The 69,774-nt window shown below is 50.4% G+C and overlaps 3 protein-coding genes across 4 annotated transcripts; 2 read left to right on the top strand and 1 right to left on the bottom strand.

The window, feature by feature from the left end:
• The first annotated feature begins 2,667 nt into the window (after positions 1-2,667).
• Positions 2,668-4,356, top strand: POU3F1 (POU class 3 homeobox 1). The gene is given in 2 exon segments (XM_071453031.1): positions 2,668-2,976; positions 2,978-4,356. Coding segments are annotated over 2 exon segments (1,116 nt in total). The 5' UTR covers positions 2,668-2,715; the 3' UTR covers positions 3,833-4,356.
• Positions 4,357-36,386: 32,030 nt separating this feature from the next.
• UTP11 (UTP11 small subunit processome component) lies at positions 36,387-41,973 on the bottom strand. The gene is made up of 8 exons (XM_071453080.1): positions 41,762-41,973; positions 41,559-41,620; positions 40,958-41,060; positions 40,599-40,712; positions 39,006-39,099; positions 38,640-38,770; positions 37,218-37,328; positions 36,387-36,661 (listed from the first exon to the last, which is right to left on the bottom strand). The coding sequence occupies exons 1-8, from the start codon at positions 41,822-41,824 to the stop codon at positions 36,578-36,580; spliced, it is 762 nt and encodes a 253-aa protein (XP_071309181.1). The 5' UTR covers positions 41,825-41,973; the 3' UTR covers positions 36,387-36,577.
• Positions 41,974-42,026: 53 nt separating this feature from the next.
• FHL3 (four and a half LIM domains 3) lies at positions 42,027-69,055 on the top strand. 2 transcript variants are annotated; one of them, XM_071453079.1, is made up of 6 exons: positions 42,027-42,416; positions 64,386-64,567; positions 64,646-64,820; positions 65,444-65,613; positions 65,775-65,961; positions 67,125-69,055. In XM_071453079.1, the coding sequence occupies exons 2-6, from the start codon at positions 64,412-64,414 to the stop codon at positions 67,274-67,276; spliced, it is 840 nt and encodes a 279-aa protein (XP_071309180.1). In that variant the 5' UTR covers positions 42,027-42,416; positions 64,386-64,411; the 3' UTR covers positions 67,277-69,055. The 2 variants fall into 2 exon arrangements, with proteins under 2 accessions (XP_071309180.1, XP_071309179.1); XM_071453078.1 differs by having other exon boundaries at positions 64,383-64,567.
• Positions 69,056-69,774: the final 719 nt, after the last annotated feature.

Raw genomic sequence — 69,774 nt, 5'->3', positions numbered from 1 at the left:
TTAAACTGTATTTCTATTAAGCAGAACAAGCCCAAAGCACAATCAGTGCACAATGCCTTGGTTTGCAAAGGTCATTTGATCAAACATAAACCAGCACTACTGTGCAAACAGTCTGTGATGGGCACCTCAGTTATCACACATGATGTGTCCTCTCCTTTGGTAATTTCTGAAACATACAGAACAGATGAAGGTTTGAAATGCAATCCAGTCTTCAGCCTTTGGAAATGATTCATTCTATTAATGATTTACTGATTTACACACAGCTTATTTTGCATAAAGTTAGAGCCGGGCACATTTATTCATTGTGATTCCCTTAAAAATGGATATAAATATCAAAAGCAATTGGCTACCAAAAAATTTTAATATTACAGCACTGCATCATGGAGAGTTGACATGAATATGAATCTAGGTCAGAAAAAATATAGAGAAAATGCTTAACCAAGTATGATATTTTACAGCATGTCACTGAATCATTTGAAAGACTTCTATTCATTACAAACGTATCCAGTGTGGGCAAAGGATTCCTCAGGAAAATAAGAAAGATAAATTATTGTCCTAATGAAATATGCTCCATGATCTACAGGAACCCATCTCTCCTACAAAGTCCAGCCTTACGCTAGGGCTGTACACCTGAAAAAAGAGAATATATGTGTACCTGGGTTCAGTGAAAGGAACTAATTACATGCAATTCCACAGCAAAAAAACCCGCACATGTTCAGTCCCAAACTTGTCCCCAGAGCCAGTGGATACTGAGACTGCCAGCAGCAAGGTGTGCCACCCTCCCAGCTGCTCTTTCCATGATCCAAGCAAGGCCCAGCAGCTCCCAGGCCCCTGCAGGATGCTGAGCTCTTGCCATGGAGCAGCCCCAGCCCCGTGGCTGCAGGTTGGGCCCTGGGCTGCTGAAAGGCAGGAGCAGCTCCTGGCTGCTGCCACCTGCAAGCCTGGAGGAGGAGACAGAGCTCTCCAGCCCTGTGTGGTCCCAGGCTGGAGACCCCAGGGTGAACCAGGACGAGGGTCAGTGTGGGTCAAATCAGTGAGCACAGGGTGGCTGGGGCAGCACTTTCACCCACAAGGCCACCAGGACAAGGTGCCAGTGAAGGCAGAGGTGGGCACTGTGCTGCTCATGTGCCACTGTGGGGTGTTGCAGCTTGGTCCTCCCAAACCCAGAAGGCAAAACTGGATTTTCTGCCTGCTGGCTCCAACTGTCCCAGCATGCAGGGCTGGAGGAGCCCAGCCCAAAGCAGGGCTTTGGTACCTTGAAATGACAAAGTGCCCCCAACACACAGGAGGGGATGTGGCACACCTCACAAAGAGCCTTTCAGGAGGCTGCAGTTAATGTCCTTAGCAGCAGCAAAGCCACCCTGCCCAGCTGAGGAGGTGCAGGGCATCTTGACATGTTACACTCGTACACGTATTGATCCGGCAGTCCATTGTTCACCAGAGCCCTTGGCAAAGGTCACTGTCTCTGCTCCCATCCTGCAACAGAGCACAGGGACAAAGATTAATTTTTAGAAGTGATGAATGATCCTGGTGCCCACCTGATTCACTTTGGGCCTCAAGCCCCAGATGAAGTCTGGAGCTGGCTTAATTAAGACGTCCCTTGCCCCTCTCCCAGCACTGCCAGACATGTCTGTTTCTTGTTGTCATTGTCTTTTCCCACAAATTCCTCCACCTTTATCCCGTGCCAACCCTCAAACCAGCTCAGAGACTTGCCTCTGAGGCAGCATCCAAGACCCACATTTCCCATGACGCCCAAACAATCTCAGATCCTCATTTCTTGGCCCTTGCTGCTCTATCCCATGCAGCGTTCAGGAAGGAGCTCCCACCCTTCGGGGTCCAAATTTACCAAAAAACCTCAATCACGACTTTTAACGTCACAACTTGGCCTGGATTAGGATGCAGTCCAGTGGCTGAGCCCCAGTAGCCACCCCTGCACAGCAGCTGCAGGAGGCAGCGCTCTCCACCTGCCTGGCAGCAGCCAAAATTCAGCAGAGGGAGCGGGCACAGGGAGTGAGCAGAGGGTGCGGGAACAGGGTGCGGGCAGAGAGAGCTGGCACAGGGGGCGGGCACAGAGTGAGGGCAGTGGGAGTGGGCAGAGGGAGAGGGCACAGGATGCGGGCAGAGGGTGCAGGCAGAGACAGCTGGCACAGGGTGCGGGCAGAGATGCGGACAGAGGGTGCGGGCACAGGGTCCGGGCAGAGATGCGGACACAGGGTGCGGGCAGAGGTGCGGGCAGAGGGTGCGGGCAGAGGGTGCGGGCACAGGGAGCGGGCACAGGGAGCGGGCACAAGGTGCGGGCACAGGGAGCGGGCACAAGGTGCGGGCACAGGGTGCGGGCACAGGGAGCGGGCAGAGATGCGGGCACAGGGAGCGGGCACCGGGTCCGCGCCGCCCCCGCGCCCGGCCCGCGCGGCCGCCGGCAGCTCGGCATGAATGAACCGCGCTCCTCCAATCGGCGTCCGCTCCGCCGCGGGCCGCCCCGCCCATTGCCCCCGCCGGCCAATCCCGTGGGCAGCGCCCTCCCGCCGCCGGCCAATGGCGAGCGGGCGGCGCGGGGCGGGGCCCTCCCGCCGGCGGCGCCCTATGGCGGGGCGGCGCGCGCCACCCGCGGCGGCGGGCGGGCCAATGGGGCGCGGGGGCGGGGCCGGCGCGCGGCGGCCCCGCGCCCCGGCGCGCGGCTCTAAAGCGCGGCGCGGGCGGCGCGGCGCACACGCGATGGCCGCCGCCGCGCAGTACCTGCCGCGCTCCGCCGCGCTCATGCACCCCGACGGCGACCGCCTGCACCAGGGCACCACGTACCGCGAGGTGCAGAAGATGATGCACCACGAGTACCTGCAGGGACTGGCCCCCGCCGCCGGGCACGCCGTCGGGCTGGCGCACCACCAGTGGCTGCCCAGCGCCGGCACGGACTGGGGCAGCGGTGGGGGCGGAGGGGGCGCGCACCTTCCGCCCGCCGAGCACGCCAAGGGCGGCCCGCCGGGACCCCCGCGAAGAGCTGTCGGCCGCCGCCTTCCACCACCGGCCGCACCTGGTGCACCAGCCGGCGGCGGGCGGCGCGGCGGGCGGCTGGGCGCAGGGCGGCGCGCACCACCTGCCGCCCATGTCCCCGCCGTCGGGGCAGCCGCTGCTCTACGCGCAGCCCTACGCGGGCCTCAACGGGATGCTGGGCCCGCCGGCGCCCGCGCTGCACCACGGGCTGCGCGACCCGCTGGGCGCCGAGGAGGCGGGAGGCCACGAGCTGGCGGCATCGCCGCCGCCGCTGGGGCCGCCCGAGCCGTCGGACGAGGACGCGCCCAGCTCCGACGACCTGGAGCAGTTCGCCAAGCAGTTCAAGCAGCGGCGGATCAAGCTGGGCTTCACGCAGGCCGACGTGGGGCTGGCGCTGGGCACCCTGTACGGCAACGTCTTCTCGCAGACCACCATCTGCCGGTTCGAGGCGCTGCAGCTGAGCTTCAAGAACATGTGCAAGCTGAAGCCGCTGCTCAACAAGTGGCTGGAGGAGACGGACTCCAGCACGGGCAGCCCCACCAACCTGGACAAGATCGCGGCGCAGGGGAGGAAGAGGAAGAAGCGGACGTCCATCGAGGTGGGCGTCAAGGGCGCCCTGGAGAACCACTTCCTCAAGTGCCCCAAGCCCTCGGCGCACGAGATCACCTCGCTGGCGGACTCCCTGCAGCTGGAGAAAGAGGTGGTGCGGGTCTGGTTCTGCAACCGGCGGCAGAAGGAGAAGCGGATGACGCCGGCCGGGGTCCCGCATCCCCCCATGGAGGACGTTTACGCACAGGCGGACACTTCGCCGCTGCACCACGCGCTGCCCGGCGCCGTGCAGTGACTGCCCCGCGGCCCCGACGGCGGCGCGGCGGGCACGGGCAGCGGGGGACGCGTTTTAATTTATTCTCAGACTGGCCCGGCCGCCCGCTCTATTTATTCGCCCGCCGGAGCCGCAGCGGCCGCCGCAGCAGTAGCCAAAGGTTTGCGATCTCTAATTTATTCCCTTCCTCGCGCGGCCGGGAGGCGGCGGCGCCCCCGGCTCGGCCCCTCCCGCTCTGCCCGGCCCGGCCCGGCCCGGGGGGACGCTTCGAAACCATTTCCCGGCCCGTCTCTATTTATTTCTAACCGTGCGCGGAGCTCGCACCACCCTCCCGTTGGTGGGTTCAGTCCGGTCCATTCCCTTGGGGGTTTCGGTTTTTTGTTTGTATCTCTTATTGCAAAACCAATGTAGACTGCGAGGGTACGTTTCTATTTATGTTATAGTAAATATTTTATTACTTACATAAACCATTTACCCAGGAACCGGTCTCGTGTCGTCTTTGCAGGCTCGGAGCGCGGCCGTCGGGGCCGGTGGCGGCCGAGCTCCCGTTGCCGGTGGCGGCCGGGGAGCCCCGTTCGCGGTGTCGGCGGTGCCCCCGCGGTTCGCACCCGCGGTGCCCGGCGGGCTTTGCCCGGGCGAGCCGCTTCCCCGGCGTGGATGCTCTTTGTGCACCTTTCCCCGCAGGGTTTTTGCCGATCCGAGCGCGGCTCTCCGCTTCGGGCGAGCCGCTTCCCCTGCGTGGATGCTCTTTGTGCACCGCCGTGTTCCCCGCACCTTTCCCCGCGGGGTTTTTGCCGATCCGAGCGCGGCTCTCCGCGCTGCGAACACAAAACGGCCCGCACGGAACTTTCCTCCCACGTATCGCAGGGTAATCCACGTACGCTGGTGCTGCTGAGTAGATTCTTTCTGCTCAAACCACGCTCTTCGCTTTTTCTGATGTCACCAGCTTTCCCTTGTCGTGGTTTCATGCCCGAATATTTGGTGGTTTTGCCAAGAAAACGCAGAAAAATGTATTTTTCAGCCTATCGGTTCTTGGAAGAGTGATCCTGCATCTCTAAACCTTCTCTTGCAGCACCAAGAAAAGTCGCATGTGAGGATTGTTTGCCTTTGCAGGTCCTTGGATTCCTGCGGGGTTTTGTGTGCTGGGAGAACTTTTGAAAAATGTTCCCATACAGAGCTCTTGCACTGATTAAATACTTGATCGAAATCTGGTAGCAAAGGACCAAATTCTTTCTTTTTAGTTGGCAGAGAATTTACTGATGTTCTCAGACACCTGGCATTGGATGGTTTCCCCACTTTATTCGGCACAAATTATGTGCTGTGAAAACAGAAGCTTTAAAGGGGATTTTCTAGCGAAAGCACGGCATTGTGCATTGCAGTTTATGTATAATTCTTTTTAATATATATAAAAATTTCTAACATACCAAATGTAACTTACTCTTGAGAATTTATACTTGAAGATTCTTGTCTTCGTTGCAGTTTGATTTTGTTGCATTTTGTGCCTTTGGTGGGGGTGTATATTACTTGTCTAAGCGATGTCACATTTGCCATTGATAATGTTATAATTTAGTGCATTTTCAATGTTTCTTATAATGTAGCTATTCTACATCAGCTAATTCAAGACTATCAAGTTCTCATTCAAAATTCAAAAAGTAAACTGATTTTTGAGATTTTAAAATAAAGTCACTTTGAGCAGTTATTTCATCAAATAGCCTGTAAAGAAATGGCTCACTTTGTGATACAAACCAGCTAGTGAATGCTGTGGGTTAGGGTTTTAGTAACTTCCCTTGGCATGCAGAGCATAATACAAAATCTCACTTAAAGGGCTTAGTGTGTAGTGTGTGTTCTGTCAGCTTTTGCTACAGGCTTAGCTTCCTTTTTCATAATGAGATTGGTTTTTATAGAAGGGCAGAGAATGGTAGGGCTGTGGTAGGGATCCTGAATTCAAAAAGTTTCGCTGTTTTTACTGAATATTTACTAATTTCTAAATAGCTCTGCAGATGTAGTAGCTTAGATGATACACTCCAGTAAAAAAAGTAAAGGAGGAAGATGACTTAAGGATTTGAGTCAATGTATCATGACAGCATTTAAATTAATTTCCAACTCTGAGAATCTGTCCTTATCTGTTACCTTGTGTGTTCCCCACACATGTACCATTGTTTTTAGTGTTTTGTCATGCTGTAATTGCAGCCTTTGCTTAAGAATTTCTGTTTGACAGCCAGGCTTTAAGGGAAGAAACAAAACTGAACAAAAGAGGGGTTTTCTTGTTTGCTTGTTTCTTAAAGAAAACAAACTCGTTTGCATTGAATGTTTAATTGTGCTGATTTTCTATAATAGGAGACATTTCAGTAACCTCTTCATTCTGAACTAACCTGGCTGGCAAACAGGATTTGTATTGATACTCAGAAGGGCAGGGTCAGTTTTCACATTGTGTTCTGCTAAGGGATGAGATGTGCTGTGAGTGCTGGGGAGGATGAGCACCCTTGGGTTGTTCGGTGTGTCACATTCTATAAGGCACTGGCAGCCCTGCTGCATTAGCTCTCTCGTGCTGTTGAGCAGCAAAAATAAAATACTCTTTGTATATCTCCTTGCTGCGGTGCTCAGCTGCTCTAAAAATCAGATGCCCCAAAGGTTTGCCTATCTTAGAATAACTTGTTAGTTTTCCTGGTCAGGGATTAAATGGCAATTACTGGGGGAAGACTTTTGTTCTTTTTTTCTTTCTTTTTTTTTGGGGGGTGGTTGTTTCTCACTAAGGTGAAAGCGTGACCTCATACTACTACATCAGTAGTAAAGCAAGAAAAGGTAGGACTGTGGTGTTGGTCCACTAAAGAAAAGCAGAGGTACAAATACTTACTTAACAACGCAAACAGTAAACATACAAACTAGGAAGTGTAGATAAGGAACAGAAGCACTGCCAGTGCAGTTTAGAGAGGGGTTTAGGTCTGTGCTGATGGGAAATCCTTGCTCTAACCCAGAGCTCTCTGCTGATGAGCAGTGCCTGGCCCCAGCAGATCCCCTTCAGAGCATTCAGGCTCTGCTTGGTCCCGTGGTGGCAGCAGGCTGTGCTTGGGGCAGTGCCATCCATCACCAGGGGCTGGGCTGATCTGCTTGCCTTGCCCACAGTCCAGAGGGGCTGCAGAGCCTGGGTTTACATCTCACCCTGCTGAGGGGCTGAGCCAGGGTTTACATCTCACCCTGCTGAGGGGCTGAGCCAGGGTTCACATCTCACCCTGCTGAGGAGCTGACCAAGGGTTTACACCTCACCCTGCTGAGGAGCTGACCAAGGGTTCACATCTCACCCTGCTGAGGAGCTGAGCCAGGGTTCACATCTCACCCTGCTGAGGGGCTGAGCCAGGGCTCTTTGGCCACATGGGGAAGTTGGTACCCGGTGAATGCAGCCCTGGTGTGGGCTCAGCCCTTCTCGTGCTCACAGAGGGGTGTGAGCTGTGCTGTGCCCCCCTTGCCAGGGCAGACAGCCTGTCTGTGTGCTCCAGGGACAGGGGAGGGCAGCTGTGCTTCCCACATGCTGTCATCTTATAAACTGGTTATTGGTGATTTTGGGACATTGCTGTTTTCTGTTAGGCTGACAATATTCAGTAGGGTATCACTTTTCCCCTTTCCCAGTTGCCTATCAGCTTTCATGCATGCTTAGGAGAAGGTTGTAGTATTCCAGTGTCCAATTTCTTCCAGTTTTCTTGTCTTACAGCATTCTTGCTGCCACTTGCAAGAGCAGGGAATGCTTGCTGTACAACGACTGCAGGAGTGACTGCAGCACAGCAGTTTGCCTGGCGAGGCACAGTCACTTGTAATTAGTAATGCCATGTTCATCCTATGCTTTTCACTGAATCTGGTCTCTTCTGAGGGCTGCCCAGCCAGAGCTGTGCCTGATCCCAGCACCGTGCTGTGGTGCAACTGGCCCCTAATGAGCTAAGGCAGCAGCTGAAACACTATCATCTCTTTACATGAAAATTCAGAGCATCAACATTAACACCAAAGAGTCTTGTTCCCAGTTTTGCCCACTCCTGCTTGCTGTCTCCCCTAGAAGGGGAGATTTCAATACCATCAGGTTAAACAAATCTTGTAATTCTGTGCTAATGTTGTTTGCATATATTTTAATTTTATGCTAACTCTGCCGTTGGTTGTTTGGAGCTGGATCAGCCCCAGGACAGCTCAGAGTTTTCACTTCACAGCTACTGGAAGCAGATTTGGTTTCTGCCCTGGGGCAGAACTCCACAACTCTGGAATTCCTTCTCCTTGTGTTTTCCTTACATTTGGGCTGTTTGAAATGAGCCCATCCTGGCTGGGGACTCGGAGCTGGTGCTGGCCCTTGCCATGGGCTGGGGATGGGCACTCATGGGGGCTCTGCCTGCTGCCAGTGCCTGCTGCCCTCTTTTCCTGGGGCAGATCAGCCCCAGCAGGACCAGGAGCAAGCTTGAGGTGGTGTGGGGGGTGTTTTGGTTTTGTTTTAAAATGCTAAATGTCCACAGATGAGTGTCTGCTCTCGCTAATTTTAATATTACTGCTCATGGGGAACAAGGCCAATGTACCTTCCTGAAATGAGCAGCTCCAAAGCACAGGTTTTCTGCAGGCTTCCACCAGTGAGTGCAATGGTTTGTGGTTTGCTCAGTGGGCTCTGAGCAGCAGGGCCATGTATGTGCCTGTGTAGCAAACACACAGAGAAGGAGCTCAATGAAATCTCTCATGGGAGCCACCACTGTGCTCTGCCAGGCTGATTTATGGGCATTCAGCTTTGCTCCCACTTGTGATTTGCTGCGAGTAGGGGTGCCCAGCAGCAGAGACGTGGCCACCTGCACTTCCTCAGGTGTTCTCCTGTGTCCTTGGAGGAAGCTCTGCCAGCAGAAGTTCCCCCAGTTCCAGTTGGAGCTGGCACGGCCCAGTGTCTGTGCCATGCGTGGGGATTACAAGACTGCAGAGGCTGGGTTAAAGCATGTGGAGCTGCTCACACCATGTAATGTGCATGTTAGATCAGCCCTCATGAATATTTCATAGTCCTTGATATCACATTATTTTTGGTGTTGGGCAAATTGAGCGTTATTTCTTGTAAAGGTTTGATGTTGTTTCCCTGGCTCAAACGCTGCTGAGGGCGCTTGCTGCAGCGAGGAATGCTTCCCATTCATGCCAAACTTTAAAGATGTTTCTTTGTTTTCCTTTTCCTCACCTTTCTTCTGGAGCATTCTGCCTGATCAAGGCATTTGGGCAGCACCAACAGCATCCAGGACCTGTTTCCTTGTGCACTTTGGCTTCTCTCAGCTCCACAGGGAGATCTGCTCTCCATCACTGTACCAGATTCTCTAGGGCCAAAACTCTCAGCAGGTACCACAGCCACAGAAGAGGATTTCCTACAGCATATTTAGGGAAGGTGGATGGCTCACTGAAGCTGCTCAGCTCTGTTTCAGGAGCTGCACCCCAATCAGCTGTGTCCTTCAAAGTAAATCAATGAAAAAGTGCACAAAAATCTTCTTGCAAATATCACATATATGCACAAGAGGTGCTGGAAATTCCAGCTCTGCAGTCAGGGATCAGTAGAAGGTATGAGGGAGCCAATGGGAAAATGGACATCTTTACATTTTATTGTACGTTTTGAGTTTTATTGGTTTGGAGGCTTTTTTTGTTTTGTTTTTTTTAAAGCAAAAATCTGCCTTGTGATTTTTTTTCCCTGGAGCTCACTGTGTATTAGTGCCTCTCAGTCACACTAAAGGCTATGTGACTGAGATTATGCTGGATCATAAATTTGTAGCCAGACAAAACTCTAGGAAATGAATTTACACATTTGCATCTTTTGCAGTGATTTGCAGGATAAAGAGTCAGGCTATTACATTAGATGTCTTTATGTTTGGAGATGTTTTAAATAAATAACTAGTTTTAAATTGGAGATGTTTCTTCAGTCATGTTTAAGAATAACCTGGTTGCAGGCAAACCAACAGAAGGACAGGTAATAAGAGAGTTGTACAGGAGGGTGATTATGAGATCTGCTACAACACAAACTTTCCTCTAAAATGCTGTCACAACTCCTGCATTTTACTCCCACATCCCCCATTCATTTTCTTAAGAACCATGAGAAACATTTAGGATTTTTTTTCCCCCCCAGTGTTCTTACTTCTCGTGAAGTAATGTCATAAACCATGCCATTAAATCACAAGGGTTAATTTACACAGATTGCTGAGCCACCTCAGCAAAAAGAGCAGCAGCATCCCCGTGAGATGCAGAGGGAATTCTCAGTCCCTCCGAGCATCCCTGTGAGATGTAGAGGGAATTCTCAGTCCCTCCATGGGCAGAGCATCCCTGTGAGATGTAGAGGGAATTCTCAGTCCCTCCATGGGCAGAGCATCCCTGTGAGATGCAGAGGGAATTCTCAGTCTCTCTGTGAGCAGCAGCATCCCCGTGAGATGCAGAGGGAATTTTCAGTGCCACTGTGGGAAGAGCATTGCCCTGAGATGCAGAGGGAATTCTCAGTCCCTCCATGGGAAGAGCATCCCCATGAGATGCAGAGGGAATTCTCAGTCCCTCTGAGCATCCCTGTGAGATGCAGAGGGAATTCTCAGTCCCTCCATGGGAAGCACATCCCTGTGAGATGCAGAGGGAATTCTCAGTCCCTCCGAGCATCCCTGTGAGAAGTAGAGGGAATTCTCAGTCCCTCCATGGGAAGAGGATCCCTGTGAGATGCAGAGGGAATTCTCAGTCCCTCCATGGGAAGCACATCCCTGTGAGATGTAGAGGGAATTCTCAGTCCCTCCATGGGAAGAGGATCCCTGTGAGATGCAGAGGGAATTCTCAGTCCCTCCGTGGGCAGAGCATCCCCGTGCACAGCAGGGACTGATCCTCGCTGCCCTGCTCCCCTCCCAGCGCTGTGGGTTTGCTCCTGATGTGCTCACAGCGCTCCTGGCCCTGCTGCCCGGGGCTGTGGGGAGCAGGACGGGCTGTTTGTGTTGAGGAAAGCGCTGTGGAAGGCACCACCCTCTGCTGGAGCTCTGCCCTCCACCAGGGGCTCCAGCCCGAGCCGGGCACTGCAGCCCCGGCTCTCCCGTCCCGCAGCTCTGGCTGGCCCTCAGCAGCACCTCGGGGTTATTTCATGCACATGTGGGGTGTTTTATGCACATGTGGGGTGTTTCATGCACATGTGGGGTGTTTTCTGGGTCCCCAGGACGAAGGCGAAATGATGAATCTGACTCCAAATTCTTAAAGGGCTAAATTACTATTCTATTCTATTCTATTCTATTCTATTCTATTCTATTCTATTCTATTCTATTCTGCTATACTAAAACTATACTAAAGAATAGAGAAAGGATACAGACAGAAGGCTTAACAAGAATGAGAATGAAAACTCCTGACTCTCTCTTCCAGAGTCCTGACACAGCTGATGGTGATTGGTCATTAAGTAAAAACCATTCACATGTTGGATAAACAACCTCCAGACCACATTCCAAAGCAGCAAAACACAGGAGAAGCAAATGAGATAATATGGTTTTCATTTTTCTCTGAGGCTTTTCAGCTTCCTAGGAGAAAAATCCTGGGCAAAGAAGATTTTTCAGAAAATATGACAGGTTTTGGTGGTTTTTTTTTTTTGTTTGGTGTAGTTTGTTTGTTTGTTTGTTTGGGGGGAGGGAGTTTGTGGTTTTTTGGTTTTGTTTGTTTGGTTTGGGGTTTTTTTATTGTTGTTTTTTTTTGGTTTTTTGGGGTTTTTTGTGAAAATCTGTCCTGTGATTTTTATTCCCTGGAACTCACTATGTGCCTTTCAGTCACACTAAAGGCTCGCAGGATGGGCCAAGCACTGATGCTCAGAGTGGCTTGGACACTAAAAGCTGCCTGTCCAGGGCACTGTGCTGCTCTCCCTCCACCTCCTGCCCAGGGCAGGGCTGGCTCTGTCCCAGGAGGGCTCTCAGCTCCCCAGCCTGGCTGTGGGGAGCAGCCCTGCAGGCTGGCCCAGCCTTGCTGCTGCTGGGGACAGGCACAGGTCAGCGTTGCTAAAAGGGAGAGAATTGAATCAATATCTGGAGCGTTTGATATTCTGCCCAGTGGAACACTTGTTATGTCTTTAATTACTATTTCTAAAAGCAGCGTGGAATGGAAAGCAAAAGGCAGAAATAAATAGCAAGGGGTGATCAATTGGGCGTGAAACCCTTGTTATTGATCACCTTTAACCTCTGCTTAAACTAATGACAGAGCTACCATTTAACTGTCCCCAGGCACAAAGCACATCAATTGTACAAGTGCCACATAAATCACGGTGGGCTGCAGCAGGCTGGGAGTGCCCCTGGGACCAGCCTGGCCCTGGGGGCTGCAGGGGGGCTCTGCTGCACTGGAGCACCTGCCCCAGGTGAGCTCTGCTCTGATCTGCTGCACAAAAAGGCTCCTGACAGTGACAGCCCCATCACAGCCCTTAGAGCAGCACAGAACTGAAGAAATGACAGAATTTCCCCTCCATGCCTCTTTCCCCGTGGAGATCAAAGAAGATTTATGCTGCTGAGGATGCTCCACATGCCACGGCTGGGGCAGCACTACTGAGGCTGGGTGAGTTTGCAGAAAAAAGGACAGAGAGGGCTCAAAACAACAATCCTGTGTCAGCAAGTGTTTGGGGAGGCAGTGACACGGCACAGAAAGAATCTCCTTTTCCCACGTGTCTTCAACTGGCTGTGCTGGAATTGCCTATGCTGCTTTTTATAGGGGTAATTTTTAAAATTTTGTTTTTCTAAAAATCAAGATGTGCAATGGGCAACAGAGTGAAGTCAGCACAGCCTTGCAAGATAACAACAATAATATTCATTAACATTCAATCTACAAATTATCCCTTGAAACCCCAGCCTGGAGATTTGCCAGTTTTCAATACATGACAACATTGTCTAATATGTTTCCAGCACAAGAGCATTGCCAAGGCTGTGCTGGACGTGTGGCATCACAAAACCATCAGCTGAATGTCCTGCCATGCACAGGGCAAGGCTGGGCCTGCCTTTTGAGGGGGATATTTATCTTTAAGACAGGATGCCTGTTCTGCAAATTCAGTCCCCCAAGGAATTAGGAGGTGATTTTTTTTCTTGATGTTCCCTACTCTTGATATTAGTGAAAGCAGAGGACAGCTTTCAAAAGGCTGCTTGTTTCCAGAGCTGTTTAGGGAGCATTTGCACTGAGCAAATGGAAGGAAGGAAAGGAAGGAAAAGGCCAGTGGGGTCCCAAGGAGCAGTGTGTCTGTCTGTTCATCCCTGTTGGAACCCTCTCAGGATCCTTCCTGTCTCTGCAGGAATGAGAAGATCCTGTCCCAGGGGCTGTTAGATGGGCTGCATGATGCTGAGCACTCATTTGGCATGGAGGATCCATGCACATCCTGGGTGGATTCATCCTGTGCAATTCCCTGGAGGATTTGCTCAGGACACCCTGGGTTAATAAACATTTTTCCTTTGTGCTGCCATTTGGAGGGTTTCTACTGAAATCTTAAAAATCCTTTGGGTGTCCTCATCCATCAGCCACTGGAAACATTATTGATAATACAATCATTCCTTTTTTGGTCACTCTGTTTCACTTTGGGTTTTTTTTTCCTGCTGAAATCCTGTCATTTGTCACTGCTGGAACGTTGAGAGATGATTGGAATCTGCCCAGGTGCAGCACAGGAGCCTTGCAAAGGCAAAGCCCATGGAGGGGAGGCCTCTGGCATCCCTCTGCAGCCACCCTCACAGGGACAGCTGAGGCAGGTCTGGGGACACAGCAGGTGTGACATCTCAAGCCCTGCTCTGGCCAGACTGGGGTCCTGGGCTGTGCCAGGGCATCCTTGTGCTGGTTTAGGTTCCCTCAAGCTCATGGTGAACTCCACAGTGTTGGCAACACCAGCCTTGATCCAGTCCCCCTGAACCCCCAGTTTAAAATCCAAGTGAAAATTCCAAATAATGGCTCCAAACAATGGTGGTGGCTCTGTGATCTGCATTGCCCAGGTTTTTGTCTGCTGGCCCCAGTGACAGAGCTGCTGTGAGCCAGCAGAGCTCCTGCTGCTGTGCCCTCCATCCCTGCAGGGATGGGGACCCCTCTGCTGCCCTGGGCAGGGCTGGTGTTGATACAGGCAGAAGGAATAAACCATGGGTGCCTTAACTTCCACTTTCTAGGGGCCAGGCACTGATGCTCAGAGGGTGATTTGGACACTAAAAGCTGCCCCTGTCCAGAGCACTGCGCTGCTCTCCCTCCACCTTTTGCCCAGGGCAGTTGTTGTGCTGTGATTTCAGGACCCAGAACCTCGGGTCCCTCCCCTGATAATTCCCTCCCAGGTGTGTCAGTCCCCTCTCCTCTCCCCTCCCAGCACTGTCTGGCACTCCTGGCATTCCAGAAGGGCATCAGTGATTGGCAGATTCAAAGGATGCCCTCTACCCCTGGGGGCCCTGGGCCATCCAGGTGTCCTTTGTCCCTTTGTCCCTCCCCTCCTGTCCCTGCTTGGTGCCTCCCTGCCCCTTCCCTGCCCCTCTCCCCGGGGTTAAAGGAGCAGCAGCCACAGGCTCAGGGAGTTCTGTTGGAGCTGGTGCTGCATTCAGAGGCCTGAGGGCCAGAATAAAGCTCTGGATCCAAAGCCTCCATCAGAACCGACTCCTTTCCTTCACCATCCCCTTAAAGCTTCTCTGCCAGAGGGAAACCCCAGGAGCAGCCCCTGTTATGGGGGGAAGCTCCATCCCAGCACCACCAGAGCTCCTGCAGGCCTGGACTTGTCTGCAGTGCCAACTGCAGCACCCAGGCAGGCAAAAGTGTCTGTGGGGTGAAACACCACACACCCAGCCAAGCCAAAAGTGTCTGTGGGGTGAAACACCACAGTGCCACTGTTTGGTTCAGCACTAAGGGCCAGACAAGCTCAGGCATGTCCTGTCCAGCTGTATTGGTAAATATTCCAAAAGGCAGGGCTGGCTCTGTCCCAGGAGGGCTCTCAGCTCCCCAGCCTGGCTGTGGGGAGCAGCCCTGCAGGCTGGCCCAGCCTTGCTGCTGCTGGGGACAGGCACAGGTCAACGTTGCTAAAAGGGAGAGAATTGAATCAATATCTGGAGTGTTTGATATTCTGCCCAGTGGAACACTTGTTATGTCTTTAATTACTATTTCTAGAAGCACTGTGGAATCTCAGAGCAGAGAGACATCCCACAGAACCTGCTCTGGGCCCTGTTTCTGCCATGGAGGATTCACCTGGTGCTTGTGGAAGACCCCAGAGGCTGCAGTTCCTGCTGCTGGTGAGGCAGAGGAACATCTCAGTGCTCAATAAAATCCTCTTCCATGTCAGTCCAGAGGGGCAGAGCTCCCCACTGCCAGCAGCTGCACTGAGAGCTTGGCATGGATTTGCATAGATGAAATGATTTCTCCTGCCATTCATTCAGCCCCTCTGTCTGCCAGCTTCCCTGCTCCTCTCAGGAATCTGAGGTCCACACAGGGAGCATTCAGCTGGCCAGCAGCTCTTTACTGAGCCTTGCTTTGCACAGATGTCCCCAAGCAATGCCATGAATTGTTGCTCTATAGTCACTGAGCTGTTTGGGAAAACATTTCAGATAACTGTCCTACGCACTGGGGTGACTGAATTGATGGCATTTGAATGCTCAAAAAGATAGTGTGAATTAGAAACAATGCTGTCCCTGTCACAGGCAGCAGGAGAATTCCAGCTGGTATTTTCATTGTTAATGATCAAACCCAGAGCACTGTGTGGCCTTAATACCTTGGAAGGGGCTGGAGAAATGCACAAACCAGCCTGTCACTTCCCCTTCTGGATTTTCCAAATGCCAGGGAAGGAATGCTTTTAAAATTGTCTTTCAGAGCTCCACAAGTGACTCTGTAGCTTGGCTGTGGGATGGGGAGGGGAGAAAAGGGACAACAGTCGTGGTAATTGCCAGAGAACTGTGATGGGCACCAAATTTGGGAGCTCCCCCAGCCTTGGGTGGCAAGGTAGCACCTCTGCCCACAAAGGTGGGAGCAAACAGGCAGTGGTGTGTCAGAATTCAGGACATCCCTCTGGCTGTCCTGGACTGCCAGGACCCTGCCAGGGGGCTCAGGGACCCTGGCACAGAGTCCAGGACACCTGTGGGTTTGATTATGACCCATGGAAAAAATTACCAGCCTTAGATGAGGATCTGCAAGCCACAACAGTTTAAGTAGAATGACAGTGAATTTATCACAGAGTGAAAAATAAATTTTGGGGTTTTTGGTATGGGGGTTCAGGGGGCAAGATGGAGGAATCTGGGCATGTCCAGCCTTTCTCCTTCTTCTTCTTGGCCTCCATCTTCTGCTGTGATGGTGGCACTTTGGGATTGGTTTAGAGTAGAAGCTCACTGTCTAACATAGGTGATAGGTATTGGGAAGTTATTGAAAATATTATATATGTAGTTTTTAGTATAAAAAGATAACAGCCTCTGACTGTCCTGCTGAGTGGACCTTGGCTGGACAGGAGAAAAAATTTTATAGCTAAGAAACAATAAACAACCTTGAGACCGAGAACTGAAGAGCTCTGACTCCTTCTTCGAGCACCAGGCTGGGAAAAAGAGACTTTTTAAAATATTTTGGGGTCACCCTGAGCAGCAGAGACCCTGAGAGTGGTGCATCCCATGCAGTGGCAGCAACACTGCTGGAGGTGCTTGGCAGCCAGGAGAGCTCTGCTGCATTGGGCTTGGCAGAGCACAGCCACCCCAAGCATACATCATCCAGAGGAATGGGCACTTGGGCAGCACATTACAATAATGCATCATTAGAGTGCTGTTGCTATGGTGATGTATTAGGGCAATACATCATTAGGTACCTTCCCCTGGTGATGTATTGCTCCAAACATGGCTCCTGCCAGCACCAGCACAAGGACCACAGGGGAAGGCTTGTCTTTCTGCAGAAACTTCACCCTTCCCCTCAGGAAAAACATCTGAGAGTGCTGGCTTCACTGAGGAGGCACAGGGCAGGGGCTGGCCCCTCTCTCCTGAGCCTCTTTCCTGGGACTTGCTCCTTGCTGAGCCTGGTGCTGTTTTCTGGGGACCCAGTACCTGCATTTTAGTGCATGTGGCCAGAAGGATCTGGGATAAAATGTGGGCAAAAGGATCTGGGATAAAATGTGGGCAGAAGGATCTGGGATAAAATGTGGGCAGAAGGATCTGGGATAAAATGTGGGCAAAAGGATCTGGGATAAAATGTGGGCAGAAGGATCTGGGATAAAATGTGGGCAGAAGGATCTGGGATAAAATGTGGGGCAGAAAGATCTGGGATAAAATGTGGGCAGAAGGATCTGCCAGTGCTGCTGGACAGAGGGACAGGTTCTGTCTGAACCCAGAGGGTCTGGGGCATTTGTGGGAGCTCCTGCAGAGCTGCTGGGGGCTGGCACTGCTGGGGCCCCTGTGAGGGGCTGCTCTCTGCTCCTGCTGCCCGTGTCCTTCACTCTGTGCCCTCAAGCAAGGGCCACATCACTGTGAGGAAACTCATCCTCTCCCAGGCAGCCAAATCTGCTGGGGAGCCATGGGTGCCACACAAGGGTGGCATGTGTGGGGCAGAGGACACAGATGGACCCAAAAAGGAACCCATGGCTGCTGCTGCTCACCTTCCCATGAGCTGCTCCCTTGGGATCACTTCTCCCTTGCTCTTCTATAAATCTATTTTGTATTTTTATATTTTATATTTGCAGCTTATATTAATATAACATAAATATAATATAATAATATAATATTAAAATTACTAAATAATATTACTAATATAACTGATATTATAAATAATATATTTCTATAAATAAAACTAATAATATAATATAATATAATAATATACTATTACAATTACAGATTATATAAATAATATAATAACAAATATAAATAATATAATGTTTATATAAATAAAACTAATCATATAAATAATTTAAAAATATAATATTAAAATTATTAATATTATAACTAATATTATAAATAACATAATATTTATATGAATAGAACTAATCATATATAATATAATAATATAATATTAAAATTACTGATAATATAAATAATATAATAACAAATATTAGAAATAATGTAATGTTTATATAAATAGAACTAATAATGTAAATAATATAAAAATATAATATTAAAATTACTAAATACTACAAACAACATAATATAACAACTAACAATATAAATAATATAATATTTATAAAAATAATTTTTTTTAAGAATTCTCCTTAGCCCTGGCTCTAGCCTGGAATGAAACCAAAAAGGGGAGCCCAGGAGAAGTTCCAGCCAGCTGGGTGCTCAGCATCCCTGGGCTCTTTGCAGGGCTGCACTCTTTTCAGCTCAGTGGGCTAAATAAATTGCTTCCTAGAGCAGATTGGGAAAGGAGGTTTCCTTCACTGCAAACTATGTTGTGTGCATCAGATATAATTTGATTTTAATTAGTGGACAAGAAAGCAGCATAGTTAATAAAGTATGCACTGCCTTTTGCAGGGATGCCAGTCTTGGATTCCTAGAAAACGCAATCAGATCAGAAAGACCAGGGCAAGGTGAGCCAAGGCTGAGCATGTCTGGGGCATTGCAAACTGAGTCCCAGGAGAGATCCCTGACCCCTGTGGTATCCCATGGTCAGGAGCACAGCAGAAAAGCATTTGTGGAGCTCATGCTGTGATTTGGTGTGGAGATGTGCCAGCTGCATCCAGGGACTGTTCACTGGCTCCCCTGCCTGCTCCCAGCTCAGGCAAAGGAACAGCTCCTCACTGCTTCCCTCCCTTTTCCTGCACCTGGAGTGACCCCAGAGCCTGTCCCAGCTCCCTGGTGGGGCACAGCTGTCCCAGGGCTGCTCCTGGATCTCCAGCACTCTCAGGTTGCTGTTGTTGATTGCTGCCCTGAGATGTGCAGGGTCTCTGCCTCAGCCCACACAACTGAAGAACGAGTCTGGGCTCTTCACTTTTTGCTCTTGAGATTGTTTATTAATTCTTATATATAAAATTTTCTTTCTGCCCAGCTGAGATCTGCTCAGCAGGGCAGCCACAGGCACTCTGACCGCCCCAAGGGTGGTGTTGTCTTTTTATACTACAAACCTCATATAACATATTTACACTTAATTCCCAATACCCATCACCTGTGTTAGACAGTGCACTTCTACTCTAAACCAACCCCAAAGTGCCAACATCACTGCAGAAAATGGAGAACAAGAAGAAGAAGGAGAAAGGCTGGACATGCCCAAGTCCCTCCATCTTGTCCCCATAACCCCCACACCAAAAATCCTAAAATCTACATTTCCACCCTGTGATCATTTTGTTATTACACTATTCAAACTTGTGTGACTTTCAGGTCCTCATACAAAGCTGGCAACTTGTTCCAGGGCTCAAAATCAAATCCCCAGGTGCTCTGGGCTGTGTGCCAGGGTCTCTGAGCCCCCTGGAGGGGTCCTTGGCCACTCTGGACACCCATAGGGATGCACTGAGCTCTGACACAGCCCTGCCCGGGGGATGCGGGTTCCCCAGCAGCCCTGGCTGCAGCTGCTCACACACAGCAGCTTGTGTTTGGGCAGCAGCTCTCCTGGGCTCTGTTCCCAGCACTGTGGGCTCGTGGTTAGACCACTTAAGAGCCAGGCTGCCCCCACATCACCCTGCAGATGCACACTTCCTTCCCCTGAAATCTCCGTGGGAGCAGAGCCTGCCCACTGAGGGCACGAGGGCAGGAATAAGAGCTTGGTTGTGCAGGCTTGAAGTATGAAATAACATCCCCTGGAACTGCCCTGCTGCTGGTTCCCCATCATTGTAGGGTGTGAGGCACTCCAGGAGAGCAAGGTTGGGTCTGCCCCTGCTGCTTTTGAGGGTTCAGCACAGTGCCCTGCTCCCAGCACCATCTGCAGCTCCAAACCCAGGCTGCTTTCAGCTTCTCAATCAATTGGGCTCAATTAAGAGATAACCCGAGCCTGTGGGCACAGCTCTGATTGGTTTGATCAGCAAATCATGGCCAGGTAGGGCAGAGGGGTTTGTGTGCCCTGGGCAGGAGCTGGGGGTGAAGCTCTCCTGGCAGAGGGCACCCGCAGCAGGGGCAGCCCCCAGAGGCCAGGGCAGGGTTATTTAAAGCTCTGTTTTCACTCTGTTCCCACCAGGAGACTCAGCTCCCACCCTGACACGTCTGGAAGGGAGTGCTTGAGGGAGGCTGTGGGCATCTGAGAGGAGCAGAGCTGCCTGTGCTGCTCCAGGGCCACGGGGTGTGCGGGGCAGCACAGCTCTGTGAGGCCAGACCTGGCTGTGAGGGATGTCACACATCAACAAACATCACTGTCAAAAAGGACAGGAAAAGGTTATTTACCAGAAAACAGGCCCAAAAGTAGCATTGCAGCAGTGACATGTGCTGTGGCCACGCTGCCAGGGCTGCACCCCGTGGTGGCTCGGGGGGTCAGGGGCACTGCTGCAGTGCCAGGGCTCAGCCCAGCAGCTCCTCTCTGTGCCTGTGGCCAGCCTGGTGCCACCAGGATGACAGCAACCCAACATTCTCTCACTTTCCCTGCTGCAGGAGTGAGGGTGTGCTCAGAGCAAGGCAGGCTGAGATTTCAGACCAAGCACAGATGCCCTGTGGTGCTCCCCTGACTGCTGGGCTGGGGGGACCTGCTGTCTCTGTCCCCTCATCTGCTGGGAACTGTGACTGTGCTTCTCTGGGCGTTTGAGAACAATGTTTTCCAAAAAAAAAAACCCAGGCAAGGTTATTAATTTTCAAGGTAACAGCAATGAGAACGCCGAGTTGCTGTTGAATTGTTGATCATTTTCTGGTGACTGCAGTGCAGACATTTGTGTGCCACGTTCACCTGTGGCCTCTGTACCTGCCCAGCCTCCACAGGTGATGCACAGGTGGGGCTGGTGAAGCCCCAGAGCCTCAGACCTGGGCTGGGGAGCAGTGCCAGGGCCAGGCTCAGGGCATCTGGTGGCACTCCTGATGCCAGGGCTGTTCCCAGAGCAGCACTGAGGCCTCAGGGGTGCCCTCAGCACATCCCTGGCACAGCTGGGAAGTTTTGCATCCTTCAGAGCTGTCCTGACGCCGCAGTTCAAGGAGCCCCAGTGCTGTCCCTGCCTCTCCCCATCCCTGCCTCTGATTAGAGCCCTCAGAACAAACCTGCTAATGCCTTTCCCAAGCTCTCGCCCCCACACTTTTGCCATATAAATCACTATAATTAAAGTGTTTGGAAAATGCTTTGGGAGCCCAGACAAGCATCCCCACATGCTGCACACCCAGCTTGGCAAGCCTGACTTCCTGCTGCACCCACCCTGCTGCCCCAGGCGCTGCATCCCTTCCCTCCCCAGCACCCAGCAGGACACCAGGGAGGAGAGAGGGCCTTTCCCAGGCTGTGAACCTGCCCCGGGCTCAGCACCTGGCCCAGGCACTGCACCCAGACAGGGAGAGGCCACAGGGATGGGGCAGGACCCCTGACAGCCCCTGGCACTGTAAGAGCCGAAATGAGGGATGTGGGACTCCAGGCTGCTCTCCAAAATGCAGTTTATTGCATCCAAAATGCAGTTTGTTGTATCCAGGATGTTACAGCAGTCCAGGGTCGTGGGTGACAGAGCTGTGCCTACAGCTGTCAGCTCCTGCTGCAGGCAGGCCTGAAGACCCTTTGGTTTTGGTTACAAATGCATTCTATACTTTTCTTTTGGTTACAATGCATTCTAGACTTTTCTTTGCTAAGCATCTTAATACACAAGAACCAATCTATACCTTAACTTTTATCTATAGCCTATCATAACTACTATAATTACCATATTCATGTTACTGTTCTCCAATCACTAAAAGTCAGTACATTACAGTTTAAGCTAGAAGTTGGTTTTCAGTTTTCTTGCAGTAAAAAATTCTGAGACCTTTTTTCTATTTCTTCTACTGACTTGTTTGTCTGTGCTGTCTTTCTGCTTAGTAAAAACATCTTCTTGTTTGAGGTGGGTTTATCCTTTGCTCTAAGCCATAAAAACCCCTTCTAACTAACACTCCCTTTGCCTCCTTGGTTATCCAGTGAGACTGGCTCAGCAATTCTTTTCTTCTATATCAAAACTTGTTTCCATCTCTATTCTTTCTTCAGATTCTACATTCAATAATCTCTCTGCTAAGCATCTGTGAGACTTCCTTGTCAAACTTTCATCCTTCCCAACATGGCAGCACCTGGACATGCTGTCTGTGAGGGGACCCAAGGTGCTGGGGGATGCTGCTGCTCACAGCTCTGTCACCTGCTGGGACAACCAGTGCTCTCCACTGTCTGCTGGAACCTGGGAGTGGTGAAACCTGGGGAGAAATCCCCTTTGAGAGGGCATGGGGGGCACCCTGCACCTGGACCTTCTGATCATGTCAGGGAAATGAGCCCCCAGGATGGGTCTGTCCATGGGCCCTTTCTCAGTGACACAGAGGAGGCGGCACAGGGGAGCCCTGAGGAGCCCTGAGGAGCCCTGGAGGAGCAGGTGGGGCCCAGGCAGGAGGGCAGGGCTGCTCTGGGGCTGGCAGAGCCTGCTGGGATGGCCTGGGCACCAGGATGAGGTCCCAGCTGCCCCCTCCAGCACAGCTCTGCAGGGCAGGAGCAGGTCCCACCCTGCCCTACACCAAGGCATGAGGAACACCAGAGGGTTTTGGCCTGTGTTTTTAACCTGGAGCAGAGCAGTCCTCCAGGAGTCACCACCTGGGGGGAAAAAAAAGCCATTTTTCAAGCCATGGGCAGCAACATCCACGAAACATTAGTTTTTAACACTGAGCCCCTGGAGTGCAGATTAAAGCAACGGCGTGAGGAGGCAGAGGGAAGGAGCAGAGCAGCAGGCAGGGACACAGAGCTGCCTGAACAGGAGTGGCACAGGCATGCAGTGGCTCTCAGGAGCCCTGGGATGTGGCCAAGCAGGCACAGTGGCCTGAGCAGGGCAGCTCCTGGCAGGGGGAGCCTCTCTGGACACCCCAGTGTGTGTGTGGCTCCTCTCTCACCATCCCTGGAACCACCACCACCTGGTGGCCTGGTCCCCTCCTGGCCTTTTCATGTGTCCCCAGGCCCCTCATCCCCATTCCTGAGCTCCAAGCCTGTGGCTCCCTCCCTGTTTGTCCTCTCCTCTCCCTGTGCTCTGTGCCAGGAATATTTGACTCACCTGGACTTTCCCTTCCATTCCCAAGATCCCTGCTGCTCCCTGCTGCCAGCCCTGCCACAGCAGCCCAGGTGCCACCCTGGGGCAGGGCCACCTGCCCCCCAGCACCCTGGGCACTGTCTGGGGTGGGGAATGGACCCCTCAGCACCCCAGCCACTGTCTGAGGGGGGGAATGGACCCCTCAGCACCCCAGCCACTGTCTGAGGGGGGGAATGGACCCCTCAGCACCCCAGCCACTGTCTGAGGGGGGGAATGGACCCCCAGCCACTGTCTGAGGGGGGGAATGGACCCCCAGCCACTGTCTGAGGGGGGGAATGGACCCTGGCCACTGTCTGAGGTGGGGAATGAGCCCCCATCCACTGTCTGGGATGGGGAATGAACCCTGGCCACTGTCTGAGGTGGGGAATGGACCCTGGCCACTGTCTGAGGTGGGGAATGAACCCTGGCCACTGTCTGAGGTGGGGAATGGACCCCTCAGCACCCCAGCCACTGTCTGAGGTGGGGAATGAGCCCCCAGCCACTGTCTGAGGCGGGGAATGAGCCCCCCCAGCTCCTCCCCAGGGATGATCACCCCCAGAGCTGGGTCCCAGGTGTGCCTCAGCCCTGTGCTGCCTGCAGAAGCTGTGGCTGTGCTGCCCAGGTCTGGATCAACAGAGAGGGGGAGTTTTTGTTCAACCATCACACCACAGATGAGGCTGAACAAAGCTTTGTATGTTTTTAATTTTCTTGAGCAGCTCTGTTGCAGAACCCGACCCACCAATTTTTAGGCATTTTTCAAATAGCACACAGGTGAAACTGAAAGAAAATGCCCCTGTTTTAATCAGAAACCCTGAGACTGGACAAATTGAAGGCCCTGTCTGATTAATCACCTGGGGCAAAGGGTATGCTCCTGTCTCTACAGGTGCAGGAATTAAGTGGGTCCCAGCCAAAACCATCCAACCATATCACACCCCAGAGCCTGCCCCAGGGCAGCCATGCAGGGGCACCCCTGCATCCCCTGCACCTTGGTGCTCTCCCAGTCCCCAACAAGACTGAGATCCACGAGCAGGGATCTGCAGCTGCCCTTGAGTGGCCACAGTGGGGATGTCACAGCCTGGCAGAGCCTGTGACCATGGCAAGCTCTGCTGTTGCTGCCACTTGCTGATCCTCAGCAGGGAGGGTTTGGCAGCCCTGTGCAGACAGAGCTCAGTCCTGCTCCCAGCTCCTGCTCAGCGTGTATTTTTACCTTTTAATGAAAGCAGCTGAGCTGCCTGAAGTTGCCTCTCAACTCTTCTCTGGGGCTTGAGTTGCCAAGAAGTGATTGATGCATTTAATGGAGGCAGTGGGTGCAGAGGAATTTGGCAGGAGCCCAGGCTCATGAGACACAAAGGATCTGCAATTCCTGCTTGGGCTCTCTGGGCTCTGCTCTCCCAGAACAAACTGTCCTGTGGGGGGATCTGTGGGGTACTTTCGGGGTCCCCACGATGAAGGAGGAATTGATGAATCTGAGTCCGTGTTCTTAGAAGGCTAATTTATTATTATATTATAATATATTTTATATTATATTTATATTTTATATATATATATATTATATATTATATAAATATTTATAATACATATAATTATATATTATACATTATCTATTATATATTTAAAATGCATAATAATATATATAATTTATATTATAATATCTATATTATTATATTACATTATATCATAGTATGATATGGAATGCTATACTAAAATTATACTAAAGAATAGAGAAAGGATACCTACAGAAGATTTAACAAGATATTCATGAAAAACTTGTGACTTGGGGCTTCAGGCACTCAGAAATTCCCATTTTTGGTACCCAATTCCCATTTTTTGTGCCAAATTTGGGAAATTCCCATTTTTTGTGCCCAATTTGGGATTCAGGCACTCAGAAATTCCCATTTTTGCTGCCGGCTCAGTCCAACACAGCTGATGGTGATCGGTCATTAAGCAAAAACAATTCACATGTTGGATAAACAATCTCCAACCACATTCCAAAGCAGCAAAACACAGGAGAAGCAAATGAGATCAGAATTGTTTTCCTTTTTCTCTGAGGCTTCTCAGCTTCCCAGGAGAAAATCCTGTGCAAGGGGATTTTTCAGGAAACATGGCAGTGATGGGTTCTGCACCCTGGCTGGGCAGCTGGGAGCTCAGGAGCCCTGGGAATAGGGCAGGGGCTGAGCCTTGGGGAAGGGTTTGGGGCAGGGAGGGCTGTGCAGGGGCTAAGGCTGCAGAATCCAAGCCTCTCTCGGTGCCTCTTTGCTTTTCCTCCTGCTCTGAGCAGTGTTTGCCCCCACACTGGGGTGAATGTGCACAACAGACACTTGCCTGGTTTTGCATGCCCACGCTGCTGTGAACCTGCACGTCAAAGGGATTTTTCCTTCCATTTCCTGGAGAGAAACCCCCCTGCCATGCTTGGACTAGTTTGGGAGCAGCCCACACAGCTTGCACTCAGCACACCTCAATACCTGTGCATGCTGCTCCTGACACTCACATGCACACGTGGGAGCCAGCCTGCACCTGTGGGAGCTCCCTGTGCCACACCTGAGTGCTGGCATGTGCCCTGTGACACCCCCAGACAGACAGATGTCACTGCAAACCAGCCCAACAACGGCATTGAGTGCTGGCATGTGCCCTGTGCCACCCCCAGACAGACAGATGTCACTGCAAACCAGCCCAACAACGGCATTGAGTGCTGGCATGTGCCCTGTGCCACCCCCAGACAGACAGATGTCACTGCAAACCAGCCCAACAACGGCACTGAGCGCTGGCATGTGCCCTGTGACAGCCCCAGACAGGCAGATGTCACTGCAAACCAGCCCAACACCTGGCACTGAGCAATTGCTGCAGCCTCCCCTTCTCACAGGAGCCCTATGCCAGCTCCAAGGTTCAGAGTTGTGCCACACCTGAGCGCTGGAATGTGCCCTGTGACACCCCCAGCCAGACAGATGTCACTCCAAACCAACCCAACACCTGGAACTGAGTGCTGGCATGTGCCCTGTGCCACCCCAGCCCTGTGCCACCCCAGCCCTGTGACATCCCCAACCCTGTGACACCCTCAGCCAGAGAGGTGTCACTGCAAACCAACCCAACACCTGGAACTGAGATATTTCTGCAGCCTCCCCTTCCTACAGGAGCCCTGTGCCAGCTCCAAGGCTCAGAGCAGTGCAGTCGGCAGCTTTTGTGCCTGCAGCCTTCTGGGAGGTATCAGAGGGTGACCCTTGGCTGTTTCCTAAGCTCAGGAGCAGGGTTAGGAACAAAGGAACAAAGCTGCCTGTCAGTCCCTGACCATGGGTCTGACCTCAGCTTGGCTTTGTCCTGTTTGAAAGGCACCCTGAAGCCAGCACTTTAAAACATAATATAATATAATATAATATAATATAATATAATATAATATAATATAATATAATATAATATAATATAATATATCTATTTTATATTTTTATATTTTATATATATAGCCTTTATTAACATAATAGAAATAGAATAATATATCACAATTACTGAATAATATAAATAGCATAACTAATATTATAAATAATATAACTAATATAGATAATTTATAATGTAGTATGACTATAATACAAATAATATATTATATACAAATATATACAAATATTCATCTAAAATAATATCTATATAAATAAAACAAATCATATCTATAATATAATATAATATTACAATTACTGATAGTATAAATAATATAATAACAACTATTATAAATATATTTATATAAATAATACTAATAATATAGATAATATTAAAATATTATATTCAAATTACTAAATAATATAAACAATATAATATAATATAATAAATAACAATATGAATAATGTAATATTTATAAAAATAAAACTAATACTATCATTCATATAATATAATGATTACTAATGTCTCTCCCCTGGATGTTTTCAGAGGGGCACCCATTCCAGATGTCTCTGGAGAGTGATTTCCAGGAGCCAGATAAAGCTTTTCTTGTGTTTTCAATGTATACATTGCTCATCCCCTGGAGCTTCCCTTGTCCTGCAGATATAAAGGGCAATTTGTAGAGCTTACAAAGGCTTATTAAAATATCATTGTTGAAGGGTGACATAAGCACCTGAACTGAAAAGAATGGGAAATATTTGTCTCGTTAACCAGAGACTCAGATGTCTTGTTTCCTTTTCCTTCCTATGGGAGGGCAAGAGTAATTTATTATCATGTGTGGAGAGAAAAGCCTCCCTCCTCGGAAGATTTCTGTGAAGCCTCTGCACCTGGCAGGCTGGGAGTGATCATCCTGGTGCACATTTTTTCAGATAATGCCTAAAGAGCAGCATTTTCTGCAGGCATTTTCTGCAAGCATTTTCTGCAGGCATTTTCTGCAAGCGGCACGGCCTGAGCCCCGTTTGTGTGGCCACACCAGTGTGGGCTGGAGCACAGCACAGGCTGTGAGCATGTCATGAACACAACAATTGCTCTGTAAGGGGGAGAAAGGGTTAGGGGCAGGCAGAATTTTAAGAATAAAGGCTTGTTTGGGAGAATTATTCACTCAGTCCCTGCTGTAGGTGGACGGCAGCAGATTAGAAGGAAACATTATCTCTCAGGGCAAGTTCAGAAGGACAAATGAAGCCAAACTGGCACGGGCTGGGAGTCTCAATGCATTATTCTCTTTGCTCTACAAATCTGTGAGAACAAAGTGCTCAGTGTAAATGTTCACCAGGGCCTTTTTTACCCCTGTGAGACCACAAAAGTTCAGCATGAGATGAAGGGACACGTGTTGGCTATTAGTCCACTACAAAGAGCATTTCAGTTCAGAATTTTGAGGCTCATAAAAACATTATTGTCTGTGTCCCAGGACATTTGTTTGTTAGGGCAACATGGACTGGAAAAAATGCACCCCTCTGCACAGTTGTGTGCCTCACCAGCCTTACCATGGCCAGCCCACCTCAGGGGCTACCTCAGCCTGGAGGAGACCCCGTGAGCCTCAGCCTTGTCAGAACTCAGTGCATCCCTCTGGGTGTCCAGAGTGGCCAAGGACCCCTCCAGGGGGCTCAGAGACCCTGGCACACAGCCCAGAGCACCTGGGAATTTGATTTTGACCCCTGGAGCAAGTTACCAGCTTTGTATGAGGACCTGAAAGCCACACAGGTTTGAATAGTGTAATAACAAAATGATCACAGGGTGGAAATGTAGATTTTAGGATTTTTGGTATGGGGGTTATGAGGACAAGATGGAGGGACCTGGGTGTGTCCAGCCTTTCTCCTTCTTCTTCTTGTTCTCCATTTTCTGCAGTGATGTTGGCACTTTGGGGTTGGTTTAGAGTAGAAGTGCACTGTCTAACACAGGTGATGGGTATTGGGAATTAAGTGTAAATATGTTATATGTAGTTTTTAGTATAAAAGGACAACACCACCCTTGGGGCGGTCACAGTGCCTGTGGCTGCCCTGCTGAGCAGATCTTGGCTGGGCAGAAAGAAAATTTTATAGATAAGAATTAATAAACAATCTCAAGAGCAAAAAGTGAAGAGTCCAGACTCGTTCTTCAGTTGTGTGGGCTGAGGCAGAGACATCCTGCACATCTCAGGGCAGCAATCAACAAACAGCAACCTGAGAAGCCTCAACACCAGCCCTGCCATCTCTGCAGGCCAGGAAGGATTTTTGCCCCAAAGAACACTTGGCCTGCTGTGTTTTGCTGCTGCAGGAAGTTGCACCTTGCTCAGGGTCCTCTCCCCCAATGTGCAGCACTGCACGGAGCCTCCACTGACATTTCTGGCTCTGCTCTGCTTACATGTGTCTGTATTTGTACATTCACCAGGTCTGAGGCAAGGATAGAAGTTTATGTCCAAGTGAAAAAGCCAAGGACCATGGGGTTTTTGCCTCCCCCTGCCCAAGAGATCACAGTGCAGCTCTTGGGAGCACCAGGGCACCTTTCCCCTTCTGTGCCCCCCTTCCTGAGGCTGCTGTGGCTCAGCCTCCTCAGCAATGACAAACCCAAACCCAGCTGGAGCTGCTGGACTCAGTCCTGGCTCCCTGAGTGAAGTGCAGTGATGGCAGCATAGAGAAGAATCAGAACACAGGATCTGACAGTCCCTCCTGGACTTGCAGGCTGGAATAAACAAAATTATGGACAAGCATTCCCGAGTACATCTGTGACACTTCTGGGTTGTAAGCTGCTCGCTGCCTTCCTGCCTTAGAACCATTTTGACAAAAGGCATCCACATGATTTTGATATACTTAAGCCCATGGCCAGGCTTTATAAGATGCTTGGCAATCTGTGGGACAGTTTTTAGAAGCATTTTGTTTTGCATTTGGATTGTCTTGCAGCTACCAAGATGATCACCTTTGGGCTTAGTCAGTGGAGGGAGGAAGGTTCTGAGGACTTTTGCAGAAGGAGACTTTGGCAGGGCCACCCCAGGCCTGTGGCTGCCCCAGGACACTGCCAGGAGCTGTGGGCAGGCAGTGAGCAAGGCTCAGAGCAAACCCTCATCTCCCCCAGGTCTGTTTGTCCTGCCAGCCCCAAAGGCAGCCAGCACTCAGCTTCTTCCTCCAGCTGCACAAGGAGGATGTGCTTTTAAAAGGCTAAAAAAAAAAGAAAAAAAAAAAAGGTGGAATATATTATCTACTCACAAAGTCATTGTAAATATTAAAGAGCCCATGAGGGGAAATGTCTCTGATGATGTCTTTTCAGGAGTGTGGGAGAAAAATCCATGCAAAGGCACAACTGAGGGGTATGGCCAAAAGGCAGGAGATGCTTTGAACTTGTTCAAAGCCACAGGGTCAGCAGCGTTCCTGCAGCTCCCCATCTCTCCTCAGAGCCAGCTAAAAGGTCACTTCAGCAAACCCACCATTCAAATAAAAGATAGTAAGTCCCCCAGAGAGAGCTTTTTGAAAATAAAAGGCATCAAAAGTGAGCTGGCTGCATCCGTCTGAGTGGCAGAGGTGCTGGAGAGCCTGGGCTCAGCACTGAGTGTCTGCAGGGCAGGGGGAGCACAGGTACCCCAGTGCTGCTCACCTGCAAGGACCTGCCACAGCAGGGATGGAGAGGGAGCCTCATCCCCCTGTTCCATCCCTCCCAGCCCCCTTGGCTGCACAGAGCAGCCCTGGGAGCCTCCCCAACAGTACACCCAGTACACCCAGTACACCCAGTATACCCAGACTGCAGAGCCATGTCCCTGCTGCCACAGCAGGGATGGAGGGGGAGCCTCATCCCCCTGTTCCATCCCTCCCAGCCCCCTTGGCTGCACAAAGCAACCCTGGGAGCCTCTGCTGCCCTCCCTACCAGTATACCCAGTACACCCAGTATACCCAGTACACCCAGTACACCCAGTATACCCAGACTGCAGAGCCATGTCCCTGCTGCCACAGGGAGGGAGCAGGAACATGGAGAGGGATCCTCATCCCCCTGTTCCATTCCCCACAGCCCCCTTGGCTGCACAGAGCAGCCCTGGGAGCCTCTGCTGCCTTCCCCACCAGTACACCCAGTACACCCAGTACACCCAGTACACCCAGTGTCCCCAGGCTGCAGAGCCACGTCCCTGCTGCCACAGCAGCTGTAATGGTCAGGAGGAAAGACACATCTCTGAAAGGCCAAGACCTGGGAAAGAGCTGCAGCTTTGGAGGACTCATCTCCTGAGCTCCTTCTGTCCCAGGAAAGGACAGAAGATCACTAAAAACTCTGAGGAGATGCTTGGATTGGAAAGGGAAGCAGAGCAAAGCAGCCCATGGTGTTATGTAATGCAGCTCTGTTGAAATAGTGCAGGAAAGTTGCCTTGTGCCAATAAATCAGGCAGCCATGGAGGAGCAGATGTGAATCACACCTTGCTTCATATGCCCTGCAGTGTTTTCACTTATTGTTCCAGTTTTAAAGATTAATGGCACTCAGAGATGAGTATTAGCTACGCTTCCATTTCATACTCATTATCAGAAGAGCTTTTTTCAGCATAATTAGCATGGATCAAATTTTCCAAGTGGCTCAGCACACTGGCTGCTGTTCCTCGGCTGCTGAGAGTGCCTGGGACATCCCAGTGCTGCTGCTGGGTGCACTGGACCCCTGAGTCCTCTTTAGCACCAGGTAGCCTTGAAATGAGGAGGGAAAAGGGGATGACAGCTCCTTCAGCCCAGAATTGGGGGTTCCCTGGCCTGGGCTGCCAGAACCCCCTTGTTCTGACACAGCTGGGGGGGTGAGGGGCTGGCAGCCTCTCTGGCACTAAAGAGGAGGGCAGGAGGTTCTGTCTGCTGTGGGTCAGCCAGGGGCAGGTGCTGGTGCTCCCAGCCCAGACAGCAGCAGCCCTGAAGGCCCAGAGCTGGGGCTGATCTCTGCTCCAGGCTGCTCTGTGTTATCTGTGCCTGGTGCCCAGCAGGTCAGGGCATCAAGTGTTTGACACCTGGAGGAGTAACTGAGGTGGGTTACCTGCTCCAGGAGCCCAGCCTGGCTCTGGGGCAGTCTCAGGGCTGCAGCTGCTCACAGTGACCCCAAGATGTGTCACAAAGTCTCTTTTCCCAGCCTGGCGCTCAAAGAAGGAGTCAGAGCTCTTCAGTTCTCATTCTCAAGGTTGTTTATTGTTTCTTATCTATAAAATTCTTTCTCCTGGCCTGACGAGGTCTGTTCAGCAGGTCAGACAGAGGCACTCTGGTGTTATCTTTTTATACTAAAAACTACATGTACAATATTTACAATAACTTCCCAATACCTATCACCAATGTTAGACAGTGAGCTTCTACTCTAAACCAATCCCAAAGTGCCACCATCACAGCAGAAGATGGAGGCCAAGAAGAAGAAGGAGAAAGGCTGGACACACCCAGATTCCTCCATCTTGCCCCCTGAACCCCCATTCTAAAAACCCCAAAAATCTATTTTTCACCCTGTGATAAATTCACTATCATTCTATTTAAACTTTTGTGGCTTGTAATTCTTCATACAAGGTTGGTAATTGTTTTTTGCAAGGGCTCAATCAAAGGCACAGGGGTCTGGGGCTCTGTGCCAGGGTCTCTGAGCCCCCTGGGCAGGGGCTCCAGTCCTCCAGGGCAGCCAGAGGAATTTCCTGGGTTCCAACAGAGCAGGAGGTCTGGGACAGAGTAAAGGTGGAGCTGCAGGAAGTGGTGGCTGGGGAGGGGGAATTTGCTGGCATTTCCAGGGCTCTCTGGGGCTGCTCAGTGGGGCTGGGGCACGCTGTCCCTGCAGGGCTGGGTGTGGAGGTGCTGTGCCTGCAGGGGAAGGGTTGGGGGGAGCTGTGGGGAGCTCTGGGGGCTGTGGGTGCCCGTGTGTGCCTGCCAGTGGTGTGGAGAAGGCCAGGGAGCAGAGTGCTGAGCTGCCTGCTACACCCAATCAAGCCGTGATCGCTTCTATCATGAAGATAAACTGGCCATTGTTGCCAAAAATAAATGTTAGTGTTCCAAATCCACACTTCAATAGCACCAGCTCATTAGAGATGCATATCATTTGGCTCCAGTCCCACACCTTCTAGCTCGTTATAAATATGCAGTTGCTGCTGGCTCTACCCCAATCATCTCTGCAATCAGAGCTTTTAATTAGGTTAATTAAATTGTATCAAACCTCGCAGGGACGCAGTTCACTGATGCTGATGAGGCAGCCAAAACAGACCTTAACTCCAGCTCTAATGAAGGCCCTGCTGCAGCTAATAACAATGCATAATAAATTAGTGCTTCCCTAGAAAGGTGCACCGGGGCTTGTGTTTCAGTAAATGATGATCTGCATGCACTAATTCACTATTGCAGGCTTCAGGTCTGCCAAGGCAGGGACATCCTGGGAATAGTTCTCACTAAATAATGGGCTCCTGCCTGCTTGGAGCAGTGCTGCTCACCTGGGCTCTCTCCAGGCACTAACGGCTTCAGGTACACAACTGTGAGACAGCAAAGCAAATATTTGCTGCTTTCACCTCGCCCAGCCCTGGCTTCACTCTTGATGCCTGGCAGCTCCCAACAGAAGCAGCAGCAGGTATTTGCTCATTTGAAACCTTCTGTGATGGAATTTGGAGAGGAATGGTTTGTTAGGAGGGAAATGGGTGTCCAAGTGTGGCTGTGCCCAGTGCCCGGGCTCTCCCCAGACATCAGCAGCCCCTTGTTGCTCCTAATCAAGAGGGGAAAGGTCCAAGTGGCCAAGGAGCTGTGGAACAGAGAGGTTCAGGGCAGCCATGCTGAGCAGCAATTAGTCATTCCTGATTTACATTCTGCTCTTTCAACTCCCTGCTGTGAAGCTGCTCAGGCTTGAGTGGAGGAACTTCACCACCCTTTTCTCCTTGGTGCCCTTGGGCAAGACACCTCAGCTGAACCTGGCTGGAGGATGCTGGGGAGCAGCAGGGCCAGAGCAGCCAGTCCTGCAGCTGGAAACACCTGCACCCAGCCCCTCACAGTGCCACTGTGACCCTGGGCTGCAGCACCAGCGGGGTGAGCAGTGGCATCCTCCAGAGGCGTGGGGAGAGCAGATGGTGACACACAGGGCAGCGCTGTGGGCAGGGCCATGGGTGGCACCAAGCTCTCCTTTGTTCAAAGAGCACAACCTGGGGGGCTCCACAGCACAGGGACACTGATGGAGACCCACCCCACTGATGGGCACCCCACAGGGGCTGTCTTGGGGCATCCAGAGCCTCCCAGGCAGGCCAGCTTCTGTTCCCCTGCCCCAGGGACCCCACTGTGCTCTCCAGTCTGGCTCTGCCTCAGAAAATGGAGCCCAAAGGAGAGCAGCTGAGGAGCCTAGGGGCTGCTGATGGTTCTCCTGCTAGTAAAATATATTGTTGCAGTTGCCTAGAGATAATCCTGCAAGTGTAGCCTGCTATTAACTTTTATAGACAGTCATTATCAATTGAGTTCTTCAGGATTTGAAAAAGGAATTACACAAATTATTATATGGCACAATATTATTGAGTCACCTAAAACCTGAGCTGTGAATCTGGGGAATTTTGATATCTGTATCTTTCAAGCTGCAGGGGATCTCCTTGCTAAAGGACCTGTTGGTTCAGCTTTTGATGCTATAATTATCACAAACAAAAAATAGCTGTGGGCATTTTCTCGCTGTCCTTCCCCATGAGGGCCCAGCTAGAGGATGGCAGATCCCACTCCTGTCTCACTTTAAGTGCTGTGGGTTTTGGATTCAGTTATGAGGTACTGGCTCTTTCCAGATCCTTGCAGAAACATTTCAGTGCTTTACTATGAGGATACCAAGCTAAAAGCTTTGGGATTCAAAGAGCAAGATCTTTGAGAAGGTGTGGGTTTTCTCCTGGATGGCACTGGGAACTCTGCAGGACAGCAGGTGTGAGTCAGCCCTGTCTGCTAATGTAGAAGTTCAGAGATCAGCACCTGCCAAATCCTTCACCATTGCAGGCAGGAGTAGGTGAAAAATGTTTGTGCACAAGAGCTGGCACCTCCTTTAGTCTGTTCTGGTGGTTTATCATCCCCAAGATGATAAACCACCCCACAGGTTATGGGATTTTTAGCCAGGGCCCAGCACGAAGCCAGCTCAATGTGAGCACCACAGAGCTCTGGTTTCCCTTTGTTAAAAGCTTCATGGCTTCCCAGGGAAGGGTATATCACAACAGGCACAGCTTTTGCTATCCACACCCCAGCCTGTGATCACCAGACTGTGTGTCCAGGCTGGCAGCTCAGCTCCCAGGTGCCAGGGGACACCACCACGCCCAGGACAAGCAGCGTGGCCAGCGCCTGCCCAAAGAAAGCCTCGCAGCTGCCTGGGGCATCCCAGAAAAACCGGGAATTGATGCCTTTCTTGTGCCCATTCCAGCACTGGCTCTGCAGCGGACAGAGGTGGACAGGCAGTTTCTGGCCAGGTCGCTGCTTTACAATTCCTGCTCCAGGATTCCTTGAGGCTCTCCCGACAGAGCTGCTGCTCTTCTCTCCAACCCTTTGCAGCAGCGCTCCGGACGCAGGTAAAATTCACCAAGTGCAAGGGTTACATATTCCTCTATTTAACCCTTAGTCTAAAAGAGCTTTCCCTGGCAGCCAGCGGGAGCCGCGGAGACACCGCGGGAACGGAACCGAGCCCGGCACGGGCACCGGGACACGGCCCCGCCGCGCGGCGCTGCTGCCCCCTGCGGGCCGCGCCCGGCACTGCGGCTGCTCCGCGCCACGGCCGAGCGGCGGCGGGGCTTGGGCTCGAGCGAACCGGACCGGACCGGACCGGACCGAGCCGAGCCGAGCCGAGCAGGACCGGACCGGACCGTCCTCACACACGGGACTTTGCTTTTGCTCAAGCGAACCAAACCAAACCGTCCTCACACACGGGACTTTGCTTTCCTTTCACTTGAGCACACCAGACCAAACCAAACTGGACCAGACCGCTCCCAGACACAGGACTTTGGTTCGGTTCAGTTTGCTAGAAACCGAACAGGAAAACATTCTCACACACAGGGTTTTGTTTTCCTTTTGCTCAAGAGAACCAAACCAAACCATTCTCACATGCTGGCTTTGATTTCCTGTTTGGTTCCTAGCAAACCAAACCGAACCATTCTCACACACAGGGTTTTGTTTTCCTTTCACTCAAGCGAACCAAACTGAACCAACCAAACCAAACCATTCTCACATGCAGGGCTTTGTTTTCCTTTTGCTCAAGCGAACCAAACCAAACCAAACCAAACCACTCTCACACACAGGGTTTTTGTTTTCCTTTTGCTCAAGCAAATCAAACTAAACCAAATCAATCTCACACACAGGGCTTTGTTTTCCTTTCACTTGAGCACTCTGGACCAAACCAAACCAAACCAAACCAAACCAAACCAAACCAAACCAAACCAAACCATTCTCTCACGTGGGGCTTTGTTTTCCCCTCCCGCTCACCCGGCCCTTACAGAATCCACAAACTCCGAGATTTGTGGAATTCCGTGGATGCTCCCCTGAAAAATTCTCCTGTTCTAGCAGGAACAATGTCTGAAGCTGCATTTAAGCAGGTAAAAACATCATGTTTCATCACCAAGCTGCTGGAAAAGCTTCAAGGTGGGTAGGGCCTGAGAAGAGCATCTTTTTTTTTTCTTCCCCCCCTTGCAGACCATGTGCTTATTGCTGGCAGGGACAGGAGATGGAGAGATAAGAAAAGGAATGTTCACACGGAGGGAGCTCCTCTGAACGTGCCTGGGCTGCTCCAGGACACTCAGGATGTGCCTGCACATCCCCCACCCCTGGCAGTGCAACCGGCCCAAGGAAAACCCAGAGGACAAACTCCTGTCCCACTCTTGGCTGCTGTGTTGTCTCCCCTTACACAGAGTTTTGGCACTGGAAGAAACTCTGGAGGAAAAGCACACAATGGAATGGTGCAAGTAGGAAATGAGAGGGTTTGGGGGATGCTGGGGAAATGACTAGAGAGTAATTCACCTTTAAGCTGCTTGAAAAGACAGCTGAAAAAGCTGAGCTCCACTCTCGTGGGTTTGGCCAGGTCCTGCTCAGCCCCAGAGCTGACAATCCCCAAGTCCCTGTCCCTGTCCCTGGGCTGTGCTTAACCCACCCTGATGCTCCACTGTGACCTCACTGCTCACTGATTGTTTATGGTGCACCTTACCAGGACACTCAGGCAAATCCCATGGCTTGATGGTAAATATCAAGAGAACAAACTCTGATTTATTAATCAATCAATTAGGACAAACACACTGATGGCAACCACAAGCCCACAGTGATCTGTTTCAACAAAGTGCTGAGCTGCAGTCAAAAGCAGGCTGGCACCAGCCCTTCTCCAAGGGATATGGCTCCTCCTTCCTGAGCAAAGACTGGAACAATTATTCCATGGAATTGCTAACGTTTCCTCTGAAACTTGAATTTGTAAATGGCTGGTCCAGTTGTTGTTTCTTTCTTCACCTTTACTTTGTGAGTTTTGTCCTGGAAGAAAAGAACAAGTAAAAAATATTTGCTGCCATGCAAGGAGAAAAACTTCCACCCACACAAATCAGTGTCCCTGTCTGGGACTAACCATAAAAGAAAAATGGTCCCTTTGCACTGTTTAGGTGGGGATTATAATTTTACCTGCTCTTTTCCCCTTCAGGCCATCAGGCACACTCTGCTTTGCTCACAAGCACCAGAGAACAGGAGTCCCATTGAGACAAGTAATTTCTGTGGTCATTTGGATTTTTAAGACTTTCTCTTAACTTACAGAAATGGTTCCCTGCTTCTGACTCCTAGTGGCACTATTCTGGGCTCCTTGTGAGCACCATTTTACAGCTGAGTCTGCTGTAACAAGCAGATATAATTTACTGAAATGCTTCATCTCCTTGCTTTTTCCATATGAAAGAGGATTACTTATCTTTAGGAGTTATCTGCAGGTGTCACTATAAAACCAGAATGAAGAAACAAAACACAACACATACAACACACACAATAGCAGACCTAGTGAGCTGAACAGAAACCAGATTTGGAGAAGCAGAAGCAAATCCCTCACCAGGAGATCCTTCCGTGTCTGGATTTTCTGTGAGATGACAAACATGGCCTTCTCCCTCTCGATGCGCTGCCTCAGGAGGTCATACTGGTTCTTCCTCTGCTGGGCTAATTTCTAGAAACAAGGAAAAAAAGCTGTTTTAAGACAGACATGAACAAGACACTGTGGTCTAAATCCTCTGAATTTCAATGTCGAATGCAAGAAAACATTTGAGTCCCGAATGAAAATCCAGAAGAGGGAAAACAAAAAAAAATGAGAGACCAGAGACCAATTCCTGAAGTGCTCAGAGCCTGCAGAGGCCTCTCAAAATGCAACTTGTTGGGTCAAGTTTGCCTAATGAGAGTGGATAGCTTTCCCAGCACAGGAGCAGTATTACTGCAGGTGTGATTTAAGTAATTAAATTAAGGAGAACAGATCCCAACATGCTTAAAATATGACTCAGACATTGAGGAGAAAACTAGTCAGTCTAAGACTCGTCCAACTGCTTTACTGACAAGTCAAACTGAGACAGCTGGCAGGAGGAAAGGGACCACAGGGTGTTTATTATCTGACATCTGAGTCAGAAAAAACAGGTTAAAAATTTACCAGTCGGCAGTTTTAAACCAACTATTTTTATCTTAGACACAACTGACTCGTACTCAGAGGACTTTCCAACAGATCTGAGTTACCTGAGCAGAATCTACAGCAGTAAAGCCAAGTGTAGCTTGTGATACTAAAAACATTAGAATGTTTTCTGTGATACTAAAACATTAGAATCTGTGATACTAAAACATTAGAATCAAAGCTGATTGCTAAAGCAATTCATGCTGAAGAATCATGAAACAGTTCAAATTAGGAAAGCCAGGAAGTGAGACTATTGCTTAAATGGCTTTAAGCAAGGAGACAAATCTCAAGTGACTCTAGGCTCAGAACCAAATTGAAAAATACTGTAAGATCAGGAACATGGCAACAGAGACATCTGTGTTGGAATAAGCTTCTTCCTATTTACCTAATTCAAGGGTGCAAGGGGTTTTGGGCAAGTGTGAGAGGAGACTTAACAGTGGTTGCTGAAAAAATTACACCTGAAACAGCAGCAGTCTAATGAACAGACAGTCCCATTGGTATATGTTCCTTCATAGAGGAGAAACATCTCAGTTTTGCAGGGACACCACTCTTTTCTGGCCTGTGTATCACAACTTATGGTGGCCCACCCACAGTGGACTGGGATGCAGTGCAAGAGAATTCTGTGTTAGCCCAGGAGATGTGACTGCAGGCTCCAGGCAGTCACTTGGTGATTAAGTGACATCCACTACTGCTTTGTGTCACCAATAAAAGCTTTAAGAACACGGTTTTGTTCACCTCCACAGTGGTGCAATCAATCCTTTTTAGTGCCTGTCATATAAAAGATGTAAAGCATGAAGAAGTGTGAAGCACAAACAGCAGTACCTTTAGGTGGGCAGGATCAGTAGGTCCCTTCACTGCCTCTCTCTGCAGTGTTGCAATGGTTGGTCTGTTGTACACTCTATCCACCAGCTCAGGAACAGTGTCCAGGTGAGCAGCAATGTCAAACTCCCGAACTACACATTTAAAAAAAAAAAAAAAATTAGGAATAAACTCCCATGGACTCCTTCAATAAGCAAATCTTCCAAACACATTGCTACAGCCAGCCACACAGCTCCTGCAGAAGTGATGTCTCAGCTAGTAACCAAGAGGGATTTCTAGAGCACCTGAATTTTTATTCCTAACAAATAAAAGTGTCTTTCTTTTATGTCAGTGCACACGAAGAGGTGACAGAAGGAGTTCAGGGCTCACCTTCCCGCTCCGTGTCCACGAAGAAGAGGTGGCGGCCCGCGGCGCTCCCCGCGGCGTCCAGCAGGTGGAGCTCTGCCTTCAGCCGCTCGATTTTCTGCGGAAAGTCCAAGTTTGGCCAAATTCGGAGCGAGTAAAATCAAATCTCCCCCAAGAACATTTCTGGCTGTTCCTCGGGGTTACAAATAGCTGAACTCCTCCTTCCTTTTGTCATCTCTGAAAACACATCTGGTCTATATTTATGTCTTCACAACCTTTCCAGATAGAGGGTCACAGTGATTCCTTGCTGTTCCCCAGGCAAAGTGCACACATCCACCTGGAAAACTGAGGCCTCTGTTTGGCAAAGGGGAATGATTGCCATGGAACCACCAGCAAAAGCATAAAGGAAAGTTTAAAGCTGGCTTTGATTTTTTCATCCCCAGCGAGAATTTGATTCTGTTTTGTGAATCAACATCAAAGCATACAACATCTTCAGAAGAGGATTGTATTTTTGTGGATTGCCAGCCTACCATATTCCAACAACTCAGATTATTCTCCTCAGCTGGGAAACCTTCTCATACTCTGGCAGGAGAGGGTAGCCAGGGGGCAGTTACTGTCAGCTCTCTCAAGAAACAAGTGTATCAGCCCTGGTGAGGCTGCACCTTGAGTGCTGTGTCCAGTTCTGGGCCCTGCAGTTTAGGAAGGACATTGAGAGGCTCAAAAGTGTCCAGAGAAGAGCAGCAAGGCTGGTGAAGGGTCTGGAACATAAATCCTATGGAGAATGGTTGAGGGAGCTGTTTAACCTGCAGAAAATGAGGCTCAGGGGAGACCTCATCACTCTGCAACTCCCTGAAAGGTGGCTGTAGCCAGGTGGGGGCTGGTCTCTTCTCCCACTGACAGAACCAGAGGGCCTAAAGCTGTGCCAGGGGAAGTTTAGGCTGGACACTAGGGAAAAAAAATCTCTGGGCACTGGAATGAGCTACCCAGGGAGTCACCATCCCTGGAGGTGCTTAAAAAAATACTGGATGGGATGCTCAGTGCCATGGTCTGGTTTTCAAGGTGGTGTTAGGTCATAGGTTGAACTTGATGATCTCAAAGGTCTTTTTCAGCAGAGTTAATTCTGTGGACAAGAGGAAACAGCCTCAAGCTATGCTGGGGGAGGTTCAGATTTAATATATGGAAACATTTCTTCCTTGAAAGGGTAGTTAGGCATCCCTGGAAGTGTTCAAAAGGGCTGTGGCTGTGGCACTGGGGGCACAGGCTAGTGGTGACCATGGTGGTGGGTAGACAGCTGGACTTCATGGCCTGAGAGCACTCTTCCAACCTTTGGGATTTCATGATTTCTCCATGAACATGCTAAGCAGAAATACACCTTTAAAGTCTTGAAATTTAGGTAAAAATCACTGTGTTTTATAACAATGCATGATGTAATTTTTTATTATCATCATACCTTTAGACTCTATATCCAGCACTCCACTGACACTTCCATTCTCCTTTCCAGCACTGCACAAATCAGACTTCACTGAACAAGCACAGTAGCCAGCAGCACCAATAAGAACAACACAGTAAAAACCAATTCTGAGCAAACTAGAAAACACTAAAAATACGAGTTATTACCTTGGCTTCTGCAACTCTTTTCATTTCTACATATTTAATATCCTGGGTCCTCATCAGTTTCATCTGCTCCGGGGTGATTTCATCCTTTGGCTGCTTTATTACATGGACTCCATCCTACAACCAGACAAACACAGCACTTACAGACAGCCCATCCCACCTGGAGAGCACTGTGGGGCCTGCTAACAGCAGAACTTTGTCCCTTGTCCCTCATTTTCTTCAAAACCTTCTACAGGAACCAAACCAATTTTAGTCATTTACTTATTAACTCATAAATTTAAATTAAAAGAAGGCAGGGGGAAAAAAAATGTTACTTGGAGCATCAAAGTGTAATCCTGCTTGAGGGCAGGGAAGGTTCTCACCTTGACTTCTGCACGTATCATCTTGAAGTAGAACTCATCGGGGTTCTTGTCCAGAGCTTTCTTCTGCAGCGCCCTGAGGGCATTTTGCTTTTTGTGGTAGTCACTGGGGAGGAAAAAACCAACGATCAGGAGTTGTTCAGCAGCTTCTCCGTGCTCACCCCTGCTGGGGCATCGAGTCATTCGCAGCAAGGCTCAGGGCTCAGACACAGCCTGGTCCTGGTCCTGTCCGTATTCCAGGAATTCGGGCAGGACAAGGTCCTGGAAAAGCACAGCCATGGCAGGGGCGGTAGTGTGGAATTCTACCTGTTCAAAATCGCTTTATAGTAAAATAATGTGCTTATTAGCGGCATATAACCCCAAAGGAGCTGCAGTTTTAAGTTACTCAAATCCACGTTCTTACAATACTCTGGTACCATACCAGGGAAAGGGACACCTGGTATCATCCCAACTCAAAGGCACCAGGGACTTCACAAGGAGCTGAGAATTTTGGAGCCAGTGTCACAGCCTGGGCAAAGAGGACGGGTTCTGTATTCCCCAGGGGGAACCCTCCGGACGGGGGGACACCCACCCAGCGCCGCCCGCCCCCGGTGGCCGCACTCACTGGGCACGGAGCCGGTAGTCCTTCTTCTTCTCCAGCAAGCCCAGCTTCGTCCGGGCGGCGGGCTACGGGAGAGACGGGGAGCGTGAGGGGGAGAGACCGAGACGGGGAGCGTGAGGGGGACAGAGCGCGGGGAGAGAACGCGTAGGGCCCGGCGGAGAGGGAGCACGGAGGGCTCGGCTAGGGGCCCGGCTCGGCTCACATACCTGGGCCCGCTCGCGGTGCGGGCGCTGCCGCGCCTTGGCGGCTTTCCTGAAGGCGGCCGACATGGCTGCGATGGCGGCTCCGAGCGCCGGGCCCGGGAACGCGCGTCCACACGCGGGGCGCGCGCCGGAACAGGCGGGGCCCGGGGTCAGCAGTCAGAGGCCGCGCGCGCCCCCGCCAGGAGGCGCCGTGTCCATGGCGACGGCGGGAACGCGCGCGCCGCCCCGAGCGCGGCCCCGCCGGGACCCCCGGGCATGGGCGGGCATGGGCGGGCCCGACCGCCGCCACCGCCGCCGGGACTGCCCCGCGGGGCGAGTGCCGCCGGTCCCTCCGCCGCCGGTCCCTCTTCCGCCGCCCGCAGCCCTCCCGCGGAGCTGCCGTTCCCGCCGGAGTCGCCGCCTCGGGACGGGGCTCATCCCGCTGCGGCCGCACGGGGAGCATCGCGGCGGGACCGGCCCCCTGGCCCCGCTGCTGGCGGCGGCGCAGCGCCTCCCGCCGCCCGAGCGCCGTGCTGGGCGGGCACCGGCCCCGGGCCGCCCCCGGCCCCGCCCCGGGCCGGGCTCCGCGCTCGCGGCTGAGGAGCAGCGCCGAGCTGAGCCGGGTCTGCCCAGCGCCGGGGCACCGAGAGCGGCAGCGCGGCCCCGGGACGCCGAGCAGGTGGGTCGGGCCGGGCCGGGCCGGGTCAGGTTAGGTCAGGTTAGGTCAGGTCAGATCGGGCCGGGGCGGGAAGCGCTGCCCGCTGTGGCTCCGCTGCCCCGGGCGGGACGGGCGGTGGCGGGGGTGCCCCCGGGAGCTGAAGGGAAGGCACCGTGCCCCCGGTGCCGTCTGGGGTCCGGGCATCCCCCGGAACCCTGCCGGGGTCACGGTGGCGGGACAGGGTCGTGGCTTGCCGGAGAGCTCGGTCCGGCAGCACGATGCACACACCGCTTTCCGCAAGGAGAAAACTGCAGCCTTTGGGCCGTGCCCCTTCGCCAGAAGTTGAGGGCTTGATCAGTGCTTTATGAAGAGAGTGCTGAGACTTTATCCGACCAGCAGACCCGGGAGTAAACCGTAACCAAATGCTCAAATGTAGCACAGGAAAAATTTCAGCACATCTGGAGTGATTTCTGTTTTTCCAGAGAATCCCAGGGTAGCTATGGGAGAGGACTGTAAGCCTTGCTTTGTGTGTGTATGCTAGACAAAGACTCGGAAGTCACAGTTTGGATCTCACATTAAAAAAGAGCTCAGGATCTTTGCAATTTTCTTTTTCCTCAACACAGTTATGTTTCAGATTTTGTTCTCTTACAGGTAACTTTTTACTGTTTTCTTTATCCGTTTCCAGCTCTGTACTTGTGGTTACCTTAACCACTGACACTTTAATGAGAACTCATGGGGATGTTGGATAAACTTTTCCAGTTAGCCTGGGTGAAGCGTGGTGGGAGGAATTTCTCTCCACAGGCTTGCAGCGCAAACGGATGGCATGTGCCAGGGTTATGGATCTTAACAGGGCAGGATTTGATACTGAGGTCTCTTTACTTAAATCTGAACTTGCTCTGTTCATTGTTTCCCAGTTTTGAAAATGATAAAAGGAATCTTTCCAAAGTGGAAAACCTATTTCTAGGAGCAGAGGAAAGGGCGAAGCTCTGGTGCATGCAGCATCCTGGTGGCAGCACAGACTTCTAGGGAGGAGTGTAGGGACATTCCTTTTACTTTTCTGACTCCCCTCCCAAGCATTAGAAATCTGTGGCTCTCCTAGCTGCCCAGGTGTTGAAGCTGCCTTTTTTCCCTGATTTCCTTTGTCAATATGTGGTTTAACTTCATGATAGGCAAAGAGGAAAGAGGAAGTCTGACATTTCTCCTATCTTATTTTGTGCCACCCTCTTTCCTTTTCCTAACATGGAGACTGTATTGTTCCCTTGCTCTTCTTGCTGACCACTTCCTTTGAGGCACAGAATTGTCAGCAGTAGTTTTATTCTTACCCAGCTTGGTCTGTAATTTTGCACACTTTTTTAAATGGTGGCATAGCACAGGAGACAAAAATATAGGTGATATGGTTAGTTGTGGGCACTAATTATAGCAGATGCTCTACAACAAAAGGTATGTTTTGGAGTGTGAACTCCATAAACCTGTGCATAGGGAGTGCTGGGACACACTGAAGGCAGGGCAGTGTTTGGAAACAGCCAGAATTCCCTAGCAGGAGGCCCTGGGAACTGTTCCATGATCTCAGCTTCTGTCTTGGATTTTTTGAGATGCCTCTTAGGGTAAAATCTGTGCTTTTCTCCTGCCTGCAGAACGGCATCTGAAGGGCTGAGAGGTGAGCAGGGTGCTGAGGGTCACTGTGGTTCCCCAGCCTTTGGGAGGACAGGAGGTGGCTGCTCTTCCTGCAGCACATTTCCCTCAGCTCAGCTCCTGGTTTGCACTGTGGTTTCTTCTGGATCAGGTGCTGGAACAGCCCTGCTGTCCCAGAACACAGCTGGCAGTAGGATTGCTCACCTTTCCCAGGTCATCCTGTTCTGGGAGGAAAAGCAGGAGTCTCCTTCCTGGCTGGTGTCATCATGGGTTTTTATCTGTATTGTACCAGTCCTGAATGACTGTAGGCAGTATGCACTGGTTGTCAGTTGATTTCTGAGGGGTATGAGTTTAGCCATGTTCTTTTCTGGCTTTGGACATAGCAGCTTCAAGACTGAGGTGAACCCTTAACTGATGGAGCCAGAAAAAACTTCCCTGCAGGCAGGTTACCAAAATTCCCAGTGCACCAACTTTGGAAGCACTGTGTTCTGTTCCCAGCCAGGACTTGCTTGCTCTATTGCTTGCCTGATGAGGTAAGGTGCTTTCTGCTGTGTTCCTAATTGCAGCTGAGTTTCTGCTGTTACACGGTTGGCTGGTGTTTGAAACGCCAGCAGAAAGGTGGAAAAAAATTGATTACTCTCCATACCCAAAGTGTTTCCAACACCCTCTCCCTTAAAAAGGACTTTTATGGTAATTGCAGCACTGATGCACAAGATTTTCATGGTGGTGCATCCTCATTGATGTCTGTAGGATTTTTGCTGCCTGTAGCTTACATGAGGCTGTGCTTGATGAGCCACAGTTGCTGCAGCAACCTCAGGAGAGAAACAGGAGTTAAACCTTGTTGTCTGCTTCACCTTTTCTGTGATAAAGAAGTTACCCAGAAAACTGGGGTCTGGCTGCTCTGAATAAAAGCCAAACCTCTTATCAGGACAAACAGCTCCATAATTCCTTTTAATTGCTCAATAAGGAATCATTTCTCCTCTGGTGTTCAGTATCCCTGGTTGAGATGTGCTGTTCTTGCCCAGGTGCTCTGGCAGGAAGGTGCTGCCAATGATGTTTGCAGTTCTGCTCAGAGTGCAAGTGGCTCATTCCTTAGGGGACTTTGCTTCTGCTGAAATAGGTGCAATTTCTATGGCCAAACTGGAAAAATTCAGAGAGAACTTCATCAAAATCAATTTAAACATTTTACTCAGGTGGGTTTTTTTCAAAAGGAGGGGATAGCTGTAACCCTCAATACCAGCTGTATCTAGGAAAGGGAGAAGACCAATTGTTAGGGGGCAGAGAAGCTTTATCAGTAGTATTTAATCTTCAAATTATTACTACCAGGAGCTTCAGGGTCACTTTTAAAGTGAGGTTGTGGCAGAAGAGCCAAGCTGCACGGGCTGGTTTGGTTTTTTGGCTGCTCTCTGGGAAGCTGCTGCCCTGGGCACTGTCCTGCAGCCACTCAGCAGCGAGGAGGGGGCATTTCCCACCAAGGCTGGGCTGTGTTTACTGGGCTCTGTCTGCTCCGAGGTGGGAAAAGGAAAATACTTCATTCTGTGGAGATGTGGTTGCTGAGAAAAGTCCTTGGTCTTTGTTTCTTCTCTTCCTTCCGTTTTGCTCTGGTTTTACCAGGTGTAAAATACAATTGTCAGCAGTTTACATGGAAGGGGAATGTCAGTTTTCCTGTTGAAGAAAATATCAAGGGTCTGATTGTGAAAGGAAAGGGGAAATTGAAGAATGCCACATGGCTTCCACCTTCCTGTGTTTCACCCCAGCAGAACTGACCACTTTGTCTGCAGATACTTGTTAAATGGAGAACAATTTTAACAAATTATTCTGCCCTTACTCACAGGGGCCCACCAAGAGAATAATATTACTCTGGGAGGAATCAGAAGGACACGTTCATTAGGGCTAAATTAATAATTAGAATTATTCAGTAACGTCTTAACACAAGATCCAAAGAGCAATGGAATAAAAGTCCTGAAATTTACATTCTTGTTCTTAGTGTAGTCTCACTTTGACTTGATTTGGCCTGTGGTCATCTGATTGTTAATATTAATACATTTCATTTTTTATTTGCCTCTGAATATGTTACTGTAGATCGTCCCCCACTTGCAAACTGCAGAGTTCTTTTATGTGAAGTGTTTTGAACTTCCCAAATACAAAAAAAAAAAAAAGAAAGATATTAATTCTGGACTCTTCTGTTTGGTGTCATGGCTGGAGCAACAGTTTGTTGATGTTTATGGCCAATCTGCCCAGTGCCAGTTCTGCTCAGGAATATAAATTATCTTCCAGCACCAACTTGGTGCTGATGCCAAGGACATGATCTTGACTTGCTTCCTAACTTAGCTTTGAACATCTGAGCTGTGAGGAATGAGGAATGTGCTGCATTGAACCTGGAGCTCTTGGCAGCCCCGGTGTCATGAATGCAGTGAGCGGAGAAGCCAGCGCAGGTGACTGGACAGCTGGAGCTGTTTTCTCCACACAGGAGGGGCAAAGAGAACTCTGAATAGCTCAAGGAAATGCTTGGTGTTGTTTGAACAGTCAGAGATCTGCTTCCCTAGTGCTTCCTCCAGCACATGTTACACTTGACCCTGCCAGCACTCCACGCCAATAGGAGTCAAGTCTTTGTCCCCAGTGGTAGATTAAACTGCTTGGCCATTGTTGCAAGTCCAAGATTTCCCTCTCTCACCCTGTTTAAATGACTGCTTGGATGTGCAGCCAAAGTAAATATGAGCTAATAAAAACTAGAGATAACACATTCAGAATAGTTGTTACGGACTAACTGTAGCACAAAAGAGGCACAAGTTTTGCTGGCAGCTTTTCTGCTTAAGTTTTGAAGCTCAATTACCTGAAAAAGACTTGGTATGGATCAAGTATAACTTCCTTTCTATTGCAAAGGGGGAACTGTATCTGTATTCATGTGTATCTTCAGAATGAGAAAGGCATCTGTTAGGCTGCTGAGGCTCTAGTGCCTGCCTTGCAAGGTATCCCCAGCCCAGGTGAGCACTGCCTCAGCTGAAAGCTGGAAGTGCTGTGGCAGGGCATGCAGCTTCAGAATACTCTTCTGTATTTCCCCACAGTCCTTTTTCTTGTTGGCAATAAATGCATTTTTAATTGACATTTTCAGTTCCTCAGCACACAGCCTGTGAGGGTCACTGCTGCAAGGTAACACTGAGATCTGTAGTCTGCTAGGGGTTGGAAGGAATGGAGATATTTACATGGAATTTACATGGATATTTACTTTTGGAAATGCCCCAGCTTACAGTAAAGAGAAGAATGAGATTGGGGGAATATCACGGTGGAGTGACAGGGATGGGATTGCCCCTGTATTCCTGTGTGCTGTTGGACACCTGAGGTACAGCTGGTGCTGTAGTGGTCTGTAATTGTTTGGGATTAAGGCTGCTCCAAGTGCTGTATGTTACCAGCACACATCCTCACTGTGTGTCTGGAGAGGGCTGACCCACTGGAGTCCTTCCACAGTGGATTTCTCTGCTTTTCCCTTCCTGAGACCTTTGGCTCTGCATCCAGTGAGGTCCTACACCCTGTCCTCCAGCCCCTTCTGCAGTGGAATGATCAGTGATCACCAAAAAGTTAAAGAGAACTGAGGGCTGAGTGTGTGATATGGCATTAAAGGATTAATGGCTACTGAGCAATAATTACCATAAATTATGCAGACTAAGTCCAGATCTAGGAACAGTTTTGCCTCTTTAATTCCAAGCCAGTCGTGGCTCATGCTGACAGCACACCTGGAAATGAGGTAACTGAGTAATCTGCCCACATTGTTCAGATCTGCTGGGGTTTGGGCACAGACTCGGTGTGTGTTTTCCCTGCTCCTGGGCAACCTTTGTTCTCCTGCAGCCAGGAAGTCTCCCTGATGGGATAAGACAGGGAGCTTCTGTTCCTTTCTTGAGAAGGACGCTGTTCATTCACCTGCGGTGCGACTTCCCTGTGAAATTCCCTTCCCAGATGCAAAGATCTCGCTGTTATTGCAGTATGAGATGGAAACACTTCCAGTGCTGCCTGAACATGTTATTTAGGTCAGTTGCAAGGAAGATGGCAACGTGAATCAGAGCAGTTGGAAGAGAAAGTCATTAGACAGCACCTTGACATCCCCTGCCAATGCGGGGATTTTCTGTGCTGACGCAGAAGCCGGGCTGGAGCAGGAGCACACGTTCATTGTCTTGTGCTCTTGGGATGGTGCTGTGGCTGGGGAGCTGGACTGGCAATGAACCAGGGGCTGCAAAGACAGACCCTACCTTTGCCACTCTGTATCAGCACCTAGATCTAATGGTGGGTGCGTGAACTAATCTCTGAGAGAGAGAGAGCAAAGTCTCCTCCTTATCGCTCTGGAAAACAAGATATATCAGGATCATTGTCCTGAGTGCATCCATCGTGGGTGAATGAGCCTCCAGAAGGTGGTTTTACAGAGGCAAGTTCATCATGTTGTTGTAATCATTGACAGCTCAGGGGATGTTCCCATCCCAGTAATGGGCATGTGGTGCCCAGTGCACTACAGCAGCTCCCAGGGAATTCAGCAGAATTCATTCACCAAGGCCTGAGTGTGCTGGGCCAGCTTTGGGCTGGAGGGCTGTCAGTGATGGTGGGAAACCCCTGAAAATATCCCACTGGGCAGGGCTCTGCCAGGCACTCCGTTTCCCTTCCCAAAGAAAATAGCCTGAATTTACCCAGTGCTCTGTAGAGACCTGTAGGCTAAAACAAATTATTTTTACACAGTAGGAAACATTGGGACCAACCTTAACTGATGAAGTAATTTGCCAGCTTTTAGCCTCAAGGTCCCTAGTCCCTCAGGGCTTTCCAGCATAAAGGCTTGGGTCGGTTTCCCAGAAAGATTCTCTTGGATATGTGCTTTTGGCTCATTACTAGCTGTTTTATTTTTCCAAGAGCCAGCTCTCGTTAGCTTCGTTCTCACAGCATTGTTTTCTTTCTAGAAGAAGCTTTTGCTGGCTCTCCTAAACTATTGCATGGGAATTGCTTACTAGCTTACTTTTTTTTTTTGTTTGTTTTGACCCAAAGCTGTGCTTTGCTCCCCTCTGTAACACTGCCAGCATAATTTCCAGTCTCTTTTAAGCATATGTTTTGCAATAATATCTAAAGCCTTGGCTCCAAGTAACTGCCTTACAGAGAGATCAGTATCTTTTAACGAAGGAATTGAGAAGCAAATAGTGAGAACAAAAGCAATATCTTGAGAGCCTGTAAGACTATCCTGACCTTTCCCAAAGGCCTCAGCCTGGCCCTCAGTGCTCAGCAGATGGCAGAAATCAGGGTGGACTTTGATTTGTGGAGGCCTCTGCCTCGCCGCTGTGTTTGCGGGAAATGTGCTCAGCACATTGTGGCCATCTGGGCTTGACTGTACTATTCTGATAATCCCCAGGGAGCCTTCTCCAGCAAAGCTCATCCTTGATGGAAGTCCTCTCTGGCTGACCTTGTGGAAGGCTAGTATTAGCAGTGTGGGTTTCTGACATTTGACAGCAGCATTCCTCCTAGGAAGAAAATGGGCTTGGGAAATGCTTTGGCCAGGAAGGAAGGTGCCACTCACCAGGTATCCATGTGGGCACACAGCTGGAAGTACACCAGAAAGTGAGGAGGTTAGTGTTAATATTTTCTAAACTTCAGGAGGAAGTGTTACAGGAATGCAAAGGCCATCAGAAAACCAACTGGAAAATTGCCTTGCTTTAGATGGGAGAACCAGATGGGGGGGAGTTGAACCTGGAGCTGAGAGTCTCAAAATTGCAAGGGAGCTCAGTGACCATTCACAGGGAGACAAGAGTCAGATGAGGGGGTCCTGGCAGGAGCTGGAATCTTCATCTGGATCTAAATGAAGGTCTGCTTTTCAGAAGAACTGAGCTGGCTTTGTCTGAAATCAGAAGAATGATTGGGTGCTCAGCATCCCTGGAACTGAGAGGTCAAAATATAGGCTGCCAAATTCAAGAAATGAGGAAAGAACAAAACCAAACCCTCTCCCAGGCTGTATTCTGAGGCTGTAACTGCTCTGCCTCAGATATTTGGCATTTCAGGTGTGGGGGGGAGTATGGCAGCTTGAGTGGCCAGTCCCAGGGGCAGTGCTGTCCTCAGGGAGCAGGATGCTGCCCTGCCCTTTGCACTGTGCATCTGGCAGTGTGTGCCTGATTTTGCTCCTAAATCACACTCTTTCTGCTCATGACCCACCCACGATGGGCTGTTGGACCCGTGGCACCCGTTCTGCTCCCTCCTGCCTGTCCCTGGCCATCCATAGTGACAAGTCTCAACCCTTTTCCCCACCTTTTGACTCTTCAGCTGTGCAGTGTGTGGAGCTTGCTCCAGGCTGCTTGTGACTCAGACTCCCAGGAGAGTTTGTGATGGTGCCACAGAGGCTCCTCTGCACATCTGTCCCATGGCAGTTTGTCCCTGTGTTGCCCAGGCTAAAGGGACTCTCCTGCCTCTGGCTCTGCTGGCCAGCCCTCGTCAGCCACACTCTTGAGAAATCTTAGTGGAGATGTCGACCTGGCAGATGGAAGCTGTTACCTCATTCCACAAAAATGCTTTGTTATTGAGAAAATGGAAACTGTCTGAGGTTTGGGAGCTGAATAGAGTCATTGGTGTCTGTTTTAACCGCAGTTTAGTGGTGACTGCTCAAAAGTTCCCCTCTCTGAGCATTCCCTTTTCCTACACCCATAATCTTCAAGCCATTGGAGGGCTGTGATGACTTAACTCGTTAGCTGAGCAAAAAATGTTGAATGCTGCTGCATGCTCTGCAGAAACTTCACTAAAACCTCAACATCTTCCAGCAAAACAAAAATGATGAGCCAAGAAATAACCCTTTGCAAGCTGTTGGCCAGAGAAGTGATCCCTATGGATACTAAGCCAAATTCAACCCTTTTTACAGTTTCAGCTGGGTGTCTTGTTTACTTGACTTTGAAAAGCTCTCTGAAGATTATGCAGGAACTTCTTGCAGAGAAAAGACATGCTTGGAGACTTAGGTTTGTAATTCTTAAACGCAGTATCTGAACCCCAGTCCTGAACAGAAATTTCTTTTCATTAATTTTTAAAAGCAGATTTCAGCATTGTGGATTTGAGAGAGGAAAGACTAAAAATAGGGATTGAAGTGTTTGCAAGCTGGTTTTTGTATTGCTGTGAATAATGACTTGGCTTAATCCAGAAGAGCATTAACCTAAACACAGGCCTTGTTTTACTTAACAGATATTGTGAAACTGGCATCTGATATGGAAGGTTCTCTTTTTGAGAACCTTCCATAAGCATTAATCACCAGCACCCTAAGAGAACCAAAAGCAACAGCTTTGTGGAAATAAAATGAACACTTTATTTATGTATTTTTTAAACTAATTAATCTTGGCAGGCCAAATGAATGTCTTCCAGCTGCTACAGATGGTTTTCACATGACTAAATATTTTGGTGTGTAGAAAAACCTAAAATAGTGGAACCACAAGATATTAAGTATTTAATTATTACCCTGGAATGTAAATATGACCTTGATATTTTAAATTTGTTTGCCCAAATTTCAAGTGTTCTCTTAGAAATCCATCAAACAATGCAGTTCTGACCTTGTTATCTGTGAATCAGAGTGACTACTCAGCATCTTCTCCAAATTTATTTAAATACCAGAGTGGATTTTAGAAACAGGAATTTGCTTAACTGGAAAAAATAATCCCAGCTGCTTGAGGCAGAACCCAGGATCAAGGTTTGAAATGTAATGGACTAGTTCTGTTCTAGGTCCCTGCTTTCAGGTTTAGCCATAAAAATCCTTTCTAGGCTCAGCTCTGCCTCTTAAGGTCTTAAGGAAGTTTTTTAATATAAAATACAAATTGTAAAAGCAATCAGCAGTTCTTTTTTTAGCCTGTATCTTACTCATTTATAATGCATTCTGGCATGTGTTGTTCCTGTAGCTGTAAAGCAACCTTATTTCTTGAATGATCCAAGCTCACAAGATTTCCTTCATGTGAGTGTCAGAAGTAATTTCTGTTGTGGTTCAGGGCTGTGTGGCTGCAGATCATACACAACCTGCATGTGCACTCAGGCTTCTTGTGGAAAATGTCTTTTTGTAGTTCCTCTAATGAAGCAAAAGAAAGGGAATCATATAAAATATGCATCTGAAAGGCCAAACCTTCAGCACAGTTGAAGACAAAAATTCCTCTCTGAGGTCCACACCTGATGTCATTGTTTCTGGATATTGCTCAGGATGGGAAGACAACAAAAAAATAATGGGTCCTAAGCTGTCCCTGAGTGCAAGGACTGCATTTGGCAGCATCATGAGCCCCAGAACCACCCTAAACTCCTGATTTTTGGCCTCACCTTGGAATTCCCTTATTTGAGGCAAATGTGGATTTTTCCTTTCTTAAAAACGAACCCATTTTGAACTGGTGCATAACTTCCTGGTGCTGGCCTGTCCCAGTTCTGCCTGCCAGCTCAGCCTGCTCACTGCTGAACCCCCAGGTTCAAATAGCAGGAGCAGCTAGCAGAGGCACGGTGTTGGTTGGGAGATGACTCTGGATTAGCTGTGCTCTCTAACAGCACAGCACTCTGTCTCTCTGTTACAGGGTTGGAAAGCACCTTCAAGACCATGTCCCTGTCTTCCTTCTCCTCCTCCCTTTTCTCCTGCTCCTCACAGAGTCAGGGGTGTGCAATCTGCAGGTGCAGGTCTGTACCCCACGCTGGTGGGGGTCACAGTTTCCACTGACAGGGATATGTGCTGCATCTCCAAAGGAGAAGGAAGATGGAACTTGGATCTTGGTTCCATTTTTAGTTCTACAGGCCATGCCTAGTGCCAGAACTCTCTGAGGTGCAAATCCCAGGAGGGAGATAGCATTACTCCCTGACCTGTGGGTATTACAAGGGTAAATAATGTTTTTGCTGCTGACAGCTGTTAGGGAATTGAGGAAGCCACAATCCAATGAGAGGTGTGGGATGGCAGCTCTGGAAACTGAGGACTTTTTGCATTAATGATCTTGCACTGGATCATCACATATGTTTGTGTCACTGGTATCAGAGAATCAAGGAGCTAAATTGCTTCCCAGGTAAATCTTTAGTTTGTGTCCTTAAATTTGGATTATTTCTTCTCATCTTCCTCTTTCCTTGGCACATTTTCAAAAAGAAAAGGCAGCATCTAAATCTAAGGCATTTCAGTGGCTCCCTTTAACTCACTGAACTGTTGACATCAAGAAAATTGCTGAGTGCCTAACTCAGAACATTCTGGAATACACAGACTGGTAGTGGAACTCACCAAGTCATTAAAAGCAAAAAGTGCACAGCGTGTTTTGCATCTATCTCAGCCAAGAAAAGTTTTATTTCTGCTATTTCACAACCCTATGCAAACACCATATAACTCACAGAAAGATTAAATCTGGCCCAATGTGCATGTGCAGAAGTGTTGGATGTGTTGCTTTTGGAGAGTCCAGAGCTGAGTGTGGGAAATCACAACTGCATGTCAGGTTGGTGAAGGTGCACAGATTGTGTTGTGCTTCATGCCACATGAAACAGCAATAACTACAGGATGATGAAATAATGCCTTCAGGTCCTTGATAGCTTGGAGTTTTAATTTTAGAAGATGTAGAGCAGAACTTTGAATAAAAATGAAAGAGGGCAATGCAGAGACCTTGAATAATGAGTAGATCAGGCTGTTTGAGCCACAGTGACCCTTTCAAGTGACAATCCAGGTTCTGCTGCTCACCTTGTTAGCACCTGACTTGGTAAATCAGGCTGATAATGATGTTCATGAGTTTTTCACTTTATGTTAGGAGTTTTGCTTCTTCTCTTTTGGTTTTCTTTTTCTGTCATCATGACGTTGAGCAATAGAAAGGCTTTGGAAGTGAAATTCATCTACACAAAACTGGAATCGTGTCTCTTGTCAAAATTTAGAGTAACTTATTGCTAGTGTCCAATTTCTAGTCACAAGTAATGACATTTAAACCCGTGTAGGAAATACAATCCGTGTGCTGATGTCACCCTTGGTTTATGATATGAGTGCTTTTGTTGCTGGACAAGCACTTGGGTGTTTGCTGGTGAAGTGATGATTTACTCCTGAGAGTGTCTGCTGGTGGCACCTGCTGTACCTGACTGTGAGGTGAGGGTAGAGGGGCACCCTGCACACCTGGGTTCCTGCTGCTCCATCGCTGTCAGCAATGCAAGGTAACAGAACTGGGCTGAGCTTTTATTTCCAGGGTTTGCCAGTTTGGGACAAAGAGCTTGCAAATGGAGCACTTTAGTTCTGATCAGCTCCAGAACAGAGGGAGGGGTGTTGGCATTGCAGTGGAGCTCCTGATCCTCAGGCTGCTTGAGCATGTGAACAGCTTTGGGAGCTTTTTCCCAATAGTCAGTGTGCACATCAGCATCAAGGAGTGTGGAACACCTTCCCTGCAGCAAAGAAATGGGCATTGCTCCATATCTGCTGAGACAGCAGCTCTTCTTGGTCTTCAGCTGAAAGTTGCCAAGAGAGGAGCCTCTCTTAGTGAAAATTTTGGTCTTTCTGATCCTTTTTAACCTGTGGGAGATGTGCTTCATGTAGGATTCCTTGTAAATCTCAGATGGGAATTAGAGAATGAGGCTCTGTAAGGAGCCATGGACCTGGATCAGGGACTCTTAATGTTTTACTTTTCTGTTCATGTCGGATTTTTTTTTTCTGTAAAGGAACAGCTTTTCCTCTCTTTCTGAGTTTTTAGGCACAATCAGTGCACATGTTTACTGAGCTGCCAGCCAGCAGCAGCTCCAGTTCTGACACAGACACGTCCAGCGGGCAGGAGCATGGGGCTGGAAACTCCATGTGGTAGCTGCATGATATGAAGGCATTCCTACATTTTGTGGGCATTTGTGTCCCTTAAAATAGCTTTTCCACATAGTCTTTTGGATGTGGCACAGTTTTCCCTTTCATGGCTGCCACCAAAGACTATTTCTGCCCAGAAACAGGAGCGCATGTTACATCTTGCAATTTTCCTTTTAGTACTTGCAAGGAGTTATTTTGTAAAGGTGTTATGCAAAATACGTGACAATTGCAACTGATGGCTTCTATTATTTAAATTTTATAGTACTTAAGAGTCATTTTAAAGGTGTCAGTGAGAATGGTTTGAAGATAACCACCTCTGTATCATGAAAGTAAATGACACGTGCTGGCCGGATCACCTGGCAGAGAAGTCTTCAGCCACAGAAGGGAACTCGTTTCACTTTTACCCTGGCAAGGCAGTGGCTGGAAGGTGTTCCCTTCCCCTCTCAGCCATCCCATCTGTCCCCTTTGTGTCCCCTTTGCTCGGCTGCGCTCCCAAGGGCAGCGCTGCCCTGTTGGGAGGGCTGCAGCTGGCACACACAGCATCTCCCTGGCAACAAATGATCCTCGGTTTTGTTTCGGAGAACCATCAAGCCAAGCCGTTCCCGGGGTGGTAACATGAGACAATTTGTCTTTTGCCAGGACTCAGTCCTCCCCCAGATTTAGAAGCTGCTCGCATGCTTGGTGCTGCAGGGCTGGCATCGCCTTTGCTTGCAAGGGACACCAGCAGCTGTAAAAAGCACTTTATAGGGAGAGTGGCCGTGTTCCTTGGGCCAAGAGCCAGCACAGGTGGGGAGGCCCTCGGGGATCTGTGGCAGAGAGAGTGCACAAGTGTCACTGCAGCGTCTCACGTCACCTTCCTGCCTTTCTCTTCCCTCTGCTGATTTTGGAGAGCCCCAAAATGCACAAAACTGCCATGGCTCAGATGCACAGTACCTCTCTCCATCAGTCTGCTTATATGCAAGAAACCAACTGCAAATGTTTGTGTTTGGGAGGCAAAGAATCAAATCGGAAGAGGGAGTATTTTGACCAAATTTGGTGAAAAAATTCACTTTGCCCTTTAAGTAATAGGCGTGCATTAAATAAAGCACGTCTGGGATATGTGTCTTTTCCTGCTACTGGAAGTCAAAGTTGCTTTGTTTATTGAAAAGAAACATGAAGCTGAGCAGAGCCTTGATCAGCCAAAGAGCTTTCAGGCTTGCTGGGGACACAGGGAATAGGGAGTGGGTTCAAATTGTACAGGTTGGTTTTCATGACACGAGCTAAAAACACCATCACTAGGGCTGTGTCCAGTGCTTGGGGAAGTCCCTTGATTGCCTTTTTGGGCAAAACAGAGGTGAAATCTCGTAAGGATCTTTTATTAAGGACTGCAAAAAGCTTTGTAAATACTGACTTAAATTATGTATCAACTCAGAAATAAGAATGGCTTCATCCTCAATTTAAAAAGCAGCTGTCTCTAAGGGAAGGAAAAGAACAAACTACAGTGTAAGGATTCAGTTGTGAGAGAACTTCAGGGAAATAGAGCGGAATTACATTATTCTGCAGTAATATCTACATTGAGATGCACAGGCCCCAAGAACTAGCAACTGGAGCAGCCAGATTATTTTTTCTGCATATAGGCTGTGATGTCTGTTTGAGTTGCAAGATTCTTGTGTGCTGAGCTGATCCAAGATGAAGGTACATTGGCCTCAGTGTGCAGTTAGTCATTTCCTGTCACGCTTGCATGTTTGAATTCTGTTGTACTGCATATGACCTTTATTTTGTGGGGCAAAGAGATCTTGAAAACAGGATTGCCAGGAATCCTCAGATTGTTAAGTTGGACAAGCAATGAGGAATTGAGATGGCTGTGGGTTACAGGGGTATAAACCAATTCAAAATTAAACTCTCAATGCTAGATTGTAGCATGCTCACAACGTGGTTGTTGGGAGTAATTGCACACCTGTCCCTTGCTCCTTTTTGAGAACTGGCAGGAGCAGCCCTTTCCCTGGACTGCAGCTCCTGCTCCTCCGATCACACCAAAGCTCCTGTGATCAGTCACATTCCCTGAAACTTGGCTTCAGCACCTTTCTTCCTCTTATGGCCACCGTGACCATGTGTGCAGCTGCTGCCCTCAGCCAACCCCTGCCTCAGTGGTGGCTGTGCCTGGCTGCCCGTGTCCCCTGCTTGTCACTGGCACGTGGCACCGAAGGTACCTGTCACAAGGAGTGTCTCTTATCTCTGCAGCCTCCTCAGAGACAAGCCAGAACCTCTCCTGGCATGGTTTTAGGCCGTGGGTTTCTGAACTGCCTGACAGAGCTGGCCAGAAGTTTCTGGAGTGTTCCTATCTTGCTCCTCTGCTCTCAGACTTCTTCCATCTGTTAATGGTCTGTTTGAATGTTATGGGTCCAAAGTGCCCAAATGACTTCAATTCCTGACTTCCTGTTGAGTGCACAGAATTTGCTTACTTTGTGCTCATTTTGAATAAGATTAACAGTTGATCTCTTGAGCAAACATTCCAATTTAATGTCAGCAGAATGACATAGGCTGCCTGCTCTGCGTGTTCCCAAATAGTTTTACTGCTGTTAGCTACACCTTTGAAAGACCAAGATTTTGTTCAGAACCTAAAATAGTTAGTTAACCCCTACAGATGTTTAGTAATAAATGTTTAACTCTGAAATCATTCCCTCTTTTTTTTCCTTGGCAGAGTTTTATGGTTGCATAGTAGGGGACTCTTCAGATTCTTTCTCAGACCTTGGCAGAATTAACTTTGCTTAAAGAAAGTAAGTCCAGAGCAAGGGCTGAATTAGGGCTGAATTGTCTCCTGTGCCTCTGCCTGTGCTGCTGGTGCCTCAGGAGCCCAGCACAGCAGTGGTGGCAGCTTTGCCCTTGCTCACCTTGGACCAGCTGTGATGTCTCTGTCACAGTTTCCTGCAGGCACCCCCGGGCAGGCTGGGGGCTGGAGGCAGGTGTGATTTTCTTGCTGATTGTATTCTGTTTAAGAGTACAATCAGACATTTATGGGATAGGTGTGGTTTTGGCACTGTCCTTTATCTATATGCAGAGCTGCCAGGAGCAGTCTGTGATATGGCTTTGTTCTTCGGATGGGGCAACTCAAAGATCTACCCTGAACAATGGCAAACCCTTATTTTGTCATTCCAAGACTGAATTAAAGTCATGCAACAGTTTAGGTCTTGTGGTTTATCAGATTCTGCTACTTCAGTTTTAACGGATTCTGCTGCCTTTTCCTCACCAAGTTGTGGGCATTTTCAGGAAGCTGCTTACCTTGCTGACAGCAAGTTATTTTATTTGAAATGCGAGGTGTTTCTTTAGAGTGCTGCCAGCCGTTTTACTCAATCTGTTGCACAGCCTGGAGCAGCCCATGACAGCTCTGGGCAGGAGGGTGTCCTGCCCATGCTTGGGGAAAGGCTGAGGCACAGCTTGCTCAGCAGAGCTTGCTGTGTGCACATGCATGGCACAATACCCCAGTGGTGGAGTGTCACAGACGTCTTTTATGGAAAATCCTTTCCTTAAGATTTTTTTTCTCCTGAGAAGCTGAGAAGCCTCAAAAACCAAATGTAACCAATGGTTATCTGCTGCTGTGGAATGCAACAGGAGGATCTGGGATTGGTCTCATGTGGTTGTTTCTAATTAATGGCCAATCACAGCCCAGCTGGCTCAGACTCTGTCCAAGCCACAAGCCTTTGTTATTCATTCCTTCTTTTTCTACTCTTAGCCTTCTGATGAAATCCTTTTTTCTATTCTTTTAGTATAGTTTTAATGTAATATATATCATAAAATAATAAATCAAACCTTGTGAAACATGGAGTCAGATCCTCCCTTCCCTCATCCTAAAACCCTTGGAACACGGTCACAGTGCAGGAAGGATGAGGCCATACACCCAGCTGATCTGCTTATCTGCTGCCTCTGAGGCTGACTGGAAGAACCAAACTTTCCCTGTGTGTTGGAGAAATGAGCTGCAGCATCCTCTGGCTCTGCTGGTGATGGGGAAGCTGCTGTGTGATGCCTGTGGCTGTCCTGATGGTCCCTTCAAAGATCTCCTCCTTGCCATGCTGGAGCCCTTCCCACTTAAGATTTCAGAGCTGTTCTGGGGAAGGCTGAGGCTGGAAGGCAGCTTGGAGGCCAGAGCTGAGGGCAGGAAGTGACTCACTGGTGCTGCAAGCAGGAGGGTGAAGCTCTGATGCAACTCTGCTCCCAAGGCTGCCCCACGCAGGCTGGGGCACTCTGGGACCTCTCCCCAGCTGCCTCAGGCTCTCCTCTGACAGCCCTGGGGATGCTCCAGGGCTGCAGCAGTGCTGGTGGGTTTGGGAGCAGGGTGGCAGGGCACAGGTAGGCACGAGAAGCGTGGAGAAACCCCCAGAGCACCCCTGCCCCCAGGAACCTGGGCTGGCCTGGGGCCAGGGTGCACAGTGACCCTGTGCAGATGCCCAGAAGTGGTGTCAGGACACGTGGAATGAAAGCACTCCCAGCATAACAGAGGGGCTGGAGCTGCTCCTCAGAGCAAGCAGCTGGTTTGCCTTTTAGGGTCGGCAGCAAGCAGAAACAATTTCATGCAGATTCCAGGACCCATAATGGTTCTGGAAAGCTAGCAGGAACAAAAAGTGTTCTTCTCCTCTGCTGACCTTGGAGTGCTTTGGGGACTGTCTTTCAAAGCCATGTCCCTGCAGGGTTTCATCCTTACATGGGGAATACTTGCCTGTCCCAGAGAGGTGGTGCTTTCTCTCTGTGTGTCTGTTTAGGTGTGAACTGCAATTGCTTATATTTGTGCTCAGCCAGCCGGGGAGGTGAGAATAGGCAGGGACCTGACAGACAGTCAAAGGCAGGTCTTTTCCTGTGTCCTGGAAAGATGAAGTGTTTCCCTAGGAATAGCCCCGTGGATTACTCTAGGGTGACTCTGTGGAGCAGCTGGTTGTGAGCTGACAACAAACAACAAACTGGTGTGAAGTTATGTGGGGTTACAGGTTCACCACACCCAAGGAGTTCATTGTAGGAGAAACCATCTCAAAAAGCCAGTTAAACTCTTCAGTGATTGTGTGGATCAGGCCCTACTCTGTCTGTATTGCCTCCTTTGCATAACAAATCCCTGGTCTATTGGTGCTAAAATTAATGCAGTGATCTCCTGGGGCTGTTGCTAAGCCATGGCCTGGGACAATGACACCAGGGTGGTGTTGGGTGCATGTTACTCTCTAATTAGAAAGTGGACTTTGCTGTGCTTCCTTGACAAATTGCTGACCTTTTCCATACACGAGGCTATTCTGAGCTCTGCTTCAGACTGATCAGATTTGCATCGTGGAGCACTTTGAATATTGTTTGTGAGTGAAGCTCTTGTTCCTAAAGCTGTTTGTTCATGGGCACAGGAGAAAAACTGAACTTCCTTTGCTCCAGGAGCACAACTACATCTTTCAGGGAACTCCAGGGAAAGAGGAGGCAGCTGGCAGGCATATATCTGTGTTTATTTTTGCCCTCCCAACAGCTAGTGAGACAGCTGAGCAATATCCCACATCCAGCTCCACCACCGCCCTGTACAAGGTTCCTGCTTCAGCAAGCCTTGTCCCCCCAGACCAGAGCCATCTGGCAATGCACAAACACCCTATTTACAGCTGCAATCCCATCATTACAGGGCAACACCTTGGTTAGCATTGGAAGGCGTTCCTGCCATCAGCCCAGCACACTCCACACACAGCTGATGTTTACAGGGTGGTGCAGAGGATGAGCACAGGCAGAGCATTGCCTGTATTGTACTTTCTGTGTCTGAGCCTCGATTAAAGGGGGGTTTAATGCATTTTAAAACTCTCTGTCCTTCATAAGGGAGGCAATTCCCAGCTTCATCATTATAATCACAGTAAGAATTGTGGGCTTTTCTCCTATTTCTTTTGCTCCATTTCTTTTGTCTCACCTTCCTCTTCCCGGTCTCACAGCACCACATCTCAGGGACGAAGATGCTGCGTTTGCTTTGGTGCTGCCCAGGCTTCTACACCCCTGCCCAGCTCTGCATCTGAGAGCAGAACAAAGGGAGCAAACAGCTTATCTAACACAAATAACCCTGAGCAAACTTCCTGGGCCTGTTCTTGTTCTGTTGAAAAGGCAGCACAAAGTCTGTTCCCGTGTGCAGCCTTGGCCACGTGGGGCTCCTGGGCCTGGCTCTGCTGCACCCCCAGCCTGGGGAGCAGCACTCAGCTCCCAGTGTGCAGCAGGAACACAGATTTGGGGAAAAACTGCTCAAAGTATCCCACTGCCTTTATATCATTCCTGGAGGGGTTTGTTTTTCACTTCCTCTTCTGACAGCATCAGGGTCAGGGTAGTGGTGCTCAGGAGGCTTATTCCTCAACACTGGTAAAATCCCAGCCTTCTTCATTCAGGTGTTTTTTTCTCCCTTTGTGTTTTCTGATGTCCTCTGAGCTTGTATTACTGGACCACAGAGCTAAAGTGCGGCCCATTGAGAAACATGGAAGTTCCCTGCTCTGGCAGTGCCTTAGTCTCTAATGAGCAGGAGTGCTCATTACAGGTCCTCTTAGTACAGACACACCTTGGAAAGTTCCTTTCACCAGGGCTGGGACAGGGGAGGAGGAGAAATGGAAATTTCATTTCATTCTTTGCCAGAGAGAAAGGTCCCAGGTAGCTTCAGGGAGCAAAGGCAAGTGGGGTGGCAGAGAGGGCAGCAGTGGGTCAGAAGCAGCCAGGAGCTGTGTGGGGGTCAGGGGAGCTGCTGCCCAGGCAGGGGAGCACCTCGGGGGTGCCCCAGAGGGGAGGGACACTGGGGGGGCCAGCACAAGGTGCAGCTCAGCACCCTGAACCAAACCACCCCGTGCCTGCCTTGTGCCAGTAACAGATTGGGCATTTCCCTGTGCCAGTAACAGACTGGGCACTGCCCTGTGCCATAACAGACTGGGCATTTCCCTGTGCCAGTATCAGACTGGGCACTGCCCTGTGCCAGTAACAGACTGGGCATTGCCCTGTGCCAGTATCAGACTGGGCACTGCCCTGTGCCAGTAACAGACTGGGCATTGCCCTGTGCCAGTAACAGACTGGGCACTGCCCTGTGCCATAACAGACTGGGCACTGCCCTGTGCCATAACAGACTGGGCACTGCCCTGTGCCAGTAACAGACTGGGCATTGCCCTGTGCCAGTATCAGACTGGGCACTGCCCTGTGCCATAACAGACTGGGCACTGCCCTGTGCCAGTAACAGACTGGGCATTGCCCTGTGCCAGTATCAGACTGGGCACTGCCCTGTGCCATAACAGACTGGGCATTGCCCTGTGCCAGTAACAGGCTGGGCACTGCCCTGTGCCATAACAGACTGGGCATTGCCCTGTGCCAGTAACAGGCTGGGCACTGCCCTGTGCCATAACAGACTGGGCATTGCCCTGTGCCAGTAACAGACTGGGCATTGCCCTGTGCCCAATAACAGACTGGGCATTGCCTTGTGCCAGTAACAGACTGGGCATTGCCCTGTGCCAGTAACAGACTGGGCATTGCCCTGTGCCCAATAACAGACTGGGCATTGCCTTGTGCCAGTAACAGACTGGGCATTGCCCTGTGCCAGTATCAGACTGGGCATTGCCCTGTGCCCAATAACAGACTGGGCATTGCCTTGTGCCAGTAACAGACTGGGCATTGCCCTGTGCCCAATAACAGACTGGGCATTGCCTTGTGCCAGTAACAGACTGGGCATTGCCCTGTGCCAGTAACAGATTGGGCATTGCCTTGTGCCAGTAACAGACTGGGCATTGCCCTGTGCCCAATAACAGACTGGGCATTGCCTTGTGCCAGTAACAGATTGGGCATTGCCCTGTGCCAGTAACAGACTGGGCACTGCCCTGTGCCCATTAACAGACTGGGCACTGCCCTGTGCCCAGTAACAGACTAGGCATTGCCCTGTGCCCAATAACAGATTGGGCACTGCCCTGTGCCAGTAACAGACTGGGCACTGCCCTGTGCCAGTATCAGACTGGGCATTTCCCTGTGCCAGTAACAGACTGGGCACTGCCTTGTGCCATAACAGACTGGGCATTTCCCTGTACCAGTATCAGACTGGGCATTTCCCTGTGCCAGTAACAGACTGGGCACTGCCCTGTGCCATAACAGACTGGGCACTGCCCTGTGCCAGTAACAGACTGGGCACTGCCCTGTTCTGCAGGCACAGAGCTGCTGCTTGGAGCTTTGGGGGAGGTTTGGTGGAGCACTGGCCCCAGCCCGTGCTGCTGGCAGGGCCAGGCTGTGGAGCTGCTCCCACAGGCACAGCCACACACGCTGGGCTGCCACGCTGGAGGGCACAGAGCGGGCATGGCCTGGGTGGCAGCTGGTGACCAGTGTCTGAAAAGGAACTTTGTTCCTCCTCAGTTGGTCACGTAGCCATGTGGGAGCACTGGATTTATTCTCCATCAGTCCTATCGGCACATACCAGGCTTGACAACAGCTGGGAGCTGTGTGGCTTGGCCAAGAATAGCCCTGGGGAGCTCTGGGCTGTGAGTCAGAGCTGTCTGGATCAGCTCCTGCCCTGGAGGCTGCCTCCCAACCTACAGCTGGCTGTGGGGAGGGGGTGCAGGCGCTGGGAGGGAGCTCCCTGACCATTAAATGCTTAACTGCAGATTGAGCTGTAATTGCTCGTTGTGAAGTGAGTGGGTTTGTGAAGAACTCTGCAGTGGAGGTGCTCTGCAGCTGACAGCTCCCTTGTAATTCAATGGGCTTGTCTACACTTGACAGCAACCGGGTTGAAGAAGGGTGTGATTTTGCAAGTGGAAAACTCCGTGTTTAGGAATAACCAGGCTGAACTAACCAGGAGGAAGATAGTCTTGTTCTGGAGTTAAAGCTCCAAAGAAAGCAAAGTAGTTCCACAAACCTGTTGTCTGTGAGGGAGATAAGCAGCAAGGAGAGATGTCAGGTCTCCTTCATGCCAAGCCCCAACAGGTGCTTGTGGAACACCCATCTGCCCCTGTAGCTTCTCCCTGGAGAGTGTTTATAGTTGGAACAACACATGCAGAACAGTTTGCTGGGACAAGGCTCCACAGCCAAGGCACAGAGCAGTGCCCAATTCCTGCTTCCCCATGGAGCTGCTGCTTTTAACCTCTGGAGAAGTTCCAGGGTTTGAGCTGCCAGCAGCCCCTCAGGCAGAGCTTCCAGCCATTGTGAGGAATCCTGCTACAGACCATGCAGGGCTGAGTGTGGGTCTCTGAAGGGCAGCTGGGCACACAGATCTCCCTTTGGGTGCCTGGCTCTCACACATCACAGTGGACACACAACCATGTGGCATGTGCATGGTTTTGGTGTCAAACCAAAACTTTTCATGCAGGAAATTTCTCTCTTTTTATTTTATACTTCACTTCCCAGGATGGTAGCAAAGCTTAGCTGCATGCTGACATGTCCAGGTTTTCTCAGTGGTGCCAAAGTTTCCAGCTGTGAACTGGAGAAGAAGCCTGAAGGCCCTGATGTGTGCAGGCTCTTAGGGAAGTGCATGCAGCCCCAGAGCAGGAGCACAGGGTGGGTCTGGCCCCTGTGCCGACAGCAGCTCTTGGCTCAGTGCAGGGGCTCAGGAGCTGGCAGGGTTGCACAGGGACATCTCAGACAGCCTAAGCTGATGCTGAGCCACACCTCCCTGATCTCAGCAGGTGAAGGAGGGCCTCAGACCGGCACCATGACAGAGTGCTTCGACTGTGACAACTGCAAGGAGTCCCTGTATGGGCGCAAGTACATCCAGATGGACAATGGCCCCTACTGCATCCCCTGCTACGACGCGCACTTCGCCAACACCTGCGACGAGTGCAAGGAGCTGATCGGCCACGACTGCAGGGTGAGTAGAGGCCCTGCAGACAAGCAGGGCCAGCTCCCAAGGCCTTTGCTCCCCTGCTCATGCTGGCTGTACTCGCAGGAGCTGTACTACGAGGACCGCCATTACCACGAGCACTGCTTCCGTTGCTTCCGCTGCGACCGCTCCCTGGCCGACGAGCCCTTCACCTGCCAGGGCAAGGAGCTGCTGTGCAACGACTGCTACTGCAGCGAGTTCTCCTCCAAATGTATCGCCTGCGAGAAGACTGTCATGCCAGGTAGGAGCAGCTGGACTTGGGCATTGCAGTCTGTTTCTGGTCCCTTGGTGTCAGCTGGGGCTGCAGGTCCAGCATGAGAGCAGCATGGAAGAGAGTTGGGTCTCTGTTTTCCTGCCCTCCTGTCCTTTGTTTGTCCAGCAAGACAGCACTGCTGGACAAGCTGTGATCACCGCAGTAGCCCCATCTGTCTGTTCCCCTTTTTCACGAGGAAGTGAATGAAGGAGGAGATAACAAAGGGTTTCCTGGGCATTTTCTGCTGTGTGCTAACAAGAAGAGACAGAATGACTGAAGATGTGTGAGTGTCTCTGGAGAAGGCCTGAGGCAAAGGCGTGTGTGTCTTTACCTGGCTATTTTAGCACCATCTTCAGATGTAGGTTACGTCAGGCATCTCTGCCATGGCCTTTGTTCCAGCACTGGGGACATGTTCCTGCAGCCCTCCCCTTGTGGCTGCGCTGTGGGCATGAAGCCCCTCTCCATCTCCATGTCCTGAACTGCCACAGGGAGGGGAACATAGAGCCAGGTGTGCAGGAGCACAGCTCATCCTGCCCAGCCCCCTGTCCCTCTGTGTGTGTGTCTGTGTGTGTGTGTTGCTCCCTTGTGTCACTGCAGGGCTCTCTTTGCAGGCTCCCGTAAGCTGGAGTACAATGGACAGACCTGGCATGAGCATTGCTTCATATGCAGCAGCTGCCAGCAGCCCATTGGGTCCCGGTCCTTCATCCCAGACAAGAAGGATTATTACTGTGTCCCCTGTTATGAGAGCAAGTTCGCTCCTCGCTGCACTCGCTGCAAAAAGGTTTGTGTGGCCTGAGAGCCCAGAGCCCCCAGCTCTGCTGCAGGGACAGGGAGCTCCCTGCTCCTGCCTGAGCCCTGTCAGAGGAGGGTTCAGGTGCCAGCACCCCAGCTGGGCTGTTTCCCTTTGCCTGTGTGTCACCAGCACGTGCTCTCTTCCTGCAGACCCTCACCAAGGGAGGAGTGACCTACCGGGATGAGCCCTGGCACAAGGAGTGCTTTGTCTGCACGGGCTGCAAGACCCCCTTGGCTGGGCAGCAGTTCACCTCCCAGGATGACAACCCGTACTGCATCAAGTGCTTTGGGAACCTCTATGCCAAGAAGTGCAGTGCCTGCACAAAGCCCATCACAGGTGAGCAGAACAGCTCTCTGAGGAGCCCCTGCAGGGGTGATGCAGTGGTCCTGGGGTTACTTCTGTCCCTTTGTCTGCATCTCTCACAGTGCTGAGCTGTGTCCTGTGGGAGGAATTCCCTCTACCCACAGGTAAAGACTCCAAAGTCACCTCTCAAAGCATGATTTCATGTCTCTAGCTTGCCTTTTTTGATACTGATGACCATATCCTGTGAAAAGGTTGTTCACAGACAGGGAAAGCCTAGAGCAGCACCTGGTGCAGGGGAGTCTGGAGCTGCTGTACCTGCCTAAGGCAGGGGAAGTAAGGGAACCTCCTCTGCAGAACCCCCTAAGAGAGTCTGGCTTCCTTTTTGCCCTCCCCCATTTGACCTTCCCCCCTGCAACTCCCAGGTTCTTGCTGCTGGGAAGGCAGGAGAAGCTGTGAATCAGCTGGTGACTCAGAGGATGATTATGGCTGAGGACAGCTCCCAGGCACCCACTTCCCCTCTGGTCCTTATCAGTTTGTTTCAGCCCTGGGGAGAAGAGGGTCACAGCTCACCAGTCCAACAACTGCCAGCAGAGAAAGGAAACTCCTGTGGAGCCTCTGCAGGAGCCTGGCCTGAGCTGGTGGCAGGGTGGCTCTTCCCAGGATTTGATTAAACCTCTGGAGAAGTTCCAGGGTTTGAGCTGCCAGCAGCCCCTCAGGCAGAGCTTCCAGCCATTGTGAGGAATCCTGCTACAGACCATGCAGGGCTGAGTGTGGGTCTCTCTGAAGGGCAGCTGGGCACACAGATCTCCCTTTGGGTGCCTGGCTCTCACACATCACAGTGGACACACACCCACGTGGCATGTTCATGGTTTTGGTGCCAAACCAAAACTTTTCATGTTTGATAAGTTCTGTCTGACTTCATCCACTGTGATGGTGCAGCTCCTGTCCCAGCTCATCCTAGGGGAGAAAATAGTGATTCTGGTCCAAATGTGTCAACCCTGCAAAGTCTGTTTTGAAGCAGTTTTAGTGCTTTTCCCCCACCAGAGTGGAGATCACATTATTTGCTCCTGGGCTGTGTTTTGTGTGCCACCACCAGTGCCACGTGTGAAGACCTGACCTGGAAGTGATCAGTCTGTTCAGGAAGCTCATCCCAGTTTCCCCAGAGCCTCTGACCCTGCCCTCTGTCCCTCCCACAGGGTTTGGTGGTGGCAAATACGTCTCCTTCGAGGACCGTCACTGGCACCACAACTGCTTCAACTGCGCGCGCTGCAGCACCTCGCTGGTGGGGAAGGGCTTCATCCCCGACAACGACCAGATCCTGTGCCGTGACTGCAGCAGCGACCTGTGAGCCCCCGAGGGCGGGCACGGCGGGCCAGGGCCTCCCTCTGCTCTCTCTCCTTTGTGCCACGTTCCCAGCAGCACTGCGGGGGCAGAGCACGAGGCACAGGAGATGGGGGCTGACCCTGAGCTGTGGTGTGTTCAGGGGGGCTCCTGTGCCCCCTCCCTGAAGGCTAGAGTATGCTGTGCTATGGCTCTGTGCAGTCAAAGCTAAATAAAGCTGAAAAAGGAGCTTTGAGACCCCCCCCCCCCCCATTATTTACTCTTTCTTTTTTGCTTTCAGTCTAACCAGGCACGAGCCCAGGCCCCCAGCTGAGCAAAGGGCAGGAGTGGCTTTGGCACTGGGCTGCTGGATCTGTGTGCTGGCAGATGTATTCACCCCTTGGCACTGCCCTCCCTTCTTTCTCCACGTGCTTCCCTCGCTCTAGGTGACACAAGGCAGTGTCTTGGGGCCATGCAGGTTGGCCATGCTGGCTTTGCACAGCCTTCCCATATGCACAGCTGGCCCGGGCATGAAGGGCACTGTCTTCTGTTCTAGAGGTTTGGGGACACCAGGCTGGAGTGTGGCCAGGAGAAGAGCATACATCTTGTCAGATGGGATCCACCTCTGGAATTCTGTTGCACCTCACTCTTTGCAGGCCAGACCCTTTGCTCAGCACCTCCATGGCAGTGCTCTCTTAGCTGTGAATGAGGAGTTCAAGTCACTTGTAGGTACGGGGCATTCAGCCCACCCACACCTACCCCATTGCCATCCACCTGTGCTGTGACCTCCATGGCTGGCGTGGCTGAGCTGGAGCTGGGAGTGCTGGCCTGCTGATGCTCAGGTGCATCTGGCAGAGCCCTAGAGAAGGGCATGCTGAAGGCTGAGAGCACTCAGGGCTTTATTCCTTCTCCATCCCTCTCATGAGAATCCATGGGATGGGCATTGCTATCAGAGCCCAGCTGCCAGCAGCACTGGGAGCACCAGAGATAATTAATTCAGGGAAGGGAGAATTGCCCACAGTCTGTGCCTGTGATTAGCAGCTGCTGGGAGGGTCTGCAGGAGCACAGGGCTGCAGCACAGAGAGCAGCAGAGGGGGCAGCAGGATGTCCACAACCTGCTCCTCCAGGGCTGCCTGTGTCCCCAGTGGTAGGCAGGGAGTGGTGGCTCCTTCCAGCCATGCTCATCCTTCCCTGGGTCCCAAACAAGAAGCAAAGCAAAGATGGCACCTGGGGGTGGGGAGGGGGGGATGACTTTGCATTGCCCAGGTCCCAGTTGGCCCTAAGTGCAAAACAGGGTGTCTTGAGCCATCCCAGACTCACATGAGGCCTTGAGCAATCCCTGCCCGATGGCTGAGCTGGCCCTGGCCTGAGGCCCCTCCCAGTGGGATGCTCATGCCTGCCTTGTCTCTACATCTTTCTGCTTCTGTCTCCCTGGGACACTTTTGCCAACCCTGCTTTCCTGCTTAGTCAGCCACATGCTTTTCTGAAAACCTGTTCTTGTGGGTGTTTTCCCTTTTGTACTCATCTGTCATGAATATCCATCATTTTGTACACAACTACAGGATAAAGGGGCTAGCCCCCCACCCGGGCTTCACTTAGGAACAGAAAATATTATGCATGTTGAAGTGTTATTACTCTGTGTTCAGATCCTTGTTGAATCCTTGTTTGGAAGCTTTGATGACAGCAAATCAGAGTTTGTGTGTTTGCTATTATGAGAGGAGCTTGGAGCCATCTTCAGAAGGAATTGTCCTAAACCTCAGCGTCCTCTGTATTTCCTACAGCTTTATACAATAAACAGTTTTCGTGACGTTTTCTCTTCTGTGTCTCTTGAACAGCAGGCACAGGGCAGAGTGCTGAGTGGGTGCTGTGCTCTGCTCAGCCTTGCCTCACCCCTGATCCCATTCTGGGGACAGGCAACCTCCATAGTGCTCATGCCTGCCTTCCCAAAGCACCATCAGCCCTGTGGTGGTGGGTGTGACACAGCAACAGCATCTCCCTCCTCCTGCTGGGTGACTGCAGTGCCCTCCTGGGGCAGGGGGTGTCCATCTGTCCGTGCCTGCTGTCTGTCCAGGCAGGCAGTTCTGCAGGACAGGCCCCAGCAGGATGTGGGGTGCTGCTCTGTGCTTGCAGGCTGGCTGTGGGACTGTGGGGATGGCTGTGGTACCGACCCAGCCCTGCTGTGCAGAGCTCCCTGCACTGTGCCCTGCCTGCTGACCCTGCAGTGAGCACTGCCTTCCTGCCCTGCACTGTGCCCTGCCTGCTGACCCTGCCCTGCAGTGTACCCTGCCTGCTGACCCTGCACTGTGCCCTGTGCCCTGCCTGCTGACCCTGCACTGTGCCCTGCCTGCTGACCCTGCCCTGTGCCCTGCCTGCCCTGCACTGTGCCCTCCCTGCTGACCCTGCACTGTGCCCTGCCTGCCCTGCACTGTGCCCTCCCTGCCCTGCACTGTGCCCTGCCTGCTGACCCTGCCCTGTGCTCTGCCCTCCTGCCCTGCACTGTGCCCTGCCTGCCCACACCACCACATT

Source organism: Agelaius tricolor, unplaced genomic scaffold, assembly GCF_023055355.1.
Source record: "Agelaius tricolor isolate 1412-34295 unplaced genomic scaffold, bAgeTri1.0.p SCAF_36, whole genome shotgun sequence".
In the NCBI taxonomy this organism is placed as follows: domain Eukaryota; kingdom Metazoa; phylum Chordata; class Aves; order Passeriformes; family Icteridae; genus Agelaius; species Agelaius tricolor.
This window is presented reverse-complemented; position numbering and strand designations above follow the sequence as displayed.

Coding starts and splice junctions, on each gene's coding strand:
- UTP11 (XM_071453080.1), bottom strand. CDS start 41,824: ATGTCGGCCGCCTTCAGGAAAGCCGCCAAGGCGCGGCAGCGCCCGCAC. Junction 41,621..41,761: donor CGCACCGCGAGCGGGCCCAG/GTATGTGAGCCG, acceptor TCTCTCCCGTAG/CCCGCCGCCCGGACGAAGCT. Junction 40,713..40,957: donor TGATACGTGCAGAAGTCAAG/GTGAGAACCTTC, acceptor GTCTGGTTGTAG/GATGGAGTCCATGTAATAAA.
- FHL3 (XM_071453079.1), top strand. CDS start 64,412: ATGACAGAGTGCTTCGACTGTGACAACTGCAAGGAGTCCCTGTATGGG. Junction 64,821..65,443: donor CGAGAAGACTGTCATGCCAG/GTAGGAGCAGCT, acceptor CTCTCTTTGCAG/GCTCCCGTAAGCTGGAGTAC. Junction 65,962..67,124: donor CTGCACAAAGCCCATCACAG/GTGAGCAGAACA, acceptor TCCCTCCCACAG/GGTTTGGTGGTGGCAAATAC.